General features: G+C 41.4%; 2 protein-coding genes across 3 annotated transcripts in view; one reads left to right on the top strand and one right to left on the bottom strand.

The window, feature by feature from the left end:
- The window catches only part of LOC124278629 (basic leucine zipper and W2 domain-containing protein 1-like), a 10,852-nt gene extending 4,532 nt beyond the window's left edge, over positions 1-6,320 (top strand). For both annotated transcript variants that reach the window (XM_046714396.1, XM_046714397.1), the window contains exons 7-13: positions 26-135; positions 286-372; positions 1,288-1,371; positions 1,661-1,726; positions 2,645-2,864; positions 3,491-3,613; positions 4,153-6,320. In XM_046714396.1, the coding sequence (XP_046570352.1) occupies positions 26-135; positions 286-372; positions 1,288-1,371; positions 1,661-1,726; positions 2,645-2,864; positions 3,491-3,613; positions 4,153-4,175 (713 nt within the window). In that variant the 3' untranslated portion in view covers positions 4,176-6,320. The remainder of the gene's footprint in view (positions 1-25; positions 136-285; positions 373-1,287; positions 1,372-1,660; positions 1,727-2,644; positions 2,865-3,490; positions 3,614-4,152) is intronic.
- A 2,567-nt stretch (positions 6,321-8,887) lies between these two features.
- On the bottom strand, positions 8,888-44,652 carry LOC124278674 (dual oxidase 2-like). Its single transcript, XM_046714445.1, is given in 33 exon segments — positions 8,888-10,262; positions 10,682-10,813; positions 11,140-11,295; positions 11,761-11,925; positions 12,591-12,820; positions 13,825-14,106; positions 17,366-17,506; positions 17,947-18,177; positions 18,994-19,235; positions 19,387-19,432; positions 19,564-19,739; positions 20,064-20,157; positions 21,644-21,779; positions 22,484-22,576; positions 22,924-23,109; positions 24,119-24,165; positions 24,168-24,329; positions 25,874-25,885; positions 26,367-26,495; positions 27,206-27,343; positions 27,687-27,805; positions 28,083-28,261; positions 29,045-29,217; positions 29,369-29,471; positions 30,010-30,070; positions 30,203-30,299; positions 30,752-30,812; positions 31,327-31,493; positions 32,409-32,613; positions 33,033-33,220; positions 38,509-38,670; positions 43,177-43,260; positions 44,426-44,652. Coding segments are annotated over 33 exon segments (4,596 nt in total). The 5' UTR covers positions 44,502-44,652; the 3' UTR covers positions 8,888-10,139.
- Positions 44,653-72,089: the final 27,437 nt, after the last annotated feature.

A 72,089-nucleotide genomic window follows, 5' to 3' on the forward strand; every position in this document is an offset into this window, starting at 1 on the left:
TATCTATTTTCATGCGCTGTTTCAGGTCTCTCTTTGGAATTCTCCACGGTAATGTTTAAAACATGGCTCGGAGAACGAGATTTGAGTTCAGTGTTCTCAACACTGAAGAAATCCCAGATTGACACACGTTTGATGGTAGGTATTGCATACTTGTCTTCAAGAACTGTTGCAAAATACATGTAATTTGACTTAATCTAATAAGTGAAAATACAAGAGGGATCTGTATCACACTGTCAGTGGTGTATGTGTGACAGTTCTTAGCAGTGTTTTTTTCACTTGTTCTAGGAACTGTTTCCCATCAATAAGAGGAATCAAGATGTCTTCTCGGCATATTTCCGGAATGCTGACCTTGCAGTTATTGCCGATATGCAGGTATGTTCTTACATTACTTCATCCATGTAACACTGTAACACCCATTCTATTGCAGTGTCTGTCTGGAGAAACATTCTTAGACTAAAAGGAAATGTGATATGAATTTAATCCTAAAGTGTTAATTTAACGGGGTATATAGCGTTCATTCTGTCCGTCCGTCCGTCCGTCCCGAAACTTTGTCCGGAGCATATCTCTTAAAGTTTACATGCTAGGTTCACCAAACTTCACACACATGTTAATCATTACCCATTGATGTGCCTTTTGCTATTTTAAAGTTTTTTCAGAATTTTGTTTTTTTGCTGTTTCCATGGAAACACGACTTAGTGCCAAATGTGTTTGATGGTTTTGTCCGGAGCATATCTCTTAAAGTTTACATGCTAGGTTCACCAAACTTCACACACATGTTAATCATTACCCATTGATGTGCCTTTTGCTATTTTAAAGTTTTTCAGAATTTGTTTTGTTGTTGTTTCCATGGAAACATGACTTGGTGCAAAATGTGTTTGATGGTTACCTGGCCACAGCATATCATCAAAACTATACATGCTAGGTTCACCAAACTTAATACACAAGTTAATCATGACCCACAGATATGCCATGTGCTAAAAATAACAATCTTCATCTACGTCCACTTCATTGTGTGCAACAAGTTCAATTGTATGTCAGGTTTCCACGGAAAACACAAAAAAATAATGTTTCCATAAATTATTACTGTAATCAGTACATGGCAAAACTATTATCTAACATGTATATAAAGTTTAGTAGAGTCAAGGAGAAAGTCTTGTGAGCTGCTGATCCTTGTCACATTATATATATCAATATCAGTCATTTCCATGTCCCAAAGTGGGAAGCGGGGGTATGTGAGCTGTGCTCACTTCTACACTTGTTTAACTCATTATTTGATTTATTGTACAGGTAAAGCAGGAAGCTGTAGAGACCAAGAAGAAACTCCAACAGGAGATGAATGATATGATCCACGAACAGCAGCCAGCAGCTGAGGTAGGTCAAACTTGAACTAAGCCAAACAAGTACTGACTAAACCAAACAAGTAGCAGTTAAAAAAAATGTGGCGGATGATCCAACAAATGGAATCACAAGTTTCTTGATCCCAAATCTTTGCAACCCATTGAAATGTTTAGTATATGTGAAGAGTGGTTAATTTAATAAAATACTGGGGACGCAGATCATCACTCATTAATTTCAACTGTTGTTGATATGGGGTCTAGTTCTCTGAATGGCGATGTCTTAAGTTCTTAAATGGCTTTTTATGCTTCTCAAATTGTTACAGATTAGGGCCTACGTCCTTGAAGAGATGCAGAAGAATGGTATCCCAGAGCATGAGGTAGTCATCCTGGTAAGTATGCTTAACGTGTTGCTGTTTGGGTATCACTTGGTTAAGCCTGTTAGTTATGGCCTGTGAAAAACAGGAAAATAGGTCATTACAGGCTGCACTGTCTATTGGGTACGTCAGTGATTGGATGATCCCCTGACCTCTTACCTGAAGATGTTAAGATGTTCTTTGTATCTGTCTCTCCACTTTAACAGGACCACTAAATGGTGGAAAGTGTTGTCAGACAAGCTGATTTAGATTATTGTGCGTCATTAGACATTTCTCATTTTATCTTTGTTTTTTTGGCTGAATTAACTATTGCTATTAACAGGCTACCAAATTAGGGCTGTAACTGTGCATACTGCAGCATAAGTTAACTGGTCCAGCATCTTGGAATTTATGGATGGTGGTTGGCATCTTCACAGTTACAGTGAATCTAATTCTCTGTATGATTTCCCTCAGTATATGTAAATGTCTTTGTATTTGACAAGTTTGCATGCTACCAGGGTTTTACATGACGCGTGATTCCTGCATATTTGATGCAACAATTTTGTAAACGACTCTCAAAATATTATCATAAGAGTCAAGCTTGACGCAAGTTTTATGGGTGGCCCTCACAATTCAGTTCAATAAAATCGATTTGATAAGCAAAAAAAGACATTGTTCGAAGTTTGACTTTCACAGAGCTGTCAGATTGTTCCAGAGTACTCAGAGGAGACAGTATTCCTGGCTGTTTGAATTGAACAATGCTGTAGTTTCATTTGGTGGTGTGACATACACAGTTGCATACTGAGAATGATTAACATAAAAATATCATGACTCCCAAATATTGAAAATGACTCCCAAAAATAAATATTGTGAGTCACGATGACTCCCATTTTTAAAAGTCTGTGTAAAACCCTGCGCTACTAGTTTGTCTATGTTTCTGTGTTATACCTCCAGGTATGGATCATTGTGATGGGCTCTGTTGAGTGGAACAAGAAGGATGAGCTGGTCACAGAGCAGGCCCTGAAACACCTGGCCACATACTCTCCTCTCCTGGCTGCAGTATCCAAGTCGGGCAAATCACAGCTGGCACTTATTCTCAGGATCCAGGAATACTGCTACGAAAACATGAACTTCATGAAATCCTTCCAGAAGATTGTTGTCCTCTTGTACGATAGTAAGTTCTTGAAGTTTTACCCCCAGCCAGTGTCATGATGGTTTTGTTCACTGGATCACAGATCACCTCAATCTTCTTTCATTAAGAATGGATAAATTAACACTTTCTTGGTCAAGATACACGCAAAATATTTCGTGATAGCTGAAGTGCATTTAGGAAGTCTGAAAATATATGATACTCAATTTAATAGTCAGTTTTGACCCATAGATGATTCTGTGTATCTGAGGACTTTGGAGTAATTACTCTTCTTTAGTCTTCAGTCTTTCTGTTGATTGTACACTGGTGAATTGAAGGTTGATCTGTATTGATTGATACAAGGGGCTTTAGGGTAGCCTATTTGTTAAAGCATTTGCTTGTCATGCCGTGTGAAGACCATTTCTGGTGTCCCCTGTTGTGATATTTCTGGAATAATGCAACTCGCTCACTCAGTATTGATGCAAATGGCTTCAAGTTATCTTCAGGTACTTGTTTTATGACTGACCAGATAAAGACTCCTGGTTTTTTTTCCTTCTGACAGGAAATAAGATCCAATATAAGAAATAAATTTGCCTTTTGTAGTTTTTGTTGGTAGAGCTGATGTTCCTGCTTGAGACTGTGTATCAGCATAAAATATCATTTCATTGCAGAGGAAGTACTCAGTGAAGATGTTATCCAGAAGTGGTACAAGGGAGGCCACTCTTCCAAGGGCAAGAGCACCTTCCTTGAGCAGATGAAGAAGTTTGTAGAATGGCTTGAGAACGCAGAAGAAGGTAGGGTCTCGTTGCTTGGAAAAATTAGGCTGAGTATGTACACTTGAGTAATATGGTACATCAGCTTGATGTTAAATGTGTTATTCTGTGTGTGTTATTTTTAGTCTTAATTGTTATACAATGTATAGGGATATAATGACGCACTTTGAAGCAGAACAATTCACTGTGCTGTCGGTAAGCACTTCAGTGTCAGTAAGCAGTGAGAGGATGGGCTGGTCTTTAAGTTAGGGCTGGGTCATTCAGCACCAGCTTTCTTCTTTTTGGTTTCATGAAAATGGCATTTTCAATAAACATTAGTTGCTTATGAATGTTTTCAGAATTAATATTGTCACTGGTAATATGTCAAGGACTAGTGAGGGAAGACGGGTATGTTCTCAAACTGAAAACTTGGGTTTGATTTCCCTTTTTATATAAACTATTCAGCCTATTTCTGGTGTCCCGAGCTGTGATTCTGCTGGTATATTGCTTGTAGAGCTATGTAGAACCATACTTGCCCACTCTGAGACTAGAGATTTAGCTGATATGTTTTGCCTTTCCAGAATCTGATGAGGAGGATGATTAATGCTGAATACAAGCATGATGGATACAAGGACAGATCTGCAGCTATGCACCAGGGATCTCTTGCTTTGATTCAAGTCTACCATTACTGCATGTTGATGCAGTGATGTTGTACACTGGACTCTGCCTGCTTTGACAAGGTTCCCAGCAGTCGTGCTACAGTCCTTCACTTCCTCACTATCGGCGTGTTCCCTGTTAGTACTGGTCCAAATCAGTCTGATTCAGTCTTCAAACATGTATGACCTATATAAATTGGAGAAATGTTGACATTTTGATATTTCACTGGACAGTTGCTGAATAAAGAACAAGTGGAAATATCCTGACTTTACGCAGTTCTTGTTTCGCTCTATATGTACATGTGTTATTGCCATGGCAACAGGTCATCAGAGAACATCCATGGGTTTGTGGAGAAGGATCCTTCTTCACCCAACTCTCCATCATGATCATGAATTTGGTCTTTCTCATGTATCTTGTTATGGTGGCTTTTATCATAGATGACTTTCTGATTTGTTGCAGACTGTCTTTTCAGTCCACTATTCAGTTCATGCTTTGCATCTTTAGAGAGATTGTCAAATGTTTGCCCTGTGCCGACCAGTGTCCACTAGTAATAGGTTTTGATAAATCTTTTTACTATATTAACTTGTTACATGTCTGACTATTTTTAATGAAATAACTACTGGAAAGTCTGATTCTGTACGTATAGTTTTTGTTGCAAGACTTGTGTACTGAAATGTTTTCAACATGACAAAAGGAAATGTGTTACTGAAGAATGTCTGCCTCAACATGGAATAAGACTGCAATAATATTTGATCAGTGTATTTTATCTTGCCAAAGATTGTCAGTTTTCTGAATTCTTCATGACTTGAAATACTTGTACATGTCTATGGCCAGTGTAATCTCTTTAGGGTGTTGATGATCATTGCATATACTCAAACAATTGTCAGTGTAAAATACCTCTGCTGCACGTTCTGGGTATAAAATGAACGCAAATATATTGTTTATGGTGGTGTTCACTCTTCACAGCAGATATATTACAAAGTTCTGAACTCCAGTTGTTAGCAGATGTAAATATTTGCCCTATTAGGGAGGTGTATGATTCTGTGCCTGGAACGTGTAGATGGCCGTGTTATCATTTCATTAAGTTAGTATATTTTTGTAAGGTCATCCACCCAACCATGGGCCCAGTAATGACTCGACTCAAGCAGCAACTCTGTGGCCTTCGAAACTTGTTACAAACTTTCGAAATATCGAAAGGAAAAAAAGTTACTCATCATTGGTGATATTGTTCGTGAACCATCAGTTGTCTATTTGTGACATGTTTTGTTTCATGTGTTAATTCAGTGGAGTTTGACGTTCATCACACGAGGAATGTGTAAATAAACATTATGAAAACATCTTATTCAGAGCTCATATTCAGACATTGGAAACATTGCCAGGTCATGTTAGAGATATATTGCCACATACCGATACGCCCAACATTGCATCTCTTGTCCCATCACATCACCATGTCCGAGCCGGTGTCAAAGCTAGCATGTAAAACACGGCATATATAAAGTGCAGCAATTCATTAGTTACTGAAACCTTCAGAATGCAAAGTCTAGTCAAGTCATTTCTGTGTTACAAACATAACATTTCCCAGCTTGATAGTAGCTGTGAATTAAAACAACATTGCTAGACCCTTTTCTTAATGTTTCAGTGACTTGTGTTAAGTTTTGGTGGCGGCCATTTTATCCTCCATGTGACGTCATCCTTTGATTCGGTGCCGACTCCCTGGCTCATACTTAACTGTCCGATCTGTTTTCTTTGTGATTGACGCTTACATCAAAATCATATAGTACTCAGTTATATGGTTGTATCACATGAAGTGTTTGTATGTTAAATAGTCACAATATTAGCTATTATACCCTGTGTTACAATATTTAACCATTCTTTTTGTTATGCAAACCCTCAGTTTTGAGGGTTTTGTGCACTGCCTGCACCCTTCATCCAATAAGTACACTGACTGTTGACCACTTGAGTATATATTTTGAAATCGTAACATGCCCGGAAAACAACTCCAGATGGGAAGATCATGTGACTTGGTCAGAGGCACTGTGGTACATAGTTGTTCTTTTTGTAAGAATTATGAAAATTTGTGAATAAAAATTATTAAAAATAGTTCTTTGGTTAATAATTATGTAAGCAACTTGTTAACCCACACGTTTGTGGTGATAAAAAGAAACTACAGATGTGGATTGAATCACAAGAAATAAAGCATTTGTATGAATACCAGCAACGTGTTTTGTATAAGGTTTTCTGTTTGCAAGTTAAAGCCCTGTTGGAATACACAGGGCTCAGTGTCCAGCGAAAGCTGAACGTTCTCGTGTATTATTTGTAAATGGATCATTCAGCTGCTGCAGTAAAACGTGACCTTTATCCAGAAAATACAAGTAGTGCATGCTACTCAAATTTGATAAAATGAATGTCAAGTGAGATACGTCAAACTGATTGGTTGGAGATGCTGTAGTGATAATGTGATTTATCCTAAGCTCTATTGCTTAAACGAAAGTAAACGTATGTCGTCTCCTAACTGTCGTAAAAGTGCGCGCTCCCGGTGTCCTTATCAAGAATTCTGTTCAGATTTACGTGCGAGTGACCTCACGAAACATTGTCAATTTTGGAGAGAGGGGAAGCCTATGTCCTACAAAGATTAGTCCCTTTCCCTTGAAACATCCGTTGTTTAATTATAAAATATGAACTAGATGTTGCGATATTTGGAGATTCTGTAACCATGCACGCACGCTCTCGTGCTTACTTTTTGGTCATGGTACACGGAATGTAATCTCAGTTGAATACCAGAACCCCAAAACATTAAGTTATATTTATTCCCCATCTGGATTCCCTAAATAAACACCCTTAAATCGCGTGCTGTATATAACATTGTCGGGCAATGCGGAAGGCGACTACTTGTTTTCAGCTTAGATCGGATTTTATCATGATTGCTCTTACATGGCGACGCGCATTCACGTGTCTGCTTGTACTTCGACTAATGCCAGTTTAGTCTCTCACAGACCCACTCATTTTCCCACCCGCTCAGCCCTTAATGCATTGCTAAAGCCGTTAATGAAGCAAGTCTAGATTTCATCAGGTTCTGAATCTACCAACTCACTGGGGCTCCTTTCCAGTTTGACCCGTGAAGGCCGGGTTAGAATGTACCTTCAGCAACCCATGCTTGTCGTAAGAGGCGACTAACGGGATCGGGTGGTCAGGCTCGCTGGCTTGGTTGACATATCATCGGTTCCCACTTGCGCAGATCGATGGTCATGCTGTTGATCACTGGATTGTCTGGTCCAGACTCGATTATTTACAGACCGCCGCCATATAGCTGGAATATTGCTGAGTGCGGCGTAAAACTAAACTCACTCCTTTCCAGTTTAAATGGAATTTAAGAAAGTTTATGGATAACAACTTCTTTATTATATATGATGCGACGTTTCAGTATGGATTCTTATACCGTTGTCAAGCAAGAGTGAAGTACTACAGCACAGAACAGACTTATATACATGAACAGGGATTAAGTAATAACAACATGTAGGACTGAATGAGGGGGATTAACAATAACAACAAGGCACGGTGGCGATAATGTAGTGACAATAGGAAGCCAATGGTGGTGGAGGTAAAAAACAAAATATACATGCTGATGAGATTAATTAACAATGATGGCTGAGGTGCTCTAATCTGTTGTTTTTATGAGATCATTGTATGCAGAAGGGATGAGATATCCCTGGTCTCTGTTGATTGAGGGCTTGTGTCTGCGGATTTGAACTGCTTCTGCAAGTTTCCTTTTGGTGAAGTCCTGGTGGTTTTGGATAATATCTCCACATTGTCCCAAATTATGTTGTGATCTCATCGCAAGCCTTTCACTGGCCCGGACACTTGTCGCTTTAATGTAGAGTTGCCTCCCTTAGGATGAGAATAGGCGCTGTGTGATGCTCTGCTTTGACTATCACAGAGCTACCAACTACTCTTGCCGTAACTTTTTACAGAACTCAAGCCTGATTTGGCTCAAAATTCATTCGGAGTTACTTAAGTCCCTAAAGCATTTACCTTAAACTACAGCATTTATTGAGATTGTATTTCAGAACCTATCAATCTCATTGCTGTGTAACATTAGCAAAAAAAAGCACAGCTAATTTGGAAAGTGAAAAGCACGAGTGAAATGTATTACTGACCTTCAGCCTTAATATTTTGACGTTACGTTTTTTGCTTGCTGGATTCGAACCCCCATTGTGAGTCTGCACAAGACTCTTCACACACACACACACACACACACACACACACACACACACACACACACACACACACACACACACACACACACACACACACACACACACACACACACACACATACACACACAAACCTTACTCTTGGAAACATTTCAGTCCATTGACTCTCTTCGCTTGTACTTCAGACACTGCGGAGTGCACACTGTTCTACTTCATGTTGGGGATATTTTTTATCTTTCCATGATACATAAAACGTATTCTCATAACATTTAAATATACTTGACATAGTATGTGATTATCAAAAGTCGAGTGGTAAATGCTGCTCCAAAGAAGTTAAAATCGTTTTCACGACTTATCCAAACTGTGGATGTTCTTTTACTTGTTTCGAGTAGTTGCAGCGAAAGTCTAGAATGATTGGCGTGTTTCTAGTAATCACAAGACGCTGATGATCATTTATAAGCTTTTATTCCCTTCTCCAATCGAATTGTGATCTTATGAAAAACTGTAGGTATACACATGAACGATATGATGTTGATATTTATGTACAGAACATGAATTAGGTTAGTATCATTGGGACACGTTACACTTGGACAACAAATCTGGCTTCAACAGTGATACTGCACTGAACACAGGTCGGCCGAACTGACCTTAATGGTGGCTAATTCTGTCACACATCCGTCTTGAAACGTGTATTGTATCGTTAGTGTCTGATATGATAATAATAATCATCTTTATACGCCCACGTGATATGGCTCGCGAATTGCTACACGCGATGCCAAACCAATCACTCACACAAAGACATAAAGATTCGGACAACACATCTCGTCCACCGTGTTACGGAAAGAAACAGCCTAGTTCAAACAGTCATCTGCCGAAGCCATCCGAGCGTCAAGTTCAAAGCTTGTGCTTCGGCGGCTGTTGTAAACTTGGTACCTTCTTGACTGAGGTAGTTAAATGTGGTGTTAGTATAAACTGGGGACGAAATTGTTACTGAGACTGTGAGCACGGCGAAGGTCCTGAAGGGGCATGTCTTGGCTCTCACTCTGCCATTATGGAACGGGCATTAAACTCTTACAAAAAACAAAACATATCAGACAAATAATTTTTACAAAAATATATTGCAAGACATAATTATATACAACACGAATGTTATGTACATGGTATAAACTTCAAGAAAACCACGTTGTCGCCAAACTTACAAAGTATGACGGCTTATCACATCGGTTTATCACAGTATGGCTGGCTGTCTGTTGCCAGAGCCCAGCTTCACCAATATCGTGTGTACAGGAATATAAAACAGTAGACTACTGGAACCCGCAGTGACATATACCTGGTGGAGAAATACAGGTGGATCAAAGCCAGGTTTGTCTGGATACAACATCAAGACCCTCTGTTTAGGCGATCTATCGTTCTATAATGTAACGGCACTCTATCAAAACAGTTTCATGCGCTCTCCTCCAAGGTACGGCGTCTAGGCACTAAATGAATGTACAGTGTCAAAGAACTCTTTCAAGACCCAATTTAAAGGCACTCTATCAAGACACAGTGTAAAGGCACTCTAACGACATACAGCTTCAAGGGACTCAATGAAGGCGCTGGGTTAAGGCACCCATCTGTTCACATTGCGGAAGGACCAAAAACATCATTGTATAAAATTTACAAATTATCTGTCATGTGACAGGATCTCATGAATTAGAAATCTAGAAGTTCTCAAAGTGGTGTTCAAACAAAGCTTTGGTCATCTTGCTGGAGTCCACACATGCCCGCTCCACGCCCTTCGTTACACCAGGAGGCCCACAGCTGAACACGCCCACTTTCTTTACCTAGAATACAAGCACATGGGTATGTATACATTCTTCCCCAGCAAAAACCCCTAAGGAAATAGAGGAGACTTACTACTGACCTTGATGACATTACAACAATAAGTAACTCGAAAAGGGGACGGCTAGTCTCCATGATGCTACAATGTGTTGTGAAGAGTTGCGTCCCTTACATTAGCTCGATCACATTGATCTTGGCTTTGAAAAACAAATTCGATGTGATAATATTTTTAAGTTTGTAGGCACCATGGATTTCATCAAAATCGTAAACGTATAGGACCATAATAATTTCGGGCTTTTCTCCCACGTGAATCAGGCATGTCATGATATAGCGTGAAATTACAACACTGTGTAAGAAACTTGTCGTTCACTTATTATTGCCTTTCCTATTGGATAAGTAGACACACGAAATCGGGTCGTACCTGTGGATGGGCGCGGTGTACAGCGTTCATGATCTTGTTGAGTTGTGGTCGTCCGAAGTGTGTGGTGGCCTTCAGCCCTGTGAACACACTCTTTCCCCCTGTCATCTTCTGGAAGTGCTCCTCGAATATGTACTGTAAGAGATTTAATATTAATGGATTACGGAAAGCATTAACGGAGAGTTTCCGTACAGTCATGTGATTTAGGTTAACTCCGAAACCCGAGTCTGATTCCGGATATATGGCTCAGTGGGCTAGATCGCTGACTGTGACTCAACATAACAAAGTATCATTAACTGTACTTCTACTGTGTAAGTGTGAGCCGTAATATAACATATGCTATATATGACCACTTTCTAAATGGGATTGTGTATTCATAACAGAATGTATCCATTTGTGTATGCTACAAGCGGCGTTAAACATCACTCACTACATTGTGGTATAGGTCAGAACAGACTCACCAGCATGGCCGTCCTGAGGTCGAAGTTCTGGAAGAACTGTGTGATGAAGATGTCAATGGATACCATGCCCATCGTGTCGATCTCTTCCACCTCCCGCAGGATGTCGATCAACCACTCGAAGTGACGCTGGCTGCCCGTGATCCAGATGAAATACAGCTGTAACACATAAACCCTGATATCTTAACTGAACCCGTGGACACACATCTAAACAATGTCATCGGCCAGTATGCTGAACCAGTATACCAAATACATCGACGACGTCATCCCATGAAACAGAACGATACAACCACCAAACAGCTAGACATACGCCAACGATGTCATCCAGTCGAACAGGTTGCGAGGAAATAGTATATGTGATTTTACTTCTGAAATACATTTTTATTCCATGATTTACCGAAACAGATTTGGCGTAAAACCAAAAAGGGTGATGGAAATCATAGATATGGATTGTTATGAATGTGACCATTTGACCTGTCCAGACAAGGAACTCCCTAGGTGTTCCTCTAGTCTAAAACAGCTAGAATCAGTATGTGTGGGTTGCTAGGTTACAGTATGTGTGGGTTGCTAGGTTACAGTATGTGTGGGTTGCTAGGTTACAGTATGTGTGGGTTGCTAGGTTACCTTCTGGCACTTGACCTTGTACATGCTTCTGATGGAGGACATGTGGACGAAGTCTTTGAGGATGGAGGCGTAGGGCGTGACTCCGATGCCGGCCCCCACCAGGACAGACACCTCGTACTGGTACCAGTCCTGCTGTCCAGCACCATAGGGCCCGTCCAGATACAGCTAGACACACAGACAGACACATATAGTCACATACTCAAGCTGTCCACATGAATATTTCAGGGATTGTGCGACACTACATTGCAGATATTCATTGCTTGCTGTCGAGGGAATAGTGTATTGTATACCATTGAGAGATTACTACATATCATACAGAAACTTACTGTACATCAATGAAGAACGTACTTTTTGTAACGGATTAACGTAATGCATAGTATTAACAACGCACCGTTGGTCATTAAGGAAAGTACTACATGTATATATCATATCTCTTAGCAACGTACTGCGTATTATTTGGAAATTCCGAAAATACTCATTTCAGCGAGCTCGATCCCAAAACAGTGTACATGTTTACACAACGTTACTCTTGGTCCGTCATTGACGTAAATTTACGAAGAAATGGGGTACCTTCAGGAGTGGGTTGTATTTGAAGTAACTGAGTACATGATCTATCCATCTGGTTTATTACTCACCTTCAGGAGTGGGTTGTATTTGAAGTAACTGAGTACATGATCTATCCATCTGGTTTATTACTCACCTTCAGGAGTGGGTTGTATTTGAAGTAACTGAGTACATGATCTATCCATCTGGTTTATTACTCACCTTCAGGAGTGGGTTGTATTTGAAGTAACTGAGTACATGATCTATCCATCTGGTTTATTACTCACCTTCGGGAGCGGGTTGTCCTTAAGGGTCTGGGCGTCAAATGTCTGCCGGATGTTCCATGTCCATGGTCCCAGTGCCCGGATGTGCAACTTGAGTGTGTCCTCGTGGGGCGCCGATGTAAGTGTGAAGGGGTGGTACTCGTCCTTGCCCTGGGAGAGGCAGGCAATCCGTACCCACTGTCCTGACTTGTACTCGAACTTGGACGGACGTTTGAACTCAAGCATCGTTACGTCTGATGAAGGACATAGAGTGAGAGCTAAGGATCACATTCTGAACACGTTTTATGACATTTGTGTATATATGGGACACCACAATAATACATGATTGGACATTGACTTGCAGGTGGTAAATAGTTAACTTGGAAGCCAAATATTTCTTACAATATACCCCTGGTGACCCGTGAAGACCCGAGATTGAGATTTGTTCCTGCAACATCTTATAAAAAGCGACCAACCGGATCGAATGGGGTCACGACAATCATTGTATGGTTCAGAGTAAACTGTTTACAAACTGCTATCAACAAGCTGGAATGTTGCTGAATGCGGCATCAAACAACAAATAAATTGAAAGGATGAACACATTTAGTTGTAAGTCTAAAGCAGGTGTCGAAAGCAACAGCGCAAAGAGCAGGGCCCAGTTCCGCAAAACGATCGTGGCGCTATGTTAAAGTATGGGAGTTACGATCTTCTTAGCGCTACGAACGGGCCCTGGTATGTAGACAAAGGAAGAATATAGGCAGCAGATGATACAAGATAGCAGATCAGCTACTGTCGAGGATACTCGCTATTCGATATGCATTCTTATCAGCAGTATTCTAAGACATCATTATTCACAGACTTGTTCAGAAACGGTATTTAGAAACAGAATAACCTGGTATACGGATTTATGAAAGATGGGATTATTCAGAACGAAACATATTTCGGAGATATGTATTCAGGAAATCACATTTTAAAGAAAATAATGTTCTTGAGTAAGGGACAATATACACGAAGCAGACGATAGGAACACGGTGAGATGTAATAATATACACGAAGCAGACGATAGGAACACGGTGAGATGTAATAATATACACGAAGCAGACGATAGGAACACGGTGAGATGTAACCCAGTCTCATTCAATTGTGGTCATTTTACTCCGATACAATATACTCTACGTCAAGATCTGAAAGCAACTCCTGAGGAGCTCGGGTCAGGTATCGGAGTGAAATATAGGGTCTTGACCAGGTTGGACGTTACCTGAGGGGAGGTTCTGTGCTCGGACGATGCTGATCTGGACCTTCTTCCGGCTGAGACTGACCATCTTGTCGATGGTGAACAGCACCGCGGGACCGACGAAGTAGGCGTAGAATAAGGGCTTCTGGACGATGACGGACGCTCCGTGGAGGATGACGAGGACGTACATGATGATGAACAGTTTGTGTGTGAGCCAGAACAGGTTGAAGATGTGTCGGCGAGCCGTCTGGGTGGCAAACACGTACATGATGCACAGCACAACCACCAGAAGGACACCAGTAAACCCTGGAGCAGAACACAGGCTACAGGTGATACTGGGCAAACATGGGGTGGATGTTATTTCAGAATAGCCAAAACTTTCATTTTGTATCCGAAACGACTGGTGTTATTAACATCAGTTTATAATACTAAGCATTTCATGTACTGGCTACAACACAGAGGCTAACAAACCTGTGATTAATAATATGAGCACAAATCTGTGGACTACTCTAATTTATGTGTATGTACGGCAGTCTGTGTGAAACTGACAGTATGTTTGTATGTACGGTAATCTGTTTGCAGCTATGGTGGTACGTTGTATGTACGGTAATCTGTGTGAAACCATGGTAACATGTATGCAGCTATGGTGGTACGTTTGTATGTACGGTAATCTGTGTGAAACCATGGTAAGATGTATGTATGTACGATAATCTGTGTGAAACTATGGTAAGATGTAAGTACGATAATCTGTGTGCAGCTATGGTAAGATGTATGTATGTACGGTAATCTGTGTGAAACTATGGTAAGATGTATGTATGTACGGTAATCTGTGTGAAACTATGGTAAGATGTATGGATGTACGGTAATCTGTGTGAAACTATGGTAAGATGTATGTATGTACGGTAATCTGTGTGAAACTATGGTAAGATGTATGTATGTACGGTAATCTGTGTGAAACTATGGTAAGATGTATGTATGTACGGTAATCTGTGTGAAACTATGGTAAGATGTATGTATGCACGTTAATCTGTGTGAAACTATGGTAAGATGTATGTATGTACAGTAATCTGTGTGAAACTATGGTAACATGTATGGATGTACGGTAATCTGTGTGAAACTAGGGTAAGATGTATGTATGTTCGGTAATCTGTGTGAAACTAGGGTAAGATGTATGTATGCACGGTAATCTGTGTGAAACTATGGTAAGATGTATGTATGTACGGTAATCTGTGTGAAACTAGGGTAAGATGTATGTATGTACGGTAATCTGTGTGAAACTAGGGTAAGATGTATGTATGCACAGTAATCTGTGTGAAACTAGGGTAAGATGTATGGATGTACGGTAATCTGTGTGAAACTATGGTAAGATGTATGGATGTACGGTAATCTGTGTGAAACTATGGTAAAATGTATGTATGTACGGTAATCTGTGTGAAACTAGGGTAACATGTATGTATGTACGGTAATCTGTGTGAAACTAGGGTAAGATGTATGTATGTACGGTAATCTGTGTGAAACTAGGGTAAGATGTATGTATGTACGGTAATCTGTGAGAAACTAGGGTAAGTCGATGTATGTACGGTAATCTGTGTGAAACCATGGTAAGATGTATGTATCTGTGAAACTAGGGTAAGATGTATTGATGTACGGTAATCTGTGTGAAACTAGGGTAAGATGTATGGATGTACGGTAATCTGTGTGAAACTAGGGTAACATGTATGTATGTACGGTAATCTGTGTGAAACTAGGGTAAGATGTATGGATGTACGGTAATCTGTGTGAAACTAGGGTAAGATGTATGGATGTACGGTAATCTGTGTGAAACTAGGGTTAGATGTATGGATGTACGGTAATCTGTGTGAAACTATGGTAAGATGTATGGATGTACGGTAATCTGTGTGAAACTAGGGTAAGATGTATGGATGTACGGTAATCTGTGTGAAACTAGGGTAAGATGTATGGATGTACGGTAATCTGTGTGAAACTAGGGTAAGATGTATGGATGTACGGTAATCTGTGTGAAACTAGGGTAAGATGTATGTATGTACGGTAATCTGTGTGAAACTATGGTAAGATGTATGTATGTACGGTAATCTGTGTGAAACTATGGTAACATGTATGGATGTACGGTAATCTGTGTGAAACTAGGGTAAGATGTATGTATGTACGGTAATCTGTGTGAAACTAGGGTAAGATGTATGGATGTACGGTAATCTGTGTGAAACTAGGGTAAGATGTATGTATGTACGGTAATCTGTGTGAAACCATGGTAAGATGTATGTATGCACGGTAATCTGTGTGAAACCATGGTAAGATGTATGGATGTACGGTAATCTGTGTGAAACTAGGGTAAGATGTATGGATGTACGGTAATCTGTGTGAAACTATGGTAAGATGTATGTATGTACGGTAATCTGTGTGAAACTAGGGTAACATGTATGGATGTACGGTAATCTGTGTGAAACTAGGGTAAGATGTATGGATGTACGGTAATCTGTGTGAAACTAGGGTAAGATGTATGTATGTACGGTAATCTGTGTGAAACTATGGTAACATGTATGTATGTACGGTAATCTGTGTGAAACTAGGGTAAGATGTATGGATGTACGGTAATCTGTGTGAAACTAGGGTAAGATGTATGGATGTTCGGTAATCTGTGTGAAACTAGGGTAAGATGTATGGATGTACGGTAATCTGTGTGAAACTAGGGTAAGATGTATGGATGTACGGTAATCTGTGTGAAACTAGGGTAAGATGTATGTATGTACGGTAATCTGTGTGAAACTATGGTAAGATGTATGGATGTACGGTAATCTGTGTGAAACTAGGGTAAGATGTATGGATGTACGGTAATCTGTGTGAAACTAGGGTAAGATGTATGTATGTACGGTAATCTGTGTGAAACTAGGGTAAGATGTATGTATGTACGGTAATCTGTGTGAAACTATGGTAACATGTATGGATGTACGGTAATCTGTGTGAAACTAGGGTAAGATGTATGGATGTACGGTAATCTGTGTGAAAACTAGGGTAAGATGTATGGATGTACGGTAATCTGTGTGAAACTAGGGTAAGATGTATGGATGTTCGGTAATCTGTGTGAAACTAGGGTTAGATGTATGGATGTACGGTAATCTGTGTGAAACTAGGGTAAGATGTATGGATGTACGGTAATCTGTGTGAAACTAGGGTAAGATGTATGTATGTACGGTAATCTGTGTGAAACTATGGTAACATGTATGGATGTACGGTAATCTGTGTGAAACTAGGGTAAGATGTATGGATGTACGGTAATCTGTGTGAAACTAGGGTAAGATGTATGTATGTACGGTAATCTGTGTGAAACTAGGGTAAGATGTATGTATGTACGGTAATCTGTGTGAAACTATGGTAACATGTATGGATGTACGGTAATCTGTGTGAAACTAGGGTAAGATGTATGGATGTACGGTAATCTGTGTGAAACTAGGGTAAGATGTATGGATGTACGGTAATCTGTGTGAAACTAGGGTAAGATGTATGGATGTACGGTAATCTGTGTGAAACTAGGGTAAGATTATTCTACCTGTCATGTTGCCGAACAGCCAGAAGGTGAAGGTCGGTAGGGCCTCAGCGCGGAGGACGATGCTGTCGAAGATGCACAGGAAGCGGGTGGGTTGTGTTGCAAGGCTGTAGAAGTTGAAGCTGTAGCCGATCACATGGACAGCTGGCAAAGAAAGAAAAATCATGTCACAAAACAAGACTAACAGGGCTTCTGAATAGTTTCGGAAACGATTCAGGTTACACATTAATTAAATTGATAAATGTCGATAAAACAATAAAGCCATCTGGTTGCTGGCAGCCATCCTTACATTCCAGTCACGACATAGACTTCTGAGTCCAAAACTCCTCACATTCTATACACCCTGCTTTGTGGTCAAAATACTATTAACATGGGGTGCCGAGCTGACGTTGAGTTCAGCTCTGTGGCCTCGCGAATGATTCAGGTTTTACATTACGTCATTCCAGGCGTAGGTCCGGGGATGTCGAGAATATTCATCCTTCGTTCTACCAAAATCAGGAATCGAACGCGTAAAGCGAACGGTTTAACCGCCAGGCCACCCCGCCACGTGTCTAAGAGTCTTTCTGTTTTCTGACATGACCTACCTGAGAAGAACAGCGCTGTCCAGGCGACGACCTTGTGGAAGGAGACCATGGAGTCGAAGGGGATGAAGAAATTGAGGAAGGTGCTGCGAAGGAAGGTGATAGTGTTGCGACACATCGTCAGTAACAGCAGCGAGAATGTGAACGACATCGCGGCGGCAGCTCCTCGTGTCATGCTGATACCGTAGCTCATGAGTTTCCGGAGTCCGCTCTGCTCCCTCTGTACTGTGTAGACTGTGGGGAGACGGGAGCTATTGTACAGGATCTCAACGTATATAGTGCTCTATTGAAACCATGTTTACAGGCGAAGAGCATCCAAGAACAACTTAATTAATGATGCATTATTTCACGCAATAATTATTGCTATATTTTCTGTCAGAGGGGCAATGGATTTGTTATGTATGGAAATGTGTGACACATACAAAGTTTTGAGAAATGTGTCAATTGTCGCACGTTTCACACAGAAAATATAGCAGCCTACTACCCACCCGAATCCAAACCCCCGACTCAATGATCATATGCGTGCCAGTCGCGACGCTAATAATTATTTGATAACATAAGAATATATTCACGAAATGGAAATACAGATGGGGTCGGCAATATTCTACCTAATGTTCATCGAACTGTTTTCATCTGGAAGGTCCTGAGAAATAGTAAGCGATATCGTATACTCTGGCCGGAAACATGGTTTCAAAGACAAAGACCAGATATTACGGTGATAATAATGTAGTGGTAGGTGTGTAAAGCTCATTATGTAAGTGGGTTTTCTCCAGCAACTATTTAGTAAACTCTCAGGAAACCATTAATGCAGTGCAGATGTTTAAGTGGAATCTTAAGCAACTGTGAATTCAGCTTTTTAAGTGGACACTCAAGTACATGTGAATACGGCTATTTAACTACACTCTCAAGCAGCTGTGAATACAACTATTTAAGTACACTCTCAAGTAACTATAAATTGAGCTATTTAAGTGGACACTCACGCAATTGGAAATTCAACCAATTTTGTTGACTCTCAAACAACTGTGTATTCGGGTATTTAAGTGCACTCACAGTAGAATCTCTCCGCAGCCAGCCCTAAGATGATGCCAAAGAACATGACGAGGAAGAAGATGTGAGCTCTGTAGTTCTCAACGAAATGCTTAGCCATCTTGATCTTGGCCTTGACCGGAGTGTACTTCTCGCGGACGGCCGTGAAGCTCCGTCTAGAGGTTGGTGAGGTGATGGAATCTGTGCTGGACTGACTTCCTGACGTTTGGTGGGAATTTGTGCGCTGACGGATGTCAGAATCGCTCCTGTGAGTAGATCCAAAGCAATTTGAACAAAACATAATGTGCCCCTGCCGCTCGCTACCCTCAACACGTGATCAAAGAAGACATTTTATCATTATATTCCTTTGTAATCTCAGATGTAATTAGTGATGTGGATGGAATGACAAATACTTACTTCGCTTTGTGATTACTCTTGTCATTGGGCAAGCAGTTCTTGATTCCTGAAACATAACCAGGCAAAGTTCATCAACAAGTTACGTGACATACAAGGCCGGATGAATATAGCCTGTACTATTTGATCAGATCACCACCTACAGGCAGTAAGATAAGGTCTACCACTTGTCCTACCAACCTTTCCAGTCGATGGAGGCTCCCCACAGCATGTCCATCTGGGGAGACAGGATCTGGCAGAAGTCTTCAAACCGGAAGTTCTCCTTATCAGTGAGTCCCGCCTGGACGGACAGAGACTCCACCAGCTGCTCAACCTCGTCGCTCTGCAGGTTGCTCTGTGCCAGATCAAGCAGCGATCTGGAGTGAGTGAGTGAGTAAGCGGATGAGTAAGTGAGATTTACAAAAACACCGTCACAGATGCACCAAGGCAAAGGACAATATAATGTGAATTCATCAATAGCATCTTGACATTGATTCGGGTCTTGAATCAGTAGACAACCCTGAAACATCCCATACACTATACACATGGCCCTTACAGTATGGACTCCTTATTCTTTTCTTTAACACTGGAAATGTTAAGTATTTGGATGTATGTCAGTTTGTTTTTAGCCTATTTCTCGAGTTATAATAATTTATCGAATAATTTATCGACAAGCCATTTGTTGTCGTAATTTGGCGTACCTGAACATCTGACAGATTTCTTTTTTGGTCATCACGCCGCTGCCGTCCATGTCGTACATGTAGAACATTGTCTGTAGCTTGTCCTGGCACGTCCCTGTGGGTGGAGGTGTCATTAAACTATACGGATATACTACAGACACTGTTTTGGGGGTGATCATCATACTCACTAGCATTGAAAACACACCACTTACACAAGTTGAGATTACTAAAGCACACGCAAGCAATTGATAGTTTTTTTAGTGGATAATAACAGATATAATATAAGCTCGATACACTGTAGGCATGGCTTTAAGGTGAACGACAGATTTAATTTAAATACATGTAAACCGGATGTACTATTGACACATCTCTGAGATAAACGACAGGTGTCATATAAATACATGTAAACCGGATGTACTATTGACACATCTCTGAGATAAACGACAGGTGTCATATAAATACATGTACATGTAAACCGGATGTACTATTGACACGACCCTGAGGAGAACGACAGGTGTCATTTAAATACATGTAAACAGAATATACTGTTGACACGACCCTGAGGAGAACGACAGGTGTCATTTAAATACATGTAAACCGGATATACTGTTGACACGACCCTGAGGAGAACGACAGGTGTCATTTAAATACATGTAAACCGGATATACTGTTGACACGACCCTGAGGAGAACGACAGGTGTCATTTAAATACATGTAAACCGAATATACTGTTGACACGACCCTGAGGAGAACGACAGGTGTCATAAAAATACAAGTAAACCGGATATACTATTGATACGACCCTGAGGAGAACGACGGGTGTCATTTAAATACACGTAAACCGGATATACTATTGATACGACCCTGAGGAGAACGACAGGTGTCATTTAAATACATGTAAACCGGATATACTATTGACACGACCCTGAGGAGAACGACAGGTGTCATTTAAATACATGTAAACCGGATATACTGTTGACACGACCCTGAGGAGAACGACAGGTGTCATTTAAATACATGTAAACCGGATATACTGTTGACACGACCCTGAGGAGAACGACAGGTGTCATAAAAATACATGTAAACCGGATATACTATTGATACGACCCTGAGGAGAACGACAGGTGTCATTTAAATACATGTAAACCGGATATACTGTTGACACGACCCTGAGGAGAACGACAGGTGTCATTTAAATACATGTAAACCGGATATACTGTTGACACACGACCCTGAGGAGAACGACAGGTGTCATAAAAATACATGTAAACCGGATATACTATTGATACGACCCTGAGGAGAACGACAGGTGTCATTTAAATACATGTAAACCGGATATACTGTTGACACGACCCTGAGGAGAACGACAGGTGTCATTTAAATACATGTAAACCGGATATACTGTTGACACGACCCTGAGGAGAACGACAGGTGTCATAAAAATACATGTAAACCGGATATACTATTGATACGAGGTAAACGACAGGTGTAATTTAAACATTATACCAAATATTCCATAAGAAACACGTCCCATGTGTGAGGAGGGATGGCTGCAGGGAAACACACAATTCCAGGGATGGGGGAGTAGAATAAAGACATACCTTTTGAGAAGAGCACGACAGCGTTAAGGAACTCCCTGAATGAGATGTAGCCGTTCCGGTCGGAGTCGATGAGGCAAAAGAAGTGCTCCACGAAGTCGGAGTCGGCCTTCACTGCAAGAGCTTCGGCAAATTCCTCCTAAAAGGGTGGAGTAAATGGAGGATTGAGTGAGTGAGGAGGAAGGTAACGTGCTTCATGGTTCATCCACCTTAATTACAAAAGACATTGCTGCAGTGGATCATCCTACGAGTAAGGGTCGATGTGGTAGCTTAGTGGTTATAGCGTTCGCTCGTCACACACTAGACCCGGGTTCCATTCCCCACATGGGTAGAAAGCGTGAAGTCCATTCCGAGTAACTCGGGTATAGATTGCTTGAATAGTACTAAAAAACATCATTCGAAGACGTTGGGTGACAAGGGCGACCCAGCCGTCTTAGACGACGCATTTCACTGTACAGAGTCGTGTTTCCCTGGACTCGTCAAAAAGCTATGACCTTGGCCTTGAAACCCGATTCTATATTTGTCAGCACCATACACGTGCTCGTGGGTTTCACCACAGTGGTAAATATCAAACACCAGCGTCAGGTGAAGCTTTCCTAACGCACCATGCTGAAGGGCCGTGATATAACAGGGATACTGTTCAAAGCGGCTATAAACACAAAGTACACACTCACCTCCCAGACTTACAGAACGTGATGACCAGTGCCTAGATTTTCGAAGCTCTCTTAGCGCTAAGATAGTCGTAAGTTAATGTTATTGTATGGCACTTACGACGATCTTAGCGCTAAGAGAGTTTCGAAAATCTAGGCCCAGGTCCGGAGGAGTGGGTAACAAGATACCTACCTTAGAGAGTTCACAGTGGAGGATCTCCTTGGTCTGTTTCTTCAAGTCCAGCTGAACATGGTCCAGTGACGGGTCATAGTCCATCTGGAACGCCTGGAAAGCAGAAACAGGCACCCGGGCTAAGTTCCACGATCTTATTCATTAACAAAACATTTACTTCGGGACAGACGGAGATCACTTTGTGGAACGGGAGAGTTTTTACCTTTAGGTAGTAGCATGGAACTGTGAATTATCTCTAACACAAACTTACGAGGAGGGAAATATTAAGACTATTGACTATTTAATACCTAGAAATTCTGTTATAGTCAACAACAAACAAGCGAATATAACGACCTGTTATCTTTTGTCTCTTCCACTTGCTACATGTTTTAAAACTAGTGGCGCCTTTGAGTTCCATATAACCGTACTGTAAAAATAAATATACTGTATAACATTATTACCTCCGCAAAGACAGTCTTAAAGAACTTCTCCAACTGTGCGTTCCTCTTGGTTTTCGTCATGGCCATGTCGTACAGCTCCTTCACCGACATCTCCTGCACCACGAACTCGGCACTGTAGCTGGTGAGGTAGTCGGCGAGACTCTGCTCGAACTCGTTCCGGTGGACCTCGCTGGGGAACTCAAGCACCTGCCACAGGCGGTGGATTAGGGTATACCTCCTTTATACTACATATACATGATCCCAGGACAGAGAGTGTCATGGCTTTATGTGATACATAGGTGAAACATATCGGGGGTAGGGGGTGGTTGATGCATGGTGCATGAAGGATGCATATCGTGGTTCAGGACATTGTGCATGGACAGTACAAGGAACTGCCATTATCAGAAATACTTCGGTTTGGAGCCCACGATGAGCAGATCCTGGCATGACTAAGATACGCAACTCTGCAGTGAATTACGGAGCTTCCCGTCTTTCCGTGATATGATAGTGTATTGGCAGGGGCATTTGAGACTTGAGACTCTTGTCTCATAATTAATACTGTAGTCATGTACATACGCGGCGAGGTATGATACAAGCGAGTCCGGTAATTCTGCGCAGCTGCAATAGCGTACTTCCGTATCAAGGTAAACATCGTCTGCTACCACATTTACGCTTGATATCGGGGCATTTCTACAAGGGACTGGCTTTTAATCACTAAATGTAAGTAAATAACAGTAACTGACAGATAAATTGACAGTTTTATGAAAATTAGTTTTTTATCGCACTTTTAAACCTTTTTCTTCATTATTCATAATTGGATTTAATATTAAACACTCTTCCTTACATTGATGAAGTGATTTTTGAAAATAATCTGGCCCTAATACGCTTCCATACTTCGGATCTCCAGCTGGATGTTATGCGCATCAGTTGCTGCGCAGAGTTACCGGACAGCAAGCGATGTCGTCAGAACGTCAACCGTATGGCATAATGCAACGTTAAAATCTTATAGTCGTCAATAAAACTTATATTTCTAGGTAAATATGATGCATACCAGCATGTTTAGTCACGTAAACCACAAAAAATAAGAGACGTTAGTTGCCGTGTTGCGATCGATGTGCTTATGTGCGCGGAATTACCGGTCGGCATTGTATATCTGACGTTTACACACTTGACGGGGTATAACATATCTGGTATTAATTTGAATGCGTTTTCTTACCAAGTCGTATTCTTTGGGTACATGGATCATGAAGACGTTGCGCCCCTGTTGTTGCTGATGCTGATGTTGATGATGCTCATCTTGAGGAGCTTGATGGTCCTGAGATGTGTCCCCTCCGTGCTAAACACCTCCAGCGTTTCCTTGGAAGTAAGATGGAGCTCCACACAGCGTCCGGCCGCATCCTTCCCGCACCACTCCTGAGTCTCGTGAACTATACACAGGATATGGCATTATTGCATGGGTGTACTTCATCATAGGAGTGAGTGAGTTTAGTTTTACGCCGCACTCAGCAATCTTCCAGCTATATGGCGGCGGTAAATAATCGAGTCTGTACCAGACAATCCAGTGACCAACAGCATGATCATCTATCTACGCAACTGGGATACGATGAAAATGTGTCAACCAAGTCAGCGAGCCTGACCACCCGATCCCCGTTAGTCGCCTCTTATGACAAGCATGGGTTACTGAAGATCAATTCTAACCAGGATCTTCACGGGTCTACTTCATCAAGGAATTTACCTATATGATACTGCTCTCTGCAACACACAAGATCTATTCTAATTGGGTATTACACGTAGCAAGGAATGGTTCGGAAGTGGAACTTCACTTGAACACATCCCCCAAATCGGTGCCAATGTCGGTATGTCCACGTGTGTCACATAACACCTGAATTCCGAGAAGGCTAGTACATACAACAATTATGAGTGAAATATGTGAAACATCAGCCCAACGAAGAAACATCACTAATACAAATGTCCGTCACTAATATATGACGTCATAATGTTTTACCTCATACAATGGATGAACAAGGTAGAGATCGATTCCACCTTCAGACACGTGCGACAAAAAACAACAAAACCAAAACAAGATATATGCTTATATTCCAGTTATAAACTGACGTACAACAAAAAATACAAAAAATTTTTGCGGGTTATTTTCCAAAAAGCAAAGTAGAAGTTACAATCATTATGTACATGTTTCCAAAAGGCTTTCTTTTGTACGCCACTTCAGTAAAATAGTGAAAAACAATCAAGGATAGAAAACTAATTGATATTTTTTTAATAATGAAATATGTTACATTTATTCATAGCGGCGTCATCTCAAAACACTGATTAATGACTGATATGAAATGTTAATTCATTTTGAAGATTCTTAAGCGTTTAGCCTTGTATCAGGTACTGTTTATCATACAACACAAATACATGAAGCAAGTCTGGATAACCACTTTCACTTCAAATACTGACGGTGCAAAGCGAAATACTGTCGACTGAAAGCAAGTTTTGTTGGATCAGCGACACGGTGCTGTATATGAAAAGCAGCAATTGCAAGAACGGGGACTACAAATAGGCCACACCAAACCGACAACGGTGCATCCGTTGTCAACGCCTCACACAGCAGACTCGTCTACAGAATTTGCAGCGTAATGCCAGGCAGTGTTATGGTAAAAATCAGTGTTGTTTATGAAAACGCCTTTTTCAATTTATCAGTGACGTCATAATCAAGTTATCGTGAGTATTAAGTATGATGTGAGTATTCCAGTATTATGCCTGGAGGAACGGCTCTCTTGTGACCTTATTATAAGGTATGATCTTGTTTAACTAAATACTGTGCATGTGGTGTATGAAATATTAATGTGTATGTTAGGTGCTGAATAAAAATGGTAACGTTTTAATTGATATACATCCATATGTGTGTGTGAAAAAGTTACTTGTTTGTTATAGAACGTGTATTGTGCACAAAATAAGCTGAAATTACTTTTTGTTTCATCTGTAAACAAAATAATGAAAAACATGATGTATGATGTCTCAAAGAATAAAATACACCCTCTAAAACATCAGAACAACACGTAAAGATACTCTAATCAGACTAACACGATTAGTCTACCAAAATACAAACTAGGTTAAAACTGACTACTCATAAAAAAGAAATAAACACACAAAGTTAATAACATCTTTGAGCCATAACAAAATATTATTTCTCCGGAAGGTCATTTTCTTTTTCTCTTTCAGTTTTCTGAGCAGGAACTTGTTTGAGGACTTCTTGGAAGCCTCTCTCTGCTGAATAACTGTAACTCTCCAAACGTAGAACTTAAGCACCCCTTACGCTGATTTTGAAATATATTCCGAAGTTAAACATATTTTTTGTAGTGGTCCAAAAGTTTCATCGTGGTTATTTTTTGTGAACAAAATCATTGCAAAAAGTTAAGCACTGATAATGAAGTGGTCCCTGACGTGTCTGCTTGACGTACCTGACACACTGGACGACAGGGTACGCCGCAGGATCCTCTTCCTCTCCTTCTCCTCCCTAGCGTCCTTGACCCTCTTCAGGTGACGCCATTTCTTGCACTTTGCCAGAACATAGGCCACAAGAATGCATGCTGTAGACATAGGGATGACTCAGGTCAGAACAGGTTTGTGATGAAAGTACTGTTTTGCTGGAATATTCACTTTTTATATGTAATTCTCCAAGGTCTGTTACAGGTACCGCATATTGGGTTTGCTCTTACGCTGAGACCATATATTTGATCAAACACATTCGCAATGTTTACATGGCGATAGAGGGTCCATATATAGGCATATTACTGTAGAAAATCAACAGAATTATATGTCTTTTCCATTTTGTATAATACCCTGGACATATCAGCAGCATTACCTTCGTTTCGGAAGAAACGTCTCCATTATTATCGGCCCTATCTGTAGCCTCGCACAAATCAATTCTAGCACTTGATCTTGCTATTTGAATCGGACTCAAAATGAAACTCTTGTCTCGGGTATTGTTCATATTAAGAGATCAGGGGTCGTATCTGAGCCAATTATTATGTGTAGGCAAAACGTTTAGAATGCAATTATTATAATTTATACGTACATATCCATGCTTTCAGCATGTTGAAATACATTCACCTGTAACATTTTTCTTTCAAATTTATAATTTCCTGTTTTTAATAAAAAAATTACAAAATTATGTGTAGGCAATTGCCTTTTTGCCTATATGGCAGCTACGCCAGATATAATGGAAATTGAGAGATACAACGCACTGGGAAATCGAGGCATTCAATGCTGAGCCTAAATATGGAACATATGACGTCACCTAGTGGTATAACTCCTATACAGGTCCAGATGATGATGTAAGGTATTTCACTTCCGGTGAAGAAGTTGTAGCCCTTGTGCGCAGGACAGGCGCCGAGCATGCTGGAGTTCAACAATGTGAGCACAGGGCAGGGGTCATCTGAAATACAATGTTCCGTTATAGACATGACACACAACTACACTTATGATGTTGCTGAAACTGACTAGAGTTGTGACAGCATACACTAATTGCTTTGTGCAAAACTCCGGAAATGTCTTGAACTTGAAACTTCACAATGCAATTACATAACTGCTCAAAACATATCTTCTAGACTGACATATATTATAAGGAAAGTACACGGTATAAATACCTGTAATGTAAAACTAATGTATGTACTAGAATATCCCCAGTGACTGTCTGTGTATGCACGTGTCTACATGTGTTTACAGCGGGTACTGTCTGTATGTAGTTATGTGTTTGCAGGCAGTGATTTTGTACTAACTGTCTGAGAAGGTGAAGACGTCCTGCTGGATTTCGTCCTCCATTATCTTAGTGGTGTTGACGATGATGTCGTACATAGTGATGGACATGATCTCGGCGACCTCCTCGTCGGAGAAGATTCTGAAATAGACATATACAATTTTCAAATGGAGATGATATTCACCCTAAACCCCAGAAAAGTAACACCAATTTGACAGTGGGATACACTGACAGACATTCCAATACACCCACAAGATACTAGCATGATACCTGCTGTCTGTCTTTAGTCGAGCGCCTGTTTGGAGAGGTTTTAGTTCTACTTCAGTTTCTGTATTTCTCTGGTTTACTGTTAAAACTGGCATACAGTGGCCCCCATGGTTGCATTATAAGGTCCTCGACAAGTGTCCGCCTCACTCACCCGTTGTTCCTGTTCTCGAACCAGAACCTGTCTCCATCTCGCAGTCTCAGGAACTGGTCCATGATGATGAGGGAGAACAGCTCCCCAGGCCCCCGCGGCGTCGTCTCCATCATCCCGCCGACGTAGATGTCGATATTATCAAGGTTGTCGTTGTGGAGGACGCGCATGCGCTCTATTACCTACAAGTGTAAATCGTACGTGACAGTCACAGCGCATCACAAGTAACCTTACACTTAGCACTAAGCGTCTCAGCGCGTCTATACGCTATCACACAGTCGTAGCGCCATGATAGCTTTGTGGAAGAGGGAATAGCATGGCCCAGAAAATGGACACAAATGAACAAAACGAAACGATGGAGGGTGGCACAGGTTGATTCCTGATGACCGTATGCAGCAAGCACAGATTCATCCCGACGGCCTTTGTGATGCCTTGCTGTGACACGTCAATAAAACAAAATCAAATGTTAATGTTTATGTGTGCGCGCGTCTCTTTGTGTGTGTAGAACCTACACACCGAAGTACCATTCCCAGTTTAACATGGACTCGAACACAGACATAGAATACTGAATACTGACACTCCTTGTTCAATTCACTTCACACCATGCGCGAGGTAGGATAAAATAAGTACCAGCCATTAACATATTTTAGTGTGACGCCATGGATCGAACCATTGACCCCCTTGTTTCCAGACATGGCAGACGCTCCTTCAATTGGACCATGGAGTCGTTATCAGTAGTATAATCTAAAACGATTGGCAAAGTGTGCAATATTCCAGCAATGTTAAGGCAATCCTCAGCTTCTGGCACGACTACGGGGCGAACCTTCGGTGCCTTGTAGAGGGTCATCCGTACCCTATGATCATAGTGTACCTCATGATCATAGTTAGACGTGATGGTTCGTAAGGTGTGAGGTTGTTGTGACGGGCACCTGCAGGGTGGATGGCTGTCTGAGAACACTGATTACCTCGGGTTCCGTGGCGTTTAGCCATGGGTTGATGTCCGCCCAGGATGCGATGGTGTCCAGACCCATCTCCCGTCGGGCGGTGTTGTAGTCGGGGAGGCCGTAGTCGCGACCTTTCATGATGTTGAGAACCACGCTGTCGTGGCGGGAGTAGAACAGAGGGCCGTAGAACTTGCCTGTTAGAGGAGCAGATATATATGTTTCGTGATATACAGTACAGAAGATGATCCTAATTTGATTCTTTAAAGGGTTGAATGATACGATTTTCTAGGAGCAAACACTAAAATAGTCGGCACGACTACAGCTACAAAAGGATGCGCCACCCACTTCTGAGGTCCTCGACGATAATGCGGTCCTCTCCCTCTGCCTGCTGGGAGGCCAGTCCTAGCAGCGTCTCCTCTGTCCCCTTCATACTGCCAAACAATACATCCTGAAACAGTGATAAAATACATTACAGAGACGAACACAGCTGTGCGATATATACAAAACATCCCTGGCTCAATTGCACGAACACGGCAATATACACAAAGCATCCCAGGCCTGGAAGGCACGAACACGGCGACATAGGCATTCATTTAAGACAGTGACAGAGAGTCGCACAAAACATGGCCTTATTGAATGTTGGCTACAATGAAACAAAAGAGAAATGCTTATTCGATGGTGATGTATTTGATAAGTGAGTGAGTGAGTATAGTTTTACGCCGCTTTTAGCAATATTCCAGCAGTATCACGGCGGGGCACACCAGAAATGGGCCTCACACATTGGACCCAAGCTTATAAGAATCTCTTTCGAAATGTTTCTCTGTGCAATAAACAAGAAGTTGTCATCCATGAAGTTGTATGCCTCATTTTTGCTTCACCAACTTCAACTTCAAATGCCTATAAAAAAAAACACTTAAGTTTGTAGTTTGTTTTCTGGGGACCGGATTCAGCTTAGAAAACCTTTGAAAATAGCCATCAACTCCTACCTTAGCGTTCCAGTATGTGTTGCACAGTCGATGTGTGTTCAGGAGCTCGCACTTGTCCGTCCTGAAACACAAACATAAATGTCATTAATCGTTGCACTAAAAGCAAAGAGAATGAGATGTAATGGCGTGTTTACGGAAAGAGAAGGTAAGGCTGGAGTACTGAATGGGTAGGTGAGGTAGACAGTATTCTCACCGCTGACGGATCCCCGACGGAATCAGAGTGTCGATGTATCTGATGGCGGTGGCATCAAACAGGTCTGTAACTCTGCTCTGCACTGTCGGCCGGTAACCTAGGTCAAAATACAGACATACAGTACACACGACGTACAAAATACATTTTTACATGCTAAAACAACATCATTTTAAGCGACGCAATTCCTTTCCCCGGTAAAACCAGAGTACAGTGGTAGTGTGTTTGAATCCCAATTCAGTCTAGGTTTGTTAGATCCATACTCATGCTCGTAGGGTTCACACAGTAGGCTGACAAGTTTCGATGGATTGGAATATTGTTCAATGCAGCATAAATCAACTCACTCATTCATTAAAACTTCATTCATTAAATTAATTCATTAAATACTTTATGTTCCCTGTGTCATTTTGTTTCATGCAGGTATATAGTGGATGCGCTATTGCAGGCGATCTTTGATTATATAACCTGAATATTCAATGTATTCTGAAAGTTACTACTGGTACACTATGATGGTGATTGCAGGTGTGTTATGGGTATTATGAAACTCATTACCTGTATAGTCTGGGATAGACGTGTTCAGCAACATCGGCAGCCAGTCGTATATGATGACTTTCTGGAAGTACAACGAACACTTACGGACCCGTCTATAACAACTATATGTAGTTGTAGTCAGTGTCAGACACGGTTATTGCGATGTTAACATCGTTTACATCTATTGTAATTGGAAACTGCCTGAGTGACACAACGGATGGGAGGTGACGGGCTGCCAGTGATAGGTTAGGTACAGAGGCCGCTGGATTCAGCAGTCTTCTGAGAGGATATTGTGGACACAATTATCGTGAAAAAACCCTACCAAACAAAACGAAACCAAAAACAAAACAAAAAAGCGACGGTGGCGTAGGTAAAACGTTCCTTCACATAGCTTATTTTTTCAGTAATTTCATTTATCTCTAGTTTTTGTAGGTATGTGATTCTGCCTTTGGACAGGGAATTTTGACATGTGCTTTGAGATACGTCTTGGTTAGTATTCGTGATTCAAGGAAGTTAAGATGCAAGTCGGGAAACAGTGGGGCGGGTGGTTGGCACCTTGACTGCAAGCAGCTACAGTTATTAGGGTCAAGTATTACCTGAAGGGAGGCAATCACCCATCTCCGGGAACGCTCGAAGATCTCATCTGAGGACATGTTGGGATGGTATTTCCTTATATGGTCAGCACGGTAGTTATGGTAACGGAAAAACAGCACGCCAAGGGCGAGAATTCCGGGATTTTCGTACACATGGGTGTCACCGAGTCCTGGAAAAATGGAAATAATGTATCGTTTAATATCGAGGCTTCGGTACCATATGTTTTGTACTAATCACCAGAAGTACTGAACTGCCTTCCAGAAATATTTTCTGTTCAGTAACCAAGCACAATGTTTCTTGCTCGTGACCTTTAGTAAGAAAAAGGCCATTGTTAAAAAATGTACTTAAAAAACCCATTAAAAACTCCAAAATGATCAAAGACTGAATTTAATACAGAACGGTGTTGGAAGAAAACGTGTAACACTTAAATTTAAAAATATGTAAAAAATATTAGTTTCTTAAAATATCTTCATTATGATCATATAATATAACGAATTGGAAGCACATGCGCTTGTGAAGAATGACAGTGGATTTTGTGGTCGCCAACAATCTTAAATGACCATTGAAAGGAAAGAAGTGGGATTTCTAAATTAACGATATTTAATGTAGAGCGTAATACCTACACGACTTGTCGTGCATTGATTCACTCGACTAAGGAAACTATGAGGTTCTCAGTGGTGATTTGAGGGAGTCGGTCTCACTCCTCTGGTAGCGCATGGCCAAGTTCAGTCAACGAGGTCGGCAGCCTGTGCTGTGAACACACACGCCTCCCCATCATGGTCACGACATGTTCACTGGGGTAAAAACCTTGGCACATTGCTGACCATGACACTGTGTGGATGGTGTGTTGCTGGTGGTGATTCGTGCACGGTTTTTCGTTCGGAAAGATGAACGTCGACCACCACGCCTTGCAAACGGGCAACAAAGGGTGTCAGTGTGTTGTTGCTATAATATGTCTAGTAACCCGTTCTTGCGCAATATGGAGTTGGGTTGACCTAGTCATAGAGATGTCACCCGAAACCATAACCGGTCCAGTGCCAAAGTGGCCATGGGATCTCAGTTTGACCCCGCCATCAGCACTTACTCCACAGTTCCTCGGGATTGATCATCTTCTGATGGCAGTCGGGGTACATCTTGAAGGGAAGTCGGATGTCGTTTAGTTTCGGGTAGCGTCCCCAGTTGTCCTGGCAAGCCAGCTTGCCGGAGTCGTGCTCTCGGAGGTAGCCGGTGCGGACCACGGAACTGCCGTACACGAAGCTGCCGTCGATATAGCTGGACGCCTTGTTGATCTGCAGAGGGAAGAATCATGACTAGAGATAGTTGTGTATAACGATCTCAGCGCTAAGACTTAGGTATACTCCCATTATATAACAGGGATATTAATTATAGGAAAAATGATGATGATAATGATGATGATGATGATGATGATGATGATGATGATGATGATGATGAAGAAGACGATGCGCTAAATTCCATTCACCAAGTAATGTTCATAGCATCACCTCAATTATAACACGTGTCGATGGATTTGTTTTTTATTACTAGCCCGTCGGGGGAGTATACATGTATCCATAGGGTTTCATTACCATACATCATCCGACTGCATCAATTTCTAATACATCACAGGTGTAAGGGCATATCAAAGTATATCGAATATATTTTCATTTAATGAGCAGTGAGACCAAGACAGGGTTAAGTTGTATCGAACCTGTTTTCGTGGGTTGTTAGGCGAATGGCCTGAATTTCGAGCATAGGCAATCCGCTCATAAGGCATGGACTTATCTCCCTTGCTATCGGGGTCAAAGTCGGGGTCACCGCGCGGGACGGGTACTTCAATGATCTCGACTGGACAAGTGACGTCGTCGGTGTCCGAGATCTCTCGCTGTACAAGCTGACCTGTAAGAACAAGTAACATATATGTTTGTTTTACAACTGTTGTATTCGCTGAAACTGGAGAGTGAGTGAGTGCGTGAGACTTGAACTCCACAAACACTAGTTACACCAATGATATTTTTAACACACTGTAACCGGGAAAACGGAGACGTATACAACGTGTCGTATCACATATCGCAATGTCCTGGTTGAAATTGTTTCACAATAGTATAATCTATCATCACTGACGTCAGACAATGCAGTCTATCCGTTTAATTGTTCGTTTAAAAAATCTCTTGTTTTCAATTATTAGGTCTACAGTTTCTTATTCAAACAATGTAGGTTCGGCGGCGATTAATTGTTGACAGGAAAAATGCTATCAAAGCCTATAAAGAATAATTAGGTGTATATCAAAGGCACCTTTCTTCTCCCTCGTCACTCAAAATGTCAATTATACCGATTGACAGCTTCCCACATCACTGTAAGTAGTCATGATTCGAGACAAAGCTGGATTGTTTAAAACTGACATGGATCACGTGCAGTGTTGGCTGTACACGACGCAAAGAGAGGGACGTTGATCGTGAATATGTTCCGTGCCAAGCACTATCTACACCCCTCCACCCCAAACGCACTTTCTCCCCCCTTCGGCTCCCAGACACATACATACATAAAAAGATTAAAATCACCCCTAATAACGATATAACGTGTAAGAAATCAATTACGTTCACACAGTATGCCATTTCGTAATGAGTACATTACACCTACAAGCCCACACATGACAGGACATGACATTTTTTAAAGGTATTTTAGAAGTTGGACGAACATGAATACATGACACGTTTATGGATAGCATTCATCTGATGAAGGAGCAAGAATTAGCTCGGAAACGTCGTATAAAGAATTTTTTTTTAAAAAGAAGAAAAAGAAGTTGTTATCCATAAAAAGTGGGTATTCATGACAGGATATGGTTATGAACGGCCAACTCTTCCTACCATGTAGACAGTATGACACCCCCACCTCTATACAAGGTGAGTTAATCCCACTGTATTGTAAACGTCAACGTGTTTATGGATGACAGGCGCAGCATACACTACATCCACATCCATATCATTAAACGCCAATGAAGATACACGGTTCATCACTCAGCCTAACGGCAAAGTAAGCTGCCGTTTTTATTCGAAGCACACAAATTTTATGAATATACTTTATCACGTGTCAAGTTGTGTCAGAAAACAATTCCAACTTAATCCACTGTTCATATCAGTCATCTATCTTAGCCACTACCACTATAGACAGGAATGTGATCACAACTACCACTATGGACAGGAATGTGATCACACAACTACCACTATGGACAGGAATGTGATCACACAACTACCACTATGGACAGGAATGTGATCACACAACTACCACTATGGACAGGAATGTGATCACACAACTACCACTATGGACAGGAAAGTGATCACACAACTACCACTATGGACATAGGAATGTGATCATACAACTACCACTATATACATAGGAATGTGATCACAACTACCACTATAGACATAGGAATGTGATCATACAACTACCACTATACACATAGGAATGTGATCACAACTACCACTATAGACATAGGAATGTGATCACACAACTACCACTATAGACATAGGAATGTGATCATACAACTACCACTATAGACATAGGAATGTGATCACAACTACCACTATAGACATAGGAATGTGATCACACAACTACCACTATAGACATAGGAATGTGATCACAACTACCACTATGGACAGGAATGTGATCACACAACTACCACTATGGACATAGGAATGTGATCATACAACTACCACTATAGACTTAGGGATGTGATCACAACTACCACTATGGACAGGAATGTGATCACACAACTACCACTATGGACATAGGAATGTGATCACACAACTACCACTATAGACATAGGAATGTGATCACACAACTACCACTATAGACATAGGAATGTGATCACACAACTACCACTATAGACATAGGAATGTGATCACAACTACCACTATAGACATAGGAATGTGATCACACAACTACCACTATAGACATAGGAATGTGATCACACAACTACCACTATAGACATAGGAATGTGATCACAACTAACTACCACTATAGACATAGGAATGTGATCACACAACTACCACTATAGACATAGGAATGTGATCACACAACTACCACTATAGACATAGGAATGTGATCACACAACTACCACTATAGACATAGGAATGTGATCACACAACTACCACTATAGACATAGGAATGTGATCACAACTACCACTATAGATATAGTAATGTGATCACACAACGGTCACTATAGACATAGGAATGTGATCACACAACTACAACTATACCCAGAGGAATGTGATCACACAACGGTCACTATAGACAGAGGAATATGATCACACAACTACCACTATACCCACTGAGGAATGTGATCACACAACGGTCACTATAGACATAGGAATGTGATCATACAACTACCACTATACCCACAGAGGAATGTGATCACACAACGGTCACTATAGAAATAGGATTGAGATCAACAACTACCACTATAGAGATAGGAATGTGACCACACAACTACAACTATACCCAGAGGAATGTGATCTCACAACTACAACTATACCCACAGAGGAATGTGATCTGACAATGGCCACCATACCCACAGAGGAATGTGATCTCACAACTACAACTATACCCACAGAGGAATGTGATCACACAACTACAACTATACCCACAGAGGAATGAGATCTCACAACGGCCACTATACCCACAGAGGAATGTGATCTCAGAACTACAACTATACCCACAGAGGAATGTGATCTGACAACGGCCACTATACCCACACAGGCATCAACCAACCATACCCACAGAGGAATGTGATCTGACAACTACCACTATACCCACAGAGGAATGTGATCACACAACTACAACTATACAGAGGAATGTGATCTCACAACTACCACTATACCCACAGAGGAATGTGATCTCAGAACTACAACTATACCCACAGAGGAATGTGATCACACAACTACAACTATACCCACAAAGGAATGTGATCTCACAACTACCACTATAGACATAGGAATGTGATCTCACAACTACCACTATAGACATAGGAATGTGATCTCACAACTACCACTATACCCACAGAGGAATGTGATCTCACAACTACCACTATACCCACAGAGGAATGTGATCTCACAACTACCACTATACCCACAGAGGAATGTGATCTCACAACTACAACTATACCAACAGAGGAATGTGATCTCACAACTACAACTATACCCACAGAGGAATGTGATCTCACAACTACAACTATACCACAGAGGAATGTGATCTCACAACTACAACTATACCCACAGAGGAATGTGATCAACAACTACCACTATACCCACAGAGGAATGTGATCTCACAACTACAACTATACCTACAGAGGAATGTGAATGTGATCTCACAACTACACTATACCCACAGGAATGTGATCTCACAACTACTACTAACTATACCCACAGAGGAATGTGATCACACAACTACAACTATAGACAGAGGAATGTGATCACACAACTACCACTATACCAATAGAGGAATGTGATCTCACAACTACAACAATAACTACAGAGGAATATCTCCAACTACACTAGGAATGTGATCACACAACTACAACTATACCCACAGAGGAATGTGATCTCACAACTACAACTATACCCACAGGGAATGTGATCTCACAACTACCACTATACCCATAGAGGAATGTGATCACACAACTACCACAACTAATATACCCACAGAGGAATGTGATCACAACTACCACTATAGACATAGGAATGTGATCTCACAACTACCACTATACCCACAGAGGAATGTGATCTCACAACTACAACTATACCCACAGAGGAATGTGATCTCACAACTACAACTATACCCACAGAGGAATGTGATCACACAACTACCACTATACCCACAGAGGAATGTGATCACACAACTACCACTATAGACATAGGAATGTGATCACACAACTACCACTATAGACATAGGAATGTGATCACACAACTACAACTATACAACAACAGAGGAATGTGATCATCACACAACTACAACTATACCCACAGAGGAATGTGATCACACAACTACCACTATACCCACAGAGGAATGTGATCACACAACTACAACTATACCCATAGGAATGTGATCACAACAACTACAACTATACCACATAGGAAATGTGATCACACAACTACCAGACTATACTACCACAGAGGAATGTGATCACACAACTACCACTATACCCATAGGAATGTGATCACACAACTACAACTATACCCACAGAGGAATGTGATCTCACAACTACAACTATACCCACAGAGGAATGTGATCACACAACTACCACTATAGACAGAGGAATGTGATCACACAACTACCACTATAGACATAGGAATGTGATCACACAACTACCACTATATCACACAACTACATAGGAATGTGATCACACAACTACCACTATAGACATAGGAATGTGATCAACAACTACCAATGTGATGTGATCACAACTACAACTATACCAACAGAGGAATGTGATCTCACAACTACAACTATAGCCACAGAGGAATGTGATCTCACAACTACAACTATACCCACAGAGGAATGTGATCACACAACTACCACTATACCCACAGAGGAATGTGATCACACAACGGCCACCATAGACATAGGAATGTGATCACACAACTACTACTATAGACATAGAGTTGTGATCACACAACTACTACTATAGACATAGGAATGTGATCACACAACTACTACTATAGACATAGGAATGTGATCACACAACTGCCACTATAGACATAGGAATGTGATCACACAACTACCACTATAGACATAGGAATGTGATCACACAACTACTACTATAGACATAGGAATGTGGTCTCACAACTACCACTATAGAGATATAGGAATGTGATCTCACAGCTGCCACTATAGACATAGGAATGTGATCACACAACTACCAATATAGACATAGGAATTGTGATCACACAACTACTACTATAGACATAGAAATGTGATCTCACAGCTGCCACTATAGACATGGGAATGTGATCTCACAGCTGACACTTTAGACATAGGAATGTGATCTCACAACTACCACTATAGACACAGGAATGTGATCTCACAGCTGCCACGTACTATACCCACTGTAGAATGTGAGCACACAGCTACAACTATAGACATAGGAATGTGATATCACAACTACCACTCACATGAAACCATGCACCTACCAAAGAAAGCGAACAGCGCCGTCCTGTTGTAGAAGGAGGGGATGGCGGAGTCCCCCTTGAAGAGATCGTTGCTGAGGGAGCGAGGGTTGGGTCGTTCCTGACCAGACGGTATGTAGGTGAAGTCGCGGTAGCTGGATGTGATGTTCCTTGCCAGAGGCTGGTCTGAAACACATCATGGATGCCATGTGTTACTGTCAACAATTCACGCCGACAGGGTTTAAAAACATTTGTAGCTGACCGTCCCATGGCGTCGCATTTCCATATGATAAGATGGGGAATTAGTTCTTTTTCAATTTAAGTATAAGGGACCGTTCATAATTTATGGCGTGTGTGTGTGTGTGTGTGTGTGTGTGTGTGTGTGTGTGTGTGTGTGTGTGTGTGTGTGTGTGTGTGTGTGTGAGTGAGTGAGTGAGTGAGTGAGTGAGAGTGAGTGAGTGATATGATGATTATGATTTTTATGGAGAAACATGTACAATGTGAATGACACCCCACCTCACCCCACCTCCACCCCTCTAAAAACAAAACGAACAAAGTAAGTACCAATTCTGTATGAGTAACCTGTGCTGAGAGTTGATAGTATTTAGCATTCCTGATTCTACGAATTCACTTTGGCGAATTCAACCTTCAGTTAGTGAGGGATCGAGTGACTTCACTGTTATATTACGTCATTCTCTGTAATATTCGAGCTGTATCCCGACAGATACCGTTATCGGTTTTGTTAAGACGCTGAGAGCACATTATCAGCGCATTATTAAGCCATGCATTCGCCGAGTCTACAAAAATGAAACCGTGGGCTTAAGATAACAGTGCTGTAAGCGGGTTTGTAACATTAAGTAGAGTATCTCGGTACACTCCACGGATTATACCGGGCAACACCCTCGGGCAGACTGTTCAAAATACCGTACTATCTATAATACCCACGCGACATACTAGGAATGTGATCAAACCCCCGATACCTCAACATACAAAAATACCCAGTCACGATCCCCAGAAACAGATTTTATTGGGTGTAAACGGTAAGATAACTGATACAATTATATGAATGGACCAGTGAAATCAGCAATGACACAAGATTTCACCCGGTGAAATGTGAGGACATTGTCAGGAATCCAAGTACCAACGTATGCCGACATTTTGACAAAGACGTTTTTAAAGAAATAATTCCGCATAAAAATGTAGCTACAACTAATTATCACCGATGTCACATTAAGTAGGAATATATGTGAAAATCTTTCTTAAATGTTGCAGTGGTCATCCTTGATGCATATACCGTTATTGGGGTTACTTAAACAGCTTATAATACCTTTCTATGTGGTTTATTGTGATATATTCACTGACACCGCGATAATGAAGCCAGAGGCTGGAGTTAACAGGGCTGTCAGCGCCTCTTTAACATTAAGTAGGCTATCTCGCTCGTTTCTATTCAGCTAATAGCCAATATACCCGCACAATACCCCGGGGCATGTCGCACATATAGAGCCCTATCAAGTCGACACTCTGATGGTAGCACTCAATGTGTGATGCAGTTCGTATGAGAAGCCGAGCCTAATATCACCTATATTTTCTCTTAGGGTTATGTCCTAGTGATTATCTGATGTTTATCTACAAATGTTGACTTTCCCGAGTCGCGCCTGGTACCAGTTGCCGCGAACATAATTATCACCTACTTCTTCCATTGTCTCACTCACTCACTCAGAAAAAAATGCTGAATCGGTAATTTGGATTTTTATACGGGATCTTCAGATCCAGTTATATAATACGTCAGTAGAGTTTGAAAAAAATAATTGAATTCGTGCCAAATCCTAAGAAGCTCAATGGTAGACTGTGCGGATTAGAAAAACGAGCGCATCATGTTTTTGTATAACATTTATTGTACGTACTGACGTGGCAGACCCACGTGTAGGTATATAAACAAAACCAAAAAGGATTTGTAAGTGACGCGGTTCTTATCTACACTTAGGAACACTGACTAACGGAACTATGCGAAATGAGGTGTTGATCGACACATATTGCTCGTCTCATAAAGCTCACACGTCATTGTTATCATGTACAGACATGCGCCTTGGTTACATACATACTTTAGTGTGGGGACAGATTTAGGTTCCCGAAACATTGGCTGGGGGACTGAATGGGACGATGTTCTGCCTGGTGACGTGGTCAATTGTGTGGGATATTGATCATAATGCCAGTCACTAGTCTGTCCGGTCTCGGTTATATGCTGGTCGACCCGTGAAGGTCCGGGTTAGGACTGATCTTCAGTAACCCAGGCTTGTCGTAAGAGGCGACTAACGGGGTCGGGTGGTCAGGTACGCTGACTTGGTTGACACATGTCATCGGTTCCCAGTTGCGTAGATCGATGCTCATGCTGTTGATCACTGGATTGTCTGGTCCAGACTCGATTATGTACAGACCGCCGCCATATAGCTGGAATATTGCTGAGTGCGGCATAAAACTAAACCCATTCACTCACTCTATGCTGGTTGCCTTCGTGTAGCTGTAACATTGCTGGATCTGGCTTTACACAACTAAATAACTCAATCATGTACACGTGCTATAAACAACGGTTATCACATAGAAAAGGTATACATCAAGTAGTAGGGACAAAACGTTCGTTATATCCGTCTGTTCGTTATAAACGTAGTTTGCTGTATGTTCGTCTATTTATACCATACATCATTGTTAGCATACACAGACAGGAGTAGAGGGTCACGTGTTACACCAGATATAATTTAAGGATAAAGAAACTGTAACAGAATGCTACACGCCCAGCGTAAATAGTGATGAATGATGACTGTTCAATTGTTTATTCTTAGAATAAGGACATAAAACTGATAACATTACTACATGGACCCAAAACAAAATTTAGACATACTAAATATCAATTGATTAGCTAACCATGGCAAACTGTACAAGCCGGGGGATATATTTGTCTTGCTTAACTATCAGAAAAGAATATAATCTTGTCAAATACATTGTACAACCAATGTTCAGATACGAAGGGTTATTTATTTGTTAAACACATGTATTCAAATCTTAAATTAGAATATGTTTTCCTAACACTACTGTCTGACATAAACGGCTTTTGAAAAATGTATTCCTTGAAATTAAGATATCAATCTATATATCAACTTTAGAATGTATTCCATTCACATAATCATCCTGTTGATAGTCTAATTCTAGAAAGATGTATATTTGTAACTGGTCTGTGATCTCAGTTAAACATATTTCCATACGGACATAGCAGGTTGTGTACACAACGCCAACGAAGAACCGATCTTGAATATGAAAGCGAGCGAGTGCGATCAGATACTTCAACTTGTGCATTCGGAACACAACTAACGTGGATTAGAGAGAAAAAAAACACTCGGTGCGCCGCGTCCATAAACGGCAACAAGGACGCGGAAGTAGTGTTGGAGGCAAATAACACCTGTGTGTGGTTGGAGGAGTGACGTGGAGTATCCTACCAAGGCCGGTAACTCTGACAGGCCTACAAGACGTTTATGTCGGCAACAATGTCTATTCAGTATTGTTTGGTTAGCAGCGCACAAACTCTGTAATGAAACTTTCGGTTACATTACAACACAGGGTCGCTATAATCCATCATATCAACCTCTCCTTCACAAGTACACAATATTTTCTACTCGTCCTGCAAGACATTCACTTCACTTCTCGAATTGTATAAAAAAAATTGTGATTAAAGTTTTTTTTACCATTTTACCATTTTACTCTAATGAACCTTTAAGTTGAGGACAATGCAAAATAATTCTCCTCCAGCTGTTTTTATCACTACCTTTCAAACTCACTCAGGAAGTAAGAATAGGAGCGAATGATGGTTAAAACATATTGTTTTTTTGAGGGTGTATTCGCTTTTATGGGTACGACCCGTTCATTAAGTATGATCATGAACAAGTTGATCAACATTTGTGTATGAGTATATCAAAACACCAGGAGACTGATATCCATGGCAACAGTATGTCCCCTTAAAATCCAGGTTCGACATCAGCTGCGTAAACTTGCTGTATATTTTTTCAACGTACAGTCTTCTACACAGATGTATTCCACATATTGATGACGTAAGCGAGATTTGTTACGTTAATAATGTAAGAACGTACGAGATATGAACAATAACGTTCGGGTCATAATTGCCCTCCATGTTTTATTGGAAAATGATTAAAGGAACCTGACACAACTGGAACATGTACTCTCCCGATAGGACGAGCGTTATTCTGTCATTCGTCAGTACAAGTGAATTTTTGAGCCAATCACAGGTGGAGGTTTTGCAGGCTGGGGGTAATGTGAATGTCGTAAGGAGCTTATCTGGTATACAGTTGCACGCAGTTGTGCACCGAGTCACGCCTCACATCACGACGGTTTATCAAGGCATTTATCACTCTCCCCCAACAAACACGCGAGGACGTATAGAGGGACTTTCCCTAAACGGACTTCCGCGTTAGTGTTTCTTTCAGCACTCGTTCCATGTACATGTATATAATACAAACCTCTTAAAATACTTGTTTATATCCTGGATGTATTATTGGCTCTACGGCCGGGGGGTACTATATTATATGTCTAGTGGATAATCTTCGTGGTATTTGAATTTCAACTTTATGGTTGCTTCTAAACCTACAACTGGAAGGTGAATCATGGTGAAAGAATTCCTGTACTTACTTGTTCCCCCGTCCCTGGGGTTGCCGAGGTTGTTGTAGAGCCCATCAAACCTCTGAGTGGTGCCCAAATTTACGCCGCTCGTGCCTGTGGATAAGAATAATGTGTACCACACGAGGAAACATGTATTTCACATGGGGATAACATTCATATCACACGAGCGAGCGAGTTCAGATTTACGCCGCTTTTAACCATATTCCAGCTATATCACGGCGGGGGACACCAGAAATGGGCTTCACACATTGTACCCAGGTGGGGAATCGAACCCGGGTCTTCGGCGTGACGAGCGAACGCTTTAACCACTAGGCTACCCCACCGCCCCTCATATCACACGAGGAAACATGTATTTCACATGGAGATAACATTGATATTACACGCAGAAACAAGTATTTCACAGTGGGATAACACATATATCACAAGGGGAACACATATTTGCAATGGGGATAACATTTATATCACAAACGGTAACACCTATTTTATATAGAGATAACAATTATACGGCACGTGGAAACACGTATTTAACATTTTTATCACATGTAGAAACACGCATTTCTATTTCTTACCCGAGGGTAACATGTATGACACAGAAGAATATACATACTATACGAAATACATAACCCTAAGTGGTGGCATATATTTCCAATTTGGAGAAAACATATTAATCGATATAGACGACACGAAAAGACCATCGATATAAATTGAGAAAATAGATACAGATCATCGGAAAGAGCTTATGAATTTATTAAGATCACTCGACAAGAGCATTTATAACACGAAAGCAACTGATATATGAAAGGAGCATGGATTGCAAAGAATGACAGCACACAATGGGTCAGATGACATATATAGAACGAAAACACAGGAAGCAAATCAATAAGATATATGTTTCCAAATCTCAGAAATTCATTCCAATATTTATTTATGTAACTTGTGAAGTGTTCATCGAGCCATGGTGCACTCTTCAATTATTGCAAAAAGGAAGCAATCAATATACAAATAACAATTAAATATTGACAATGTTTATAAACAGTGAGCGACAGTAGGTTTTTTTATTCTTAAGACGGGGATTAAAACGGCGACGTAACGATCTTAGGTGACGTGTTACTAACGCTATCATCCCCATTCATACTGAACTAAAGGATCACAGAACACGGGGCGGGTTCTAATGCCCACTTGTTGCTGAAGCACACAACCGGTCACCAAATAGGGACAGGGAGGATAAACCGAGATGTTATAACTCAATTCTTCTTACCTTGAAAGAAAAGAAAACTGCAACATATCCACACACCAAGCATCATCTCTAGTAGAAGGTACCTGTGGTCCTTCATCTCCGGGGCACCTGGGATTTTACCTGTAATCAAAAGCAAAACAATCCCTTATCCCGTTAACAACCTACAGACACAATGACGCATCACACAGTCAAGTAGTCTCAAGCCGCGAACAAATAGTCCGTGAATAGAACGCTCCCGTCAGGCCGTGCTTCGTTTCCAGGTCATCCCGGACCTAGCGGGGCGGATATTGCCGAAGTCTTCCGGAGTTAGAATCCAAGAAATCGAGTGACGTATGAAATCCTGTCTCCGGTCTCCGAACTTGGGTCCGGTTAGCAATTGCTCAACACGTGAAAATATATGAACCCGAGTTTTCTCCTCGGATAATATTTATTCCAAATAAACATTTACATACACCAAAAGGTTCTTGTTTTCACAGTGAACACGCGAACGACATCACGTTTGTTAGCGTATGTTACATATATACTCTTTAGGAGCAATATTATTAGAAACCTTGCTATTTACTAACAACCATTAGTCTCTATAATAAAACGTTAATTCAAAATGTTGCCCTGTCAAACTTAAGCTAATTCTCCACAACGAACAAATGAATTGTTTTGTGGGACCGCGATAGAACCCGAACATTTGAAAGTTCAAACAACTTCACAGTCTGAGCGAGTGTTATAACCTGTGATTCATGTATTCTAATTGACGGTTCTAAATATATGAACCATCGTTTATTGTATTGAATATATACTTGATTCCCTCGAGAGTTTGACGGTTGACTCCAGTTCATGAATATTAAACACGATCACGTGACTCTAAACACCGCTGTTTAATTGGCGCACGTTGAAGTCAGTTACGGGAATTATTCACTTCTTGGAATAAATGTATCTGCATATCCACATAGACTTATACCTGTTTATAGCGCTCTTTATAGGCCGTGATGAGTGTCTCCGTGCGATATAATTCCGCGCTGTGCTACCCATGGTATTCATGTACTCGGAGATCGTAATTTTATGTGTCATACTTAATATTGTCACATTGTGGGATTACACTTTTCAGTAACATATATGTTCTCTTATTACAATACTTTGGCTGAGTACCATCTCGGAATCGACTCACGTTCTCAGTGGCCAGAACTAAAAAGGCATCTTTATTCACGTGTCAAATTTGAGATGATATGTAACTGATGTCAGACAAAATTACCAGAGTTCGTTTTGTACAGGTCGCGCCATTTTAGTCATCAGCTTCTTTGGGGGAACAGTTGTAATAAAATAACCAAACACCGAATAAATATAACTTTTCCGTATATATTGACGGTCAATAATGGACCTGGTCAATGAGCCTGGTCAGTGTATCGGCTCAAGGAGCAGGTAAATGCACCCCGTCAATGTGCCCGGTCGTACCCGGTCACTGGACCCGGTTAGTCTTCATCTATACAGTAAACATAAATCAAATTTTATCACTGGTGTAAGAGGATACTCGTATCTACAGCACTATAGGAAAGGTGTGGCTCCCTGACGTGATGACAACCCGGAGCTCCACACCCTACAGTCCTATGGCTGCAGTCCTATTGGAGCTCCACACCCTAGTCAGTCCTATGGCTGCAGTCATGGTACCTATTGCTCTGTAGTACCTACTTGAAAAAGCTACACCACTGCGTGTCGGGCATATCAATCTGAATAGATGACGTTCTTGGGCACGTGTACAGGAATTGTAAGGCACTCAAGCTATGAAAATCATAAGAAATCTTTCTATAAACAAAGTCGAACATGTCCTACAGCAAAGTCTATCGGTAATTAAAATGAAAGTGCTACTCGCGTCATGACTGATGTCATCAATGCATCCATCCAATGATCTATATCGACGTGGGTTATAAAAGTTTTTCTAGTTCTGCTATCTGGTTATGAAGTATTCTCCCTTTCCTGTTAAACGTCTCTATTTCTGATTAATCGTACTTAGTAAGCGTGTTATTTATATAGAGCATCGCCACTGTTACGCGCGGTAGCAGATTTAACCTGCGTAATAGCTGTCAGTATTCTCCTCAGATCACAGGAAACCTTCTATATTAATATGTATGTAAGACGTTCAACGGAATCTAATCACTTTATTACTTTATAGATTGAATTGTGAATTTGATATATTAATTATATACCAGGAAGTGATATGCATTTTTTTAACAGTGACATAAAATAAACAAAAAATCAGATCGACTTAAACCCAACGCATCCACTCCTTAATTATTATTTCTGTCACCTAACATAAGGATATCACTTAGTTTCTTGCTAGTATTGAATCGTCATTTCATGTTATAACTTTATCATAATAGCACTGTGTAGTGCTTAAACACATAAACACGGAAAGGCACACTATTCTATACACGCACGCACACACACGCACACACACACACACACACACACACACACACACGCACGCACATACACACGCACATACACATGTACACACATGCACACACACGCACACACACACACACGCACACACGCACACACACACACACATCATACACACACTATCATATACATACATAAACAAACAAAATAATGTAATACAGACAGACAGACAGATCTGATTATACAGATTAACCTTAATACTTTTGAATCAAAGTAGACGCAAAAATAAAACGGCTGACATTATATATGAGGTACGTCTTGCTATTATAAAATGTCTGTTATGCTATAAGTAGAGAGAAGATCTACCTGTGCTGTATAGTTGACGTCGTCTTACATAAGCCGTGGCAGACAGAGCCCTTCCAAACACCTAGAATAGGTCCCGGATGTTCACACTAACAAACCCAAGTTGTCAGCGACTGCTCTCGTAGCGTGGTATTATATGCCGTAAAGTGTCCTGCGTGGACCAGCTATACATTGTATACACTGTCCACGTGGGCTGAAACTTCGTACAGTTTTCTCGTTGAAATAGGATTACGTGATACGAATTGTTGAAATAAGTGAGATCGTCCAGACAGACTCCTCGCTCAAACAACTTTACTGCAGCTAAATCGGTTTTTAGTCAGATCACTTCTCTAACATTTGGAGAACATGAATTATTTTTTGAGACGATTGGTGTACATATGACAGATGTTTCTGAATCGGCAGAGCGAGACTTGTTACGTTTCTGTTATCTTAAATCCCGACCGAGTGCATGTAGAGTGCAAGGTTTGGGAGCGCAGTGAAAGGAGATATTTTATGTCTAAGGACATTTTTAAATATTCAGAACACTCAGAGCATATACAGTCTTGACAGATTCGCTTGTGATGATTATATTAACGAGAGTCCATTGACGCATATCCCATGCATACTTTACAGACAGTTAATGTAAGACTGCGACTATTCCACAGATAGACAGTGTCACAGTGACGTGCACCTTCTGCTTGTTTTTATCATTGTACAGATAATCAGTGTCACAGTGACGTGCACCTTCTGCTTGTTTTTATCATTGTACAGATTATCAGTGTCACAGTGACGTGCACCTTCTGCTTGTGTTTATTATTGTACAGATAATCAGTGTCACAGTGACGTGCACCTTCTGCTTGTTTTTATCATTGTACAGATAATCAGTGTCACAGTGACGTGCACCTTCTGCTTGTTTTTATTATTGTACAGATAATCAGTGTCACAGTGACGTGCACCTTCTGCTTGTTTTTATCATTGTACAGAAAATCAGTGTCACAGTGACGTGCACCTTCTGCTTGTTTTTATTATTGTACAGATAATCAGTGTCACAGTGACGTGCACCTTCTGCTTGTTTTTATCATTGTACAGATAATCAGTGTCACATTGGCGTGCACCTTCTGCTTGTGTTTATCATTGTACAGATAATCAGTGTCACAGTGACGTGCACCTTCTGCTTGTTTTTATTATTGTACAGATAATCAGTGTCAGAGTGACGTGCACCTTCTGCTTGTGTTTATCATTGTACAGATAATCAGTGTCACATTGGCGCGCACCTTCTGCTTGTTTTCATCATTGTACAGATTATCAGTGTCACAGTGACGTGCACCTTCTGCTTGTGTTTATTATTGTACAGATAATCAGTGTCACAGTGACGTGCACCTTCTGCTTGTTTTTATCATTGTACAGAAAATCAGTGTCACAGTGACGTGCACCTTCTGCTTGTTTTTATCATTGTACAGATAATCAGTGTCACAGTGACGTGCACCTTCTGCTTGTTTTTATTATTGTACAGATAATCAGTGTCACAGTGACGTGCACCTTCTGCTTGTGTTTATTATTGTACAGATAATCAGTGTCACAATGACGTGCACCTTCTGCTTGTTTTTATTATTGTACAGATAATCAGTGTCACAGTGACGCACACCTTCTGCTTGTGTTTATTATTGTACAGATAGTAAGTGTCACATTGGCGTGCACCTTCTGTTTGTGTTTATTATTGTACAGATAGACAGTGTGTCACAGTCACGCACACCTTCTGCATTGTACGTGTTTATTATTGCACCGACAGTAAAAGCTTAATATAACAGTAGCTTGTATTGCACGTGTTTATCACTACTCTGATCAGCCAGATCAAGGGATTATACAAATGGACATATCGGTGGGTCATTCACTATTTATAACTCTACACATGCATGTTCATTTTACTTTTGTAAATATACAAATACATGTTCATTTCCAAGGAGGTTTAATGTAGGTAACTATGTAAAATACGTGTTCGGGGTATTACAAGGCGAGTTACACGGATTACTATACACATGCATTAAGAGATTCATTACGTCGGTAAATATCCATATACATACTCTGGGCATATCATGGAATCATCATCTACGTTGACATCTACACAACTGCATAGTCGGGGTATATTGACATATCATAAAACAATATATTATCCTACCCGTGAAGATCAGGGTTAGAATTGATCTTCAGCAACCCATGATTGAAGTAAACGGCATAACGGGATCGGGTGATCAAGCTCGTAGACTCAGTTGATCAAGTCATCGTCTCTCACTTGAGTGGGACAAACAAACACATCCTATTTTATGCATTGTTATATGCCAGCAAAAGGGTTTAGGATATTTGTCATCATATAGTCAGCGTTAGTCTGTCTCACAGTCCCTGAACCACATTAATTTCCCTACTGCCAAGCCCTCTATGCGCTGCTAAAGCCCTAAATAAAGCAAGTCTAGATTTCCTCAGGTTCAATCTCTGGTCTCCCTAGGGCTCCTTTTCAATATAAATGGGCTTGTTTGTTACTAACAAAATTATATATATTCAGAGACTAAGCCTTGGTATAAGTCAGCGTATACGTTACTGCAGATCGAGCATGGTATATTTAGAGATATTCCCGGGAAGATAACTAGATTTAAATGCACGATTACAGACTATATAAATGTTGAATAAATAAATCAGAAAATGTTGTGTAATTGTTCTTGAAATTTAGCTAACCACATTTTGCTATCACTGTTATCCTGTCAAAGTTCGACCGTGGACAGTATTAAGGTTTTACGATGGAACGTTCTGTTTTGACCAAGATCGAGAGTATTCGTTTTAAGATCAGATAACACCCAGTGAGGATTCTTAAATCTCGGGTAATACACTACAATTTTTACATCGTGAAACAAACTGAAATCACTCTGGTAAACGATTTCGGGTGCAAACTGAACCCAATTGTTTATCCAGCAATCTGACAGCTATATCGCAGCATTATGTGAGCTACGTCTCACCAATAGGAGAGCTACATCTCAGCTTTATGTGAGCTACGTCTTGGCAATAGGATAGCTACATCTCAGCTTTATGTGAGCTACGTCTCGGCAATAGGAGAGCTACATCTCAGCTTTATGTGAGCTACGTCTCGGCAATAGAGAGCTACATCTCAGCTTTATGTGAGCTACGTCTCGGTAATAGAGAGCTACATCTCAGCTTTATGTGAGCTACGTCTCGGCAATAGAGAGCTACATCTCAGCTTTATGTGAGCTACGTCTCGGTAATAGAGAGCTACATCTCAGCTTTATGTGAGCTACGTCTCGGCAATAGGAGAGCTACATCTCAGCTTTATGTGAGCTACGTCTCGGCAATAGAGAGCTACATCTCAGCTTTATGTGAGCTACGTCTCGGCAATAGAGAGCTACATCTCAGCTTTATGTGAGCTACGTCTCGGCAATAGGAGAGCTTCATCTCAGCTTTATGTGAGCTACGTCTCGGCAACAGAGAGCTACATCTCAGCTTTATGTGAGCTACGTCTCACCAATAGGAGAGCTACATCTAAGCTTTATGTGAGCTACGTCTCGGCAGTAGAGAGCTACATCGCAGTTTTACGAGATCTACGTTTTAACAACATCACAGTATTATGAGAACCACCTCTCGTCAATAGTAGAGCTACATCATCTACGACAGCTAAAACGCAACAAGAGAAGAGCTACATCGCAGCAATAGGATAGCTACATGTTCTGTGTTTTGTGTTAGTTAGTCCCACACTCGCAAACCAGTATCGGAAGACTGGGTAACAATACACAGCGAATTAAGAACATTCTATTCAAGTAAAGAAACTTCAAAGTTAACCTAATCACATTTATCAAGGTGACATTCTTTCATAGTAATCAGAATCTGTCAATCAATACTAAGTTGGTATATTTTTACATCTTACACACACCTTGTAAATTTGAAAGATGTTCTGTGGATATGATGGTATTTATCCTAGCTTGCTCTTACACTGACTGACATGGGGAATACACAAGTACAACTTCTATATAATAGTTACCTTTATGTTATGAAAACGTGGGTCTAAATAGAACTCCGCCTCTCTTAGAAGGTAGCAGGAACACCTGCAGGTTTAACCATCGTTTCTCAACCATCTGTTATTTGGGTTAATGGGATAAATTGGGGTCAAAACGTTCACTTGCGCGCCCAAGGCTGGGATCGATTCTCCACCAGGGTACAAAGTGTGCAGCCCATATTGGTGTCCACGGCATGATATCGCTGGAATATTGCAAAAAACAACCCCGGCTTTAAACCCATACGTAGTTTCACTCACTCTTATCGGACGCACTGGTAGTCTCAGGAACAAATGTGTCGAGGAAAACATAAGTAAACACCCCTAGGTAGTTATGTAAGGGATGGTGGTTATAGAAATGGGCATAAAGGTTTTCAACAGAATGAAGATTATTCTAGACAGAAACCACCTATAACGTTTCAGTCGAGTTCACACACGTGTCCTCGGGTCTAGGATCCTTTAACCGTGTCAGGACCCATCGATCCTGGATTCCAATCCCAGATATTGGTCTACGGACACTATAGTCTACCCCCTTCACGAGGGGTGTCCTCCCAAAAGTTAGACGTCCCAAAAGTTAGACGCATTAAAACAACAAAGGTTATCGTTGGTTACACTGAGGTTCACTACACTGTTACCTTCGTTAACTAATGGTCTAGTCCAAAAGTACCAATCCAAACACAAAGAGAAGAGATTATGGATAATGACAATGACTTTATTTCACATAAAACAAAATAATTCAATTCAACAAGATAATTTAAATGATCAATGGATGACTTTGTAATGACTTTATTTGGCATAAAAACAAAATAAGTTAATTTAACAAGATAATTTAAATGGTCAATAAAATCATTCAAGATTTAAGATTTCACATCTTTCACATCATTCACTGTACAGGCAAGAATGTCAACCAAGTCTGAGCAAATGCCCAACTGCATTTAGGAACTCCATGTTTGCCATCCCTCCTGCACGCAGTCACCCTTGCAGACGCATCAGCCTGTTCCCAGTTTCCCCGTAGACCCTCTTCCTCTATGGAGGAGCAGCACCAACGTTGATCTGCTGGAGTTTGGCTCTCTCTGCGATCTCAATCTTCTGGATGATCTCTACAAATCGGTAGATGTTAGTATGGTGATGTGGAAGTGCCTTGTTTAATCTACTGTGGAAGCCTTCCAGGTTGTTGCTCGTGCGAGGGCCGACAGTCTGGTGATGGTTCCATGGATGTAGTGGAAATAGGGCCCCATAATCATATTTTGATCAAAGTGAAAATTGTGAAAACACATTTGGAGAACCCAGTGATTGAGTAAGTCAGTCAACATTAGTATTCTGATCAAAGTATTTCTGTACAAATGTGAAAACCATCTCGTTAGTGTATGGGACAAGTTCATTATATCAGTGGGTAAGACTAGGTTGTAATCACAGTCACGCCTGATTGATTTGTCTGACAAATGGGATGTATGGCTTTTGGGACGTCTAACGTTTGGGAGTAAACCTCACGAGGTGGAGTCTGTCGGCGGTGTCTCCACTGAAAACCCACCCATCTAAGTGACATTAAACACAACTCACTCATTCACTTCATTTGTGAAATTACTGATCAAAACAAACAAACACACACAAACAATAACCTTATAAACAGTGTGAAGTAAAAATTAAAAAAGTTTGAAGTGGACTGCATTACCCGGAAACACAAAATGAGAAATGTATATTGTTCGATAAACCTATTGCTACATATTGAAGCAACTGACATCCATATTTGAATACTTTGAAACGCCCTAGGCTGGCTATTTTGTCCTAGTCTCTTGCACAAGTAGCCCAATATCCTGCCCTTTACCAGTTATCTGATAGGGTTCTGGGGCTCAAGGCACTGGTGCCATGGGTTCCATAGCAACAGTTTTTAGCCAATCCCCAGGGGCTATGTTGTCACATGACAGGGGCAAGAGGGTGCGTGGGACCCCCAAGCCTGAAATCTTCTTCTTTCTGCCTGCACTGTCGAGGTGACAACAAGCCAACTTGTTTTTTAGGTAAGAACCTCAGTTTGCTTCCATACTGCAAATAGGTCTTCTGTATTAAATTCAAATGCATAGTTATGTTGTTAGCAGGATAAGTAATTATCTGCGGCTTTTAAATTAATGCATTATTTAATTTGATAAATCACAATTAAAACAAGTGTTGGGTCACTGTCATCAATTATTCTTGCTGTGCCAAACTGGCGAAAGGTCACTCATCTGTGACTGTCCAAACGTGCACTCGATGGCAAGAATAAATGACATGTACTCATTGTAATATATTTTCATCTAGAAATTCATTTTAGTAAAGTACTTTGTGTGTTTAGCATTAAGTTGCTTATTTGACCTGCCAGTCAAAATTGTCTCTAGCTCATTGCTAAATTCAAAATTCCATATATTTACAACTTGTTGCTGTTAACAACAGAACTCTTTTGCATTTTATTCTAAATTACAAAGTGGCTGTATCACTGTCCCGGTTTCCAAACCATGTGCTCAGTTAGAGTTTTTATTTGTCCTTTAATAAAATTATTTCCCCTAATAAGTATTGTCGTCGTTGATTTTCATAATTGTATCTGTACAATGGCTCTTTCTGCCTGCACTGTCGAGGTGACAACAAGCCAACTTGTTTTTTAGGTTTCACCTGGACTGTGCAGTCGGAACTTGCAACTCTGTTACCAAGACTTTTATTTTAATACATATTATTACTGTCTTTTTGCGTTGTGTCATCTTTGACTGGAGCACTTCGCTCAATAAACACACTTGCCCATCTCTTTTCCCGTGAGACGTAATTGTTACGCAACCACAGCAATTACCCAAGTCTTACATTTATGATCGACCTTACTGACATCAGCATCTGAAGCAAGAAACAGTGGAGTACATTACAAACTAAAACTGAAAATGAAATCATAGCTATGTACTCGACTGTAATGAGACAGAAACACCATGACGCATGTCTATATATCTGGGCTGATAATGGCATGCCTAATGAATCGAAACAAGACGTAAACCTTGAACGCATGGAACATCTCTAGAGGGTGGATCCTGTAACGTTGACTTATTTGGAGTTGAATAGTTTTACCCTACATCCGTCTAATTCTGATTGGCTAAGAGGCGACGTCTCTTCCTTATTGGTATTTTATAGTAGGCTGCGGGTGTGAGATGTAGTCAGCACTGAAGGCTCGGAATGAACCGGTCTTCATAGCGTATCGCTACAAATGAACGCTTTGAATAGATGACATGTGAACGTTATACGACTCTGTTCCGTCAAAAAAATACATTAAAGCGCTGCACATCGCAGATGTTTAAGTATTGAGCTATCTGTCCTAGTTGCTAATACCGACATGGCCCAGGCACACACACATACCAACAGGTGACTCTCGTAGGTGTAAGTGTGGAGTTCCAGCACAGGCTCCCTGTGCTAACGCTAATATGCAGACATCTCAACACAGGCCCCTTGTGTTATTGGTAATATATGGAGGTCTTCAAAATAGGCCCCTTGTGTTATTGGTAATATATGGAGGTCTTCAACATAGGCCCCTTGTGTTATAGGTAATATATGGAGATCTTCAACATAGGCCCCTTGTGTTATAGGTAATATATGGAGGTCTTCAACATAGGCCGCTTGTGTTATAGGTAATATATGGAGGTCTTCAACATAGGCCCCTTGTGTTATAGGTAATATACGGAGGTCTTCAACATAGGCCCCTTGTGTTATAGGTAATATATGGAGATCTTCAACATAGGCCCCTTGTGTTATAAGTAATATATGGATAACCTCAACACAGGCCCCTTGTGCTTAAACATCGAGATCTTCAACACAGGTCCGCTTGTTAATATTCATGAACATCTTCAACACGGGTCACCTGTGCTTAAACATGAACATCTTCAACACAGGCCCCTTGTGCTTAAACATGGAGATCTTCAACACAGGTCCGCTTGTTAATATTCATGAACATCTTCAACACGGGCCACCTGTGTTCAAACATAAAGATCTTCAACACGGACCACTTATGCTTAAACATTGAGATCTTCGATACATGCCGCCTATGCTTGAACAAATAGATCTTCGATACAGGGAGATGTTCAACACAGGCTGCCTGTGCCTGTCTGTGAAATATCGAATGTGTGAATATGATAAAGTTCACTGAACTTCATACAGTAATCGAAAAGGAAAAAGGGGAGAGGAGTGTGTGTTTGGGACAGTTGTTACAGGTCAGTGTTGTGTTCTAAGGGAGATTTTATCAGAAGGAGGTCGTGCAACGGCCTTATCTGACAGTAAAAAAAAAACTTGGATCTATTTCAAAACATATCGATATGATTATTACGTGCGTCACTAAACGTTTTATCAGAAAAATCAAACATATGTTGAGACTTTACTAATCTATATACATACATGTGGTTTGTTTAAGTGATATACACATTATCTTTCAGTATTAGCGATATAGCGCTCATCCGTCAGGGGGGTTTCCAGTACACCCTGTGTATTATCGATGTACTGCACTCCTCAAGGGTGTCTCTATGTGGGGTACTTTCAACAGATCCAAGCCGTCTAATTTATCTTAATTATTTGTATACTATTATAATCATTGTTATTAATGATAATGTTTAAAACAGCATCGAGATCAGAAGAATCTGAATTAAATAAGGTGATAATAATAACTATATACAATTTCACATGTATCATTATGATGTTATTAAGCATGAATACACTATGTTGGAAATAATGAATATTATTCAATTAACAGTAATATATAAGACCAGACAAACATTCCCAAACATATTGTTATTTGTTGAAAGAATCTGCATAATGTCACGGATCACAAATCATTAATATGCAAAATTATGCATGACGCCAAAGGCTGATACATTTTCAACCAATGCCACCCTCCATCCCGTGCTACAAAAAAAGAAAAAAAAGAAAAGAAAGAAAACGACAATAGCCACGTGACATTACTCTGACGACTGACTATGTGATTTCCAGTTGATATATGCTCAATTCCTAAACTTCGGATGTTGGTGTCTAACGAGGGAGCGCAGAAACCGTATGGAACTCTAACTAGAGATATGAGACATTAATCCAACGAAAATGAACGAATGCAGTCTAATATTCTCAAATTGCCCCTGAACAGTGGGCAGATGAAAGTGTAAACATAATCCCCCTTTGACCCATTACAAAGAGCTTATTAAAAGTGTGCTGGTGTGGTAGCACAGTGGGACGTCACGCCGAAGGACTGGGTTCAATTCAACACATGGGAACAATGTGTGAAGCGATATTACTGGAATATTGGTACAAGCAGAGAAATACCCAGCTCACTCACTGTTTGAATGTTTCGTTTCTGCCTCGCAGCACTGTACGATAGTGCATGACAACCTTCACCCACATGACACCGTTACATCAGCTCGTAAGGCAAATACTCTCACAAACAGTGAGTGAGTTTAGTTTTACGCCGCTTTTAGCAATATTCCAGCAATATCACAGCAGGGGACCCTAGAAATGGGCTTCACACATTGTACCCATGCGGGGAATCGAACCTGGGTCTTCGGCGTGACGAGCGAACGCTTTAACCATTAGGCTACCCCACCGCCCCATCTCACACACAGACACTGCAGTGCCGATAATTAAGGGAGAGTAACGAGCGATTCTTCCGATGTTGTTAGATCCTATATCATAGTTCCTACTTATGCCGCATGTGTCAACATGTGAATCTCACACCACATCAAAACTCGCTGTCCAGGACGATTTCACGCATGGGACGACTCTGCTGTGTCAGTATTCTCGTCACCAGACATTCAGAGAGGCCGTGGATGTTCAGGAAAGCTGTGCCGATTTGATATGGCACTCACACTCACTTCTGTACCATCTGGCACAACAGAACCACAAATAAAATCAACATTGACATTAAGATTGTGTCCAACATAGTATGAACAACTGAGGAAAGCCTTGTTTTCATTCTTGACATTCTTCACAAGAGTATCTTCAAACAAATAAATGTGTACAAAAATGCACAATACAATTCTGTCAAGAGCCCGACGTTAATTAAATCACGCCCTCCCTTTGTAATAGATAAATAGACAAAGTGATTGAGGGAAGAGCGAAGGCTTTGGGATCTCTTGTCTGATGTAATTCTTTGTTTGAGGCTGTCAGTACTGAATTTCTTGTTTCGTCGAATTAACAACACTAAAAGAATACGAAAGGACACGTACATTCTGGAGTTGCCCCTGGCCTGCCTGTTTGTGTATGCCTGTTTGTGTATGCCAGTCCTTCCCCGGGGTAGTTGTATGCTTGTGTGACATTACGTAAGTCTGAATCTTTGCCATGTTTCTCCTGAAGCTTGCCAATCACGTTGGTGTAAAAAGGGACAGAAGATTCAGTGACATACGTGCTTTCTTTGGGTGTATAAGAAATCACAGAGTCAGGTTTGTTGGCGTCTGAGGAAATTTTTAGGCCTACCTAAAATATTTATATTGTTTCTCATTTTATATTGCCCCCGCCACATGTTCTTGTTCAGACTCTGCATTGACTTCTACGTCGAGTCAGGCCATCACGCCGCTTGAGACACCTTGTTTGTACCAAAGTTAGTCATCCACTCACAAATCCGTGAAGATCCGGGTTAGAATTGATCTTCAGTAACCCATGTTTGTCGTAAGAGTCAACTAACGGGATTGGGTGGCCAGGCTCTCTGACTTGCGTAGATCGATGCTCATGTCGTTGATCACTGGATAGTCTGGTCCAGGCTTGGTTATTTACAGACCACCACCATATAGCTGGAATGTTGCTGAGTGTTATGTGAAACTAAACTCACTCACTTATCCACTCACAAAGTATCGGACAGTTTATTGGAATCCAATTGCATTATCTACATGTTAAACATTTTGATGGAAACTCACACATAGACGGTTTCACGTAGGTCCGGGACAGAAATCAGAAAGCCTTTCTTGTGAACAATACTGTTTCCTTGTTTCTGTTGTTGGGCTTCAAGGTGGGTAACGAGGATTGAATCACTCTGAGAAGGTGGGTAACGAGGATTGAATCACTCTGTGAAGGTGGGTAACGAGGATTGAATCACTCTGAGAAGGTGGGTTACGAGGATTGAATCACTCTGAGAAGGTGGGTAACGAGGATTGAATCACTCTGAGAAGGTGGGTTACGAGGATTGAATCACTCTGAGAAGGTGGGTTACGAGGATTGAATCACTCTGTGAAGGTGGGTTACGAGGACTGAATCACTTTGAGAAGGTGGGTTACGAGGATTGAATCACTCTGAGAAGGTGGATTACGAGGATTGAATCACTCTCAGAAGGTGGGTTACGAGGACTGAATCACTCTGTGAAGGTGGTTTACGAGGATTGAATCACTCTGTGAAGGTGGTTTACGAGGATTGAATCACTCTGTTAAGGTGGGTTACGAGGATTGAATCACTCTGGTAAGGTGGGTTACGATGACTGAATCACTTTGAGAAGGTGGATTACGAGGATTGAATCACTCTCAGAAGGTGGATTACCAGGATTGAATCACTCTGTGAAGGTGGTTTACGATGATTGGATCACTCTGTGAAGGTGGTTTACGAGGATTGAATCACTCTGTGAAGGTGGGTTACGAGGATTGAATCACACTCTGGGTTACGAGGATTGAAGGTGGGTTACGAGGATTGAATCACTCTCAGAAGGTGGAATTACGAGGATTGAATCACTCTGGTAAGGTGGTTTACGAGGATTGAATCACTCTGTGAAGGTGGTTTACGAGGATTGAATCACTCTGTGAAGGTGGTTTACGAGGATTGAATCACTCTCAGAAGGTGGGTTACGAGGATTGAATCACTCTGGTAAGGTGGGTTACGAGGATTGAATCACTCTGTGAAGGTGGGTTACGAGGATTGAATCACTCTGTGAAGGTGGTTTACGAGGATTGAATCACTCTGTGAAGGTGGGTTACGAGGATTGAATAACTCTGTGAAGGTGGGTTACGAGGATTGAATCACTCTCAGAAGGTGGGTTACGAGGATTGAATCACTCTGGTAAGGTGGTTTACGAGGATTGAATCACTCTGTGAAGGTGGTTTACGAGGATTGAATCACTCTGTGAAGGTGGTTTACGAGGATTGAATCGCTCTCAGAAGGTGGGTTACGAGGATTGAATCACTCTGGTAAGGTGGGTTACGAGGATTGAAACACTCTGTAAAGGTGGGTTACGAGGATTGAATAACTCTGTGAAGGTGGTTTACGAGGATTGAATTCACTCTGATAAGGTGGGTTACGAGGATTGAATCACTCTGTGAAGGTGGGTTACGAGGATTGAATCACTCTCTGATAAGGTTGGTTACGAGGATTGAATCACTTTCAGAAGGTGGGTTACGAGGATTGAATCACTCTCAGAAGGTGGTTTACGAGGATTGAATCACTCTCAGAAGGTGGGTTACGAGGATTGAATCACTCTGTAAAGGTGGATTACGAGGATTGAATAACTCTGTGAAGGTGGTTTACGAGGATTGAATCTCACTCTGATAAGGTGGGTTACGAGGATTGAATCACTCTGATAAGGTGGGTTACGAGGATTGAATCACTCTGATAAGGTGGGTTACGAGGATTGAATCACTCTGATAAGGCGAGTTACGAGGATTGAATCACTCTGATGGTGGGTTAACGAGGATTGAATCACTCTGATAAGGTGGGTACGAGGATTGAATCACTCTGTGAAAGTGGGTTACGAGGATTGAATCACTCTCAATAAGGTTGGGTTACGAGGATTGAATCACTTTCAGAAGGTGGGTTACGAGGATTGAATCACTCTCAGAAGGTGGGTTACGAGGATTGAATCACTCTGTGAAGGTGGGTTACGAGGATTGAAACACTCTGTAAAGGTGGATTATGAGGATTGAATAACTCTGTGAAGGTGGTTTACGAGGATTGAATTCACTCTGATAAGGTGGGTTACGAGGATTGAATCACTCTGATAAGGTGGGTTACGAGGATTGAATCACTCTGATAAGGCGAGTTACGAGGATTGAATCACTCTGAGAAGGTGGGTTACGAGGATTGAATCACTCTCAGAAGGTGGGTTACGAGGATTGAATCACTCTCAGAAGGTGGGTTACGAGGATTGAATCACTCTGTGAAGGTGGGTTACGAGGATTGAATCACTCTGAGAAGGTGGGTTACGAGGATTGAATCCACTCTGATAAGGTGGGTTACGAGGATTGAATCACTCTGATAAGGTGGGTTACGAGGATTGAATCACTCTGATAAGGCGAGTTACGAGGATTGAAACAGATGAATGTCTCCACATTAATACCAGGTAAGTTTATTACAGCACGTTTGTTAACGTATCGATCTACTGGGCAGTCTCACCCAGTCTGTACATTGACATTGGCATCAGGTAGATACAGGCACCTGTGCTAAAGACCACGATGACAGACCAAATTCCATTTGTTATAGATCCACTTCTACCTGTTTCAGTCAGTTTGAAACACGCTAGGGGCTTTTTACAGTCATGATATTCCAATCTGTGTATTTTAAGAGGCCATCTCGTTACAAGTAGCTTTAGCGAAGCATTCCTCTTTTCTGTATACGTGTAATCAGTTATTCAAACAGAATCGAGGGTGCAAGTGTTAAAATACTACTAGCATGTGCTTATAATGGTTATCAATAGCGATACGTTGAAAAATGTGAAACGAACGTGAAATATAATAAAAGGTATATTGGCAACATGCACATGCCCATACAGCACATGCCCATACAGCACATGCCCATACAGCACATGCCCATACAGCACATGCCCATACAGCACATGCCCATACAGCACATGCCCATACAGCACATGCCCATACAGCACATGACCATACAGCACATGCCCATACAGCACATGCCCATACAGCACATGCCCATACAGCACATGCCCATACAGCACATGCCCATACAGCACATGCCCATACAGCACATGCCCATACAGCACATGCCCATACAGCACATGCCCATACAGCACATGCCCATACAGCACATGCCCATATACAGCACATGCCCACATGCCAGCACATGCCCATACAGCATGCCCATACAGCACATGCCCATACAGCATGCCCATACAGCACATGCCCATACAGCACATGCCCATACAGCATGCCCATACAGCACATGACCATACAGCACATGGCCATACAGCACATGCCCATACAGCACATGACCATACAGCACATGACCATACAGCACATGCCCATACAGCACATGACCATACAGCACATGCCCATACAGCACATGCCCATACAGCACATGCCCATACAGCACATGCCCATACAGCACATGATACAGCACATGCCCATACACGGCCATACAGCACATGCCCATACAGCACATGGCCATACACATGCCCATGCACATGTGGTTTACAGCACATGTTGTTTTATACATACCAGCTGTGATCAAATTTCACTTTCCTTTTCCACAATGGTGGTTTGTTGTTTTATAATACCAGTGAATTCGACTTGGCATCGTTTCTTTTGCCAGTTAGTGTATATTCGACAATGTTTATTGCCCGTGTTTTGGAAAATTCCTATCTAGAACGATAAGTTTTGTTTTAAAGTTACATTTATCACTTTCACTCTACTTGTGAAGTTTACATTCGATGTGAAAATAATCAAGTACTCATTAGCGGATATTTGTTGGTACAGGAATGTCATCGAAGTTATACGCTCAGGCTTCATGTCTTTACAGAGGAAGCACACTTCTGGAAGTGCTAGCCCGATGTAGTTTGTTGGAACATTAACAAATTTCGGATGAAAGGCGATTATGATATGTGGGGAACAAGTAGCATATTCCAGGTATAGGCTTATCTTTGCTTCATATTTACATTATTTTCGTTGGAGACTCTAACGAAGCACAGAAGAGTTCAGTAGTGTGTGCTGAATAATAGAATAGCGTGTTGAACTCTCTATAAGTGCGTGTGAAAAGTGTGATAGTGTGTGTAATAGAGTTTAGTGTGTGTTGTGCATAGTAGAATAGTGTGTTGAACTGTATATAAGTGTGTGTGAAAAGTGTGATAGTGTGTGTAATAGTGGGTAGTGTGTGTGATGTATAATAGAATAGTGTGTTGAACTGTATATAAGTGTAAAATGTGATTGTGTGTGCAATATTATAGTAGTGTGTGCTGAATGATAGAATAGTGTGTTGAACTGTTTATAAGTGTGAGTGAAAAGTGTGATAGTGTGTATAATAGTGTAGTGTGTGTGATGTATAGTAGAATAGTGTGTTGAACTGTATATAAGTGTGAGTGAAAAGTGTGATAGTGTGTATAATAGTGTAGTGTGTGTGATGTATAATAGAATAGTGTATTGAACTGTATATAAGTGAAAAGTGTGATAGTGTGTATAATAGTGTAGTGTGTGTGATGTATAGTAGAAAAGTGTGTTGATCTGAATATAAGTGTAAATTGTGATTGTGTGTGTAATAGAGTAGTCTGTGTGTGATGTATAGTAAGTAGTGTGTTGAACTGTATATAAGTGCTGGTGAAAAGTGTGATAGTGTGTGTAATAGTGTAGTGTTTGTGATGTATAGTAGAATAGTGTGTTGATCTGAATATAAGTGTAAATTGTGATTGTGTGTGTAATAGAGTAGTCTGTGTGTGATGTATAGTAAGTAGTGTGTTGAACTGTATATAAGTGCTGGTGAAAAGTGTGATAGTGTGTGTAATAGTGTAGTGTTTGTGATGTATAGTAGAATAGTGTGTTGAACTGTATATAAGTGTAAAGTGTGATAGTGTGTGTAATAGTGTAGTGTGTGCGATGTATAGTAGAACAGTTTGTTGAACTGTACATAAGTGTGTGTGTGAAAAGTGTGATAGTGTGTGTAATAGTGTGTAGTGTGTGTGATGTATAGTAGAATAGTGTGTTGAACTGTATATACGTGTGGGTGAAAAGTGTGATAGTGTGTGTAATAGAGTGTAGTGTGTGTGATGTATAGTAGAATTGTGTGTTGAACTGTATATAAGTGTTGGTGAAAAAATCGGCGGATGTGTGAATCAAGGGTAAGGACAATCCTAGCCGAGAGTGATTGTAGAGTTGCAGGTATGTCTGTAGGATATGGATACCTGGGTACACATGGGTGTATTTAGACACATAACATGCACGTACACTCATCATGAAATTACTTTGCACCTACTTCAGCACGACAAACATACGCTTTGACTGAGAGTAAAGAAGGAAGGTGACGCTTGTCGAGTCCACTCACGGTGGCAGTGGGTATGTAGACCGTGCTCTCTAGATGTAACGTATCGACTTGTCGATCTTGACACACCAATCAACATAAAGGGTACGAAATGATGATTATGTTGATGATAAAATGCATAATAGACATCGTGCCACATAGTACATCGGTGGAAGAAAAAAACAACTTCATCTGAGGAGATAGTATATATATATATACTCTCCCAAAAAGGAAACGCATCATGAAAATAGCAATTTCATCTAGCAATGAATTAAAACGTGATTCATTTTACAAAAGGTTTTGCTCTGTTTATGAGTCCTACGGTGTTTATGTTTTGAAACATCACAACAAAACGCACCATCCGTAAAATACCCGTATTTAACAGCATGATTTTCAATTTCGGCGTGTTGTGTCTCAGAATACACAATTCACATGCAATGCACGTGAAAGTTGGGTATCAGATAGTCTCAATGATGGGTATAAAAGGTTGATCGCTCTCTGTCGATTATTCACTGTATTTGGAATATTGTTGACGAACGCAAAATGACACGTCTAAGTGAAGCCAACCGTCATATCGCCATTGGTTTGCTTGAAGCTGGCCAGTCTCAACGTGCAGTTGCCCGACGCATGAATGTTCACCAAAGCACCATTTCACGGCTCTGGGAGAGATATCGCCGGCAGAATGCGGTAGCAGATGCCCCTCGTAGTGGGCGACCTCGAGCGACCACTGAGGCGCAGGATCGCTACATCCGGGTACATCACCTGCGTCACCGAACAGCTACGGCGACCAGTACCGCTCGACAAATATCCGGATTGAGGAGGCTTTCTGCACAGACCGTCAGGAACAGGTTGAGAGAGGCTGGTTTACGTGCCAGAAGACCTTATTTTGGCCCTGTGCTTCGACAACAACATCGTCGACATCGAGTTCAATGGTGCACCAACGTTCAGGCCTGGAACCTACCGAATTGGTGTAGAATCTGGTTCAGTGATGAATCACGATTTCTATTGGAACGACGCGATGGAAGAATGCGGGTGTACAGACGTCGTGAACGTTTCGCCGACGTTTGCGTTCCCCAGGTAGACAGATTCGGCCGGGACAGTGTTATGATGTGGGGAGCGATCACCTGCCGTAGGAGAAGTGATTTGGTGATGATCCAGGGCAACCTGACAGCTCAACGGTACTGTGACGAAATCCTACGCCCACACCTCCTTCCAATCATTGATCGCCAGAGGGAGTTGTTTCAACAGGACAATGCCAGGCCCCACACCGCACGTCACACTAGAGACTTCCTCCAGAACCACAACATCAATGTGCTCCCCTGGCCCTCAAGATCACCGGACTTAAACCCAATCGAACATCTGTGGGATGCCCTGGACAGACGGGTGCGACGCCGTAACCCTCAGCCCCAGACACTTCAGCAACTCGCACAGGCACTACAGGCAGAGTGGGCTGCGATTGGGCAACACGAGATTCTGAGACTTATTCGTTCGATGCCGAGGCGATGCCGTGCAGTTCTGGATGCCCACGGTGGTCACACGAGGTATTGACTTCAGCGCCACCATACGTCTCCATGTGACACTCAAACTGACTTTCCTCGAGTTGGTGCCAAAGACGGATCAGTCTGCATTCCCAGTGTGCAGTCTCGCTATATTTCATTGACTCATAAAGCCTACAAGATGTTTTAAAATAAACATAAAAATACAGTTGAAATTCCTATATGCGTTTCATTTTTGGGAGAGTATATATTGTTTTTACAACATCACGAGAACAAATATGTAAAAGGAATTGTGGCGTTGGCTGGTTTGCAACGCTGAGATGACTTCAGATGACTGATTTAGTCAGGTGCAAGCTGGTGGGAGAAAACAGTATAATCGAGCATACGCTGTGTATAGGGACGTGGCATTGTGGCAGGTGCCATAACCAATGGTGAAGGTGCTGTGTATAGAGACGTTACATTATGACAGGTGCCATATCACATGGTGTGGGTACTGTGTATAGAGACGTTACATTGTGACAGGTGCCATATCACATGCCATATCACATGGTGAAGGTGCTGTGTATAGGACGTTACATTGTGACAGGTGCCATATCACATGGTGTGTAGGTATAGGCTGTGTAGGTGGGACGTTACATTGTGACAGGTGCCATATATCACATGGTGAAGGTGCTGTGTATAGGGACGTTACATTGTGACAGGTGCCATATCACATGGTGAAGGTGCTGTGTATAGGGACGTTACATTGTGACAGGTGCCATATCACATGGTGTAGGTGCTGTGTATAGGGACGTTACATTGTGACAGGTGCCATATCACATGGTGAAGGTGCTGTGTATAGGGACGTTACATTGTGACAGGTGCCATATCACATGGTGTAGGTGCTGTGTATAGGGACGTTACATTGTGACAGGTGCCATATCACATGGTGAAGGTGCTGTGTATAGGGACGTTACATTGTGACAGGTGCCATATCACATGGTGTAGGTGCTGTGTATAGGGACGTTACATTGTGACAGGTGCCATATCACATGGTGAAGGTGCTGTGTATAGGGACGTTACATTGTGACAGGTGCCATATCACATGGTGAAGGGTGCTGTGTATAGGGACGTTACATTGTGACAGGTGCATATCACATGGTGTATCACATGGTGAATCACATGTGCTGTGTGTATAGGGACGTTACATTGTGACAGGTGCCATATCACATGGTGAAGGTGCTGTGTATAGGGACGTTACATTGTGACAGGTGCCATATCACATGGTGAAGGTGCTGTGTATAGGTGACGTGCCACATTGTGGCAGGTGCCATATCACATTGTGACGGGTGCCATATACTGCGTAGGGATTACATTGTGACAGGTGCCATACATGGTGTGTGGCATAGGTGTTACATTGTGACAGGTGCCATATCACATGGTGTGTAAGGTGCTGTGTATAGGGACGTTACATTGTGATATCAGGTGCTGTGTATATCACATGGTGTGGGTACTGTGTATAGAGACGTTACATTGTGACAGGTGCCATATCACATGGTGTGGGTGCTGTGTATAGGGACGTTACATTGTGACAGGTGTCATATCACATGGTGCGGGTACTGTGTATAGGGACGTGACATTGTGACAGGTGCCATATCACATGGTGCGGATGCTGTGTATAGGGACGTGACATTGTGACAGGTGCCATATCACATGGTGCAGGTACTGTGTATAGAGACGTGACATTGTGGCAGGTGCCATATCACATGGTGTACTGTGGTTACATTGTGTATAGGGACGTGATAGCGACGTTACATTGTGACAGGTGCCATATCACATGGTGTGGTGCTGTGTATAGAGACGTTACATTGTGCGGGTGCCATGTGTATAGGGACGTTACATTGTGACAGGTGTCATATCACACGGTGCGGGTACTGTGTATAGGGACGTGACATTGTGACAGGTGCCATATCACATGGTGAAGGTGCTGTGTATAGGGACGTGACATTGTGGCAGGTGCCATATCACATGGTGCGGGTACTGTGTATAGGGACGTGACATGGTGTGGCACATTGTGGCAGGTGCCATATCACATGGTGAAGGTGCTGTGTATAGAGACGTGATATTGTGACAGGTGCAATATGACATGGTGCGGGTACTGTGTATGGGTACATGACATTATTGTGTTGCGGTGTATTATTGTATCAGATAATGTGGATATGTCGCACTTTATCAGGTATTACAATAATAATGCTCTGAATGGCTCCGAACCCACAAAGTGACAAAGCTATTTTACAGGTATGTTCAAATAGATCATATCAAATGTTGTCATGAATCGCACACGACTTATCTGATTAAAACAACATTGATGGTGTGCATGTGCAGACTCACCCCGTGGCGGTTGATATCATCGTCATCATCGTCATCATCATCATCATCATATTCATAATCATAATCAAAAGCATCTTCTCATTATCAGAAGAGAACGTGTTGCCATCAAAATTGATTTTATCATACAATTTTCTTTGATTGTGATGTTTATGGCAATAATCATTGAAACAATCCCGATAATCATTAAATGTCCATTTATCAACAGCTACATTCTTCTTATGGTTGGTAGAATGATCTGTATAGTGATCTGCATTCCAAGCAGATCGTTGGTGTCATTTAATTCGTTTCTATATAGTTGTACACACTGACCTTGTTAATCGGTTAACAAATAAATATATTATAAGAAACAATCTGTACATATATATGCTGAAAGATAATAATTCTTACGACGTAAATATAGAAAATCGCAAAGCACCAGCTGCGTTCTTTGTTTTCTACTTCAGTGTATATGAAATCCTTCACTGGACATGCTGGATGAAATGAGAACAAGTGTATTTGGCTTCTCTATACATAGAATAAAACTGTATGTCTTGAAGTTTGTTGGAAATAATTCGTTACATAATGATAAAAATGATAATTTTTGCGCCTAGAATCCAACGCGATGCTGTTCTCTGGCGTTACATTATTACCCTGACGGAATTGTACTTTCAAAGCTGCTACTAAGTGCTAAGCGCGACCGTATAGGTCCATACACCCGCTTTTCAGGCACCCGTTTTAAACAGCTGGGTGGACTGAGTGCAATGTGGACGAAGTGCCTTGCCCAGGGACACAACACAGTATGAGACCCAGGTCACAAATTTTGGTGTCTCCACCGGGATTCGAACCCGGGCCTTTGGCGTGAGAGGAGAGCATGCTAACCACTACACCACTTTGCTCCACATTCGCGTCATTTATATGGTAAAATTGATTCCTGCATTACAAATATAACTGCATCAATAATTAGACATATACAGATGTGAACTATAGAGAATACTACACGAGGTCTCAATACATACGAATTATACGAAACGAGTGTCCTTCCTATGGTATCTGACCGAGCGAAAATGAGACCGAGTGTGGTATTATATTTATTACCCACGTCTTACATGCATTAAATTGACAAAAATAGCGTATTTTTGTTATGTTTTGGTTTCAAACCGAAACCGGTTTCATAAAGAGGTTGCGGAAGAGTTTTGTACTGTAGTGCAATATTTGCATGACGTCACACTGTAATGACGTCACTGCCTTGGTAACCGACGTCACGATGCATGTCAGTTGTCATCGCCTCGTACAGCCTCCTACAGTAAACTACTCCGTAGCACCTCGTTTCTTGGTTTCCAGTTGCTTCATTCGGCTAACATCACTGGTGGAAATATTGCGTTTATGTTTTTCGACGGACATAATGTCTCAGTTCGACTCACAATTAAACAGCGACACGGCAACGTTCGCAATGTTTACATTCCCACAATGCATTTAAGTTGTAGAATGAATGAATTCACGTGTTTGTTATGAATGAAAAAATAGTTACGTCAGAATGTGACCTAACTGAGAGGTCATCGGTTATCCAATCAAATCGTTAGAATCTCAGGTCAAGTCGTTACGACACAGCACTCTCCTACCCAGAGTTCCATGCGGCAAGCCAGCATAGTATCTCTGCCACAGGCCAGAAAAATGTGACGATTCGTCACATCTTGCACCGTCCATTCAATACAATTTACAATTTACATATTTCTTTTATTTTTGACGAGTCTACACATCTAATTAAACATCTTTGATAGAATGGTTTAGTTTCATTGAGAAAATATCCTAAAACATGTAACACTATTTCGATTTGTGTAGCGATCCTTTGTTTACATAGGTTGTACGGCTCCACGTGCTGTCATCGAAGCTGTTTGAGAGCAAACGATGCAGCCAGTTTGATATCTAAATATGTACTGTCATAGACCTTACTGTCGCAGTTGTGGAAGAATATACATGTAACGATGTAAAACATTATGAAGAGAGCGCCGAAAAGCTTTCGTGAGTCGAGTCTCTTCTTATTATGAATATGCGCGTTTGATTACAAACAAGAGAAAAGTCCGGTCACGTGATATGCAAATTAGCCTGTGGCAGTGATGTTATGTTAAGTCAACGCTGTGCCGGATCGTGACGACACAGGTCAACGCGATACGACACTCGTGTGACGTACGAGATTAGTATGCAACTACCAATACGTTGACCTCGTGGGTAATAAAAACTAACACAAATGCCAAGCCATAATTTATAACGACATGTTAATATTATAAATAATAATGATAATAGTAAGGCCGCTTATATACTGCGCAGTTACATGCTCTAAGCGCATACAACCATGATGGACACTATTACCCCGGGTAACCCACGCTGCCTGTGAGGCGTCAGGTTAGTTGTCGTATGACTTATCCGACCGGGTACCCATTTTCTGCACGGTGACCAGATTTGAACAAACACACCTGCCTAAAGTGAAACCGCACACATACATATAATTATAGAAGACTGCAGGTCTGAAGTACGGCATTTGTTAACAATGTCGTAAGCGATTGATCTCTAAGTGAAATTCAGTATTTGTTATTAATATGGTCGACTATAAATCGTGACGGGACAGAACTGAGGTGAATTTCAGTCATTACACTGACTTCTTAAATAACCAATGCAGACAAATCAGACAAATGCTCAGGTAGATACCATAGGCGGATCTAGGGGTGGTGTGGGGTGGCGTGTGTGTGTGTGTGTGTATATGTGCGCGCGTGCGTGCGCCTCTTTGCCACCCACCCCCTTCGCAAAAAGCTGTGCCATGCGCCCCTGGGGACACACAAACAATAAACAGCACCCGCACATACATCTCCTGCTGACAATATATCATGAAATCATTGGCCACGGTTCTCAAAGCAGGAGGGGCGGTGGGGTAGCCTAGTGGTTAAAGCGTTGGCTCGTCACGCCGAAGACCCGGGTTCGATTCCCCACATGGGCAAAATGTGTTAAGCCCATTTCTGGTGTCCCCCGCCGTGATATTGCTGGAATATTGCTAAAAGCGGCGTAAAACTAAACTCAGTCAGTCAGTCAAAGCAGGTAAACTGAAAACGCAGAACTACGTTACAGTCATGCAGCATGAGATTTACATGCATTCTAATGTTCAAAGCAAAAGCTTTCCAAAGATAGGTATGAAGTGAGCCTTTTCACGCATCGATGCACACCCACGTTAAATATTTACAGTTGTATTTAATGTCGTTATTGAAAAAACTGATTCAAGGTGTGTTGTTTTCGGGTAGAATACCGAGCATTATCCAACACGTGTAATACACGGGCGAGTTCGTTGAAAGGAATGTACTTTATTTCCAAACGAGGACGCTTGTTTACTATAGTGGGCGAGACGGATGCAGCATGTTTTTGACTTGACGGACAAAAGCTACCTATAGAAATCTGTACTATAGAGCATTTGCACTGACAGTACACAGACATGGCAGCGCGCGTTCTGACGAGGGCACCCCTGTGAGGTCTGCTTATTGGCTGTTTGCCCTTCCGCATTGTCGCCAAACACACCCGTTTTGCTGGCGTTCGAAGCAGGAGCCAATCACAGAACGCACTGGGTCAGGTAGCACTTGCACGTGAAACACATCTGATGACCACGTGATAACATGCGTGTGTCACTGAAATGTAATCGACTGAATGAGAATTGCAAAATCATAGGCGGATCCAGAGGGGACGTGCAGGGGTGCGCACCCCCACTTTTGTGCTGAAAGTTTGTTAAATGACCATTGAAACTCGGGTGAAATTGAAGTGTGCAGCCCTCCTTTTCTCAATAGTGTGCACCCCTTTCTCAAAAAGCTGTATCCGCCCTGAAAATCATTATTACATAGAGTTACTGAATTATATCATTGCTGTTGTAGGAACTTTTTTTTTTTAACACGACTTGACTTGTTTTTGGTGGATGCTGCAAAGAGGGTTTGGAGCCTGTCCTGACAGCTATTGTGGTTGAACATCATATACTATGGTTCTTACGCACGATAGCTTATCACATAATTCTTCAAGAAGGGGCTATCATGGACTATTGTGCTGCTTTTACATTTTCCATATTTCGGGGAAAACACAATGTGGGGGGTCGAACCCGGTCTTTGAGGTGCCACTGTGACCACTAGGTTGACTACTCCCCTCAAAATGACTACACCAAGGATATACGAGAAGAGTTCACTCGTCACCTTCAACACCAACTGTCGGGGAAAAGATAGTGTACTCTTGACGCAAGACTTACAAACGTTATCTAAACCTTAATGCATGTAGGATGAAAATTGTCACTGTAAACGTAAGCTTAAAAACAACTACAAAACGACTTTGTGTCAATTTTTTGTTTGTTTTTTACATTTTTAAACATGGGTGTATATTGTTTATATTTTCAGTTTATATTTTCCTCGCGTCAGCACATTAGATTGCTTAGATATTGCTAAAAGCGGCGTCAATCCATACTCACTAGCTCATCCCATTGGTAGTCAAAATATGGACGAACACGGATGTATGTAAAAGGCTGGCTGTTATATATATTTTAGTTTTAATTTGCAGTCTGAACTGACTAAAGTGTACATAATATTAGCAGACAGGGAACCAGGGTTGAACGATGATGGACACGTTATGGCCGTGGACGTGCAGTCACGTCACACACAACGTCCGGCAACGACACCTGTCCCGTTACCCGGGTCCGGGTCCTGTGGGTAGCGAAGGACACGCACATAATTACAGTAGACAAGTGAAGATCCGGGTAAGAATTAGTCTTCACTATACCCTTGCTTGTAGCAAGAGGCAACTTACGGGATCGGGTGGTCAGTAGACTAACGCTTCGTCTCTGAATATATATATA

The sequence above is a fragment of the Haliotis rubra genome, unplaced genomic scaffold (genome assembly GCF_003918875.1).
Source record: "Haliotis rubra isolate DU_JTF1 unplaced genomic scaffold, ASM391887v1 Scf24, whole genome shotgun sequence".
Lineage (NCBI taxonomy): Eukaryota > Metazoa > Mollusca > Gastropoda > Lepetellida > Haliotidae > Haliotis > Haliotis rubra.